A 72089-nucleotide genomic window follows, 5' to 3' on the forward strand; every position below is an offset into this window, starting at 1 on the left:
AATCTTATTTTAAATGACTGACACCTCTATCCACTCCTATCCATAGCCAGTGTCATCTTGATAGACAGGTGTTTCCCTAACAATCTGGATACATAATTATGTATTATAGCTGTGGCATAGAGGTTAATTTGAGAATGGTTATATGAAACGTTTCTTTTTAATTGCATCGTCATTGTCCACTATCCATTTTATGGTGGTCTTCCTACTATTTCATCAAGTTTTTATTCAAAAGGAGGAAATATTCAGATGTATAGTTTGTATAAGCATACTGAGTATAAAGAAATACTTTCTGTGGCATTTATTTCATTCTTTGTGAACATACAATATATGTTAATCTTATCGGGAACTTTGAACGAAACATCAACATGGAAGTTCTAACAAATTAAAATGAAGGGACAAGGTTTTAAAGTTAACCAACAAATTTTATCCTTTGCCAGCTTTATTTCTGTGAACAGCATGTCCTGTTCTGGAAATCTCTGCTTCAGGCCTGGATATCCCAGGAGAAGTCCTAGGCAGAAAATGCCTTGACAATGAAACATTCCTGAGATTTGAGAAGTGAAAACTCTTGATAGATGGGTATAAGCCTCCAGCTTAACCCACAGGGTTTGTATTCTCATACAGAAGAGAGAGTTACGGTTATGGCGACATCCTCATTGTACCATTGCAAGACAAAACGTGGCTGAGTAGGGAAAACAGTGCCCTTAAATTTGCCTAGAAAATGGAAAGAGCTGACAAAATCTCTTCTCCTCCTTTCCAGGACATATGTTGTTTTCTTTCTCCAGTTGCCGGTCAGCTGGGCTTTGAGCCAGAGTATTTCTTGTCTGTAAGATGCTGTTATTTAGCGTGTTTTTAACATTGTCATGGCTCACTGCATGAAGAAGACAGTATTTTCAGCATTTTTGTGATCGAACTTTTCTTTTTTTGGAGTGCATCCAGTTGGAATGTGGAAGAGGGAAAGAGAGCTGAATAATTTATTAAGGCAATAGTGCTTGGTTAGATTTTAATCATTATTATTGAAGGAGAGATCAATAAATCTGTGCTTTTACCCAGGATTTTGTTCTTTCCCTTAGGGAACGTGTCCTTCATTCAAAAACTATTGTGTCATACGCTTTATGAGTTAAAATGGAGACATAATAAGAAATGACTTTTATTGCAATCTACCTATGAAATAATGCTGAAAGAGATCAATAGAACAATGAATAAAAAGTAAAGATCCATAAGGATGATTGATGCCAGCTCACTACTGTCTTTTCTTCTGCTATATAACTTGGGCTAGGAGAAGTGGTTCAGTGTGAAGGTGAATATTGTCCCCAGTCTTTCTCCTTCTCTTTTCACTCCCCCTCCATCCCCACCCCCATTTCTATATATCTAAAATGAAAGTCAAACTGCAAGCCATTTTCAAGCTTTATGGTTTGTAGAAAGCAGGTTTTAGTGTGAAAAACCTGATTAATTAGACTTAGGGATTCTTGTTCCACTATCCAGTTTCATCACTGTCTTCCAACATCATTGCAAAAAACCTACTTAGCTGTTGTATAAATAAGAATCTGAGTGTTGATGGCAGGATAAGATTATTTCTTTAGCCATTACTAAATAGATCAATGACTATTCCTCCTCCTGTGCTCAAGTTTTCCTTTTCTAAATAGGTAGTGATATAGGGGTGTGCTTTTCTACTAGCTGTTATTTGTTTGGTTCATTCAGAGCTTCCAAACTGGCTTTTTCTGTTTATTATTTATCTTTCTGGGCAATGCACTCGTCAATGAGGTTTCTTCATTCCCCATGGGAAAGCCTCAAGATACTACCATAATACAAGGTATTAATAATAATTTTCATCTCTTGGGGACCTGAATGCTTCTGGGGCAATAGGTTTACAATTGTAAGGCTCTCGATGAACTCCAGTCATCTTCCTTTGACCTGTTTTGTACAGGTCTTCTTTCCTTCCCCTCCTCCACTTTCCTATTAAGGAATTATAGGCAAATACCCGTTATTGCATACATTTGAAAAGTCCCACCAGCAAACTATAAGGTTGGAAAGACTTCAGGTTGGAAATATAAAAGGTATTAGGGTGCTTATCTGGAATTTCAACACTCCTTTTATGTGATGATGCTTTTAATTTTCCTTCTCATTATGGGTGGAACCCTATCATTGCTCTTGGGTGATGAGGTTTCCACCAAATTACTGAATGGCATGTTAAGATCCACGGAGAGGCAGCCAGAATGTAGAACTGCAGTAAGACGGATAGGCTTGTTGATGCATTACTGTCATAGCTCTTCAATAATTACCCATATGTTCGGAAAGGTTTAGAATGTGCCTGTCATTCCCATGGTAATTACAGGCTGTTGCAAAGCTCATTTTTCATTACTGGGATCATGCCACATTTATGGGGTTTGATGAGTTGTTTGTTCTGGGTTGGTGCACTGCAGTTTTGTTGGAAGTTTTATATTTGAATTGCAAATGGATTAGGGGGATGTACTTTGGTTTGGTTTTGTTTTGTTTTTGTTTTTGTTTTTTTTTTTTTAACCTAGAATACATTTCAGGTAACATGCCAGGCAAAATCTTGACTCAAATAAACAGAGTTCAATAGCTAGAAGCATAACGCTTTATTTGAAAATATTGGTCTCTGAATGAAAAAAAAAAAACCCAGAATTCTCAGACTTTTACACATTACCACTGTAGTTAAATTGAAAAAAAAAAAAAAAAAAAATTTTTCATTCCCTCATTCCTCATTTCCACCCTTTCTCTCCCTGAAAGCTGTGAGATCCCCACTGCTATCAGAATCAACTTTCCCATTAATTCTAAATGTTTAAAGGGAATTAGTAACTCTAATCCCACTAAAATTAATTTGACTGGGTCTTCATATGTTAGAAATAATTTATATAATTATGGTTATAATATTTTATAGCACCTTTCAAGTACTATGCATATGTCTCACATCTTACTAGCATCTTACCATTAGATTATCCAGTGATTCTCTGAGTTACTGATGCTCATGCTAAACCCAAGAAGTTTATTCTGAACATTGTATATATGTATATAGAATATAATGTGTGTATGCATGCACACACAGCTATACAAGGCTACCACTGAAGGAGAATGATTTTGGTAAAAAAAGGCATTTGATAAGTGGATCAGATTTTAGGTTCTACATTTACAATTTGTTTCCAAATTTTCATACCTTAAAACAGGAAACCGGTGCGAGATGATATCACTCGCAGTTTTCCTCAGACCTACGAGGGTGCTGCATCCTCTAGGGACCGAAATATATACAGCGTTTTGTTTGTTGCATGCATTGCAGTTTCTGTCCTGCTGCACGTTGCGGTAGACCTTGCACGGGGGAGTCCATGAGCGATAATAACAGAGTTCTACGTCGAAGGCAGTGTCCTGCAGTGAGACCCCGACACAAAAGGGGCGACCGGAGAGTACTTTCTCCTGGGTGCCTACCCCAGGTGCTTTCATACGAGGGGACAGCTGCCACATCGCCCTTGTATGCCCCACTGCCTCCTCGCCTGAGCTGCCATGTGGCATCTCCTGCACTGGATTAGAGAAATACGAAAGTCTAGATTCCTGTGTAAGATTTCCCCGGATCTGCTGCCCCTGAAAAGTCTCCTCCATCCCTATGTTGTTAGGAGATTGTTTCTATTGGCTTGTTTAAATAAATGGAAATGAAACTAGAGGAAAAAAAGAAAAAAGTTTGTCCAGCTTTAGAATTGTCTTTAAAACAAATCTTTGAAGCTGATACTGAAATGCAGTGTCTTTGGGTTTTTTTTTATTTCAGTGTCTGGGCAGGACAACACATGAAAATAACTTGGTAGGACATGCTGTTCTTGTTAAGCTTCCAGCTGTGACTAAAAACAGAAATGCAAGGAATTTTATCAGTGATTCATTTTTTACAAGACTGCCAGGTTGAGGATTGCAGATTCAAAAGACTTGGTAATTTGTATGAGCATCTTTTGAATGTTAACTCCAAGCTTTAGCCACAGATGTAAGCCTTGCAGTTGACTTTTGCCTTAAGTCCATCGTAGTCTAATTTATCATCGGGGAAGTGGTGCAGAATCACATACTCCAGGGGTGTGAGGAGATGTATTTGTTTACTCCTTTATCTGGTAGAGCTTATATTCGAGTGTTTGGTATTTTTATGTATCCTTTACATGGCTAAGAAACAGGAAGGGGTGTAAAGATCATGAGAAACCAAGTTTTCTGAGATAAAAAAGGGAGGAAATGGCTATGAAGGGTCATTACCCTTTTGTCTTTCATGTTATTACACTGAGATTGGTAAGGAGAAAATGAGAGGAGCAGCACAAGAAATATGAAGTCAGAGCACAGTGCAATGCAGTAACTGAAGAGCTGATAAATATTAACTCTTTTCCAAGGACCTGAAACTGCTAGAACAATCCAGAGAGTGCTGAATACATAGATGATTTTTTTTTTCTGTGCCCCCCCCCCCCCCCCCAATTATCTACAATTGGAAACAAGTTTACTTTTGGTTTTATTTGTTTGTTTAGTCCCACCAGGACACATTCCACACCTCATAGTTTCAATACTGGCTAGTAAACAAGTTTAGTAGCATGGCACATTTTTAGATTGCCTGACATTTTTCTCTCCAAGATCAATGATTATAATAATTTAATACTATTTTAAAAAATTAATCAGACTGTTTACAGGAACATGATTAGGGGAGAATGGATTATAAATTTTCAAACATTTCTCCCTCTTTATCTCCCCCCCCCCCCCCCCCCCTTTCTTCTTTTAAGTGCTTTAGTGCAAGTATTTTAAATCTGGGAGGATAAAAGGAAATTGGCTGCACCCAAGAAAATCTGAGCAAAACTGGCTAAATGTAAAACCAGATTAAAAACTATTTTCAGTTATATCTGGTAAAGCTTTATGGCTAATTCCCTGAAAATTCACCCAGATGTCATGTCTAGGCAGTTGAGGATTGCCTAGTCTGGATTAAAAAACAGAAGATGGAGTAAGGAAACTAGAGGACCTAATTTATCATTAAGTGTCTGGAGGTTTCATTCGAATGAAGAATGGATAAGAGCAGGGCTGAGATGTTGTCCCATCTGACTATGTCAGCCAGACAATAAAAGCAGAAAATCTCAGAGTTAGAAATATGTTATTAGATATTTGAAGAGAAATTAAAGGGAAGAGGAAAAGAAGAATTGGAAACTGGAACTGGGAACTAGGAACAGAGTACGGCCTAAAAGCCAGAGGAGAAACCAGACTGGAGACAAGACTGGCAAAGCAGACACTAGAATGTGAGGAGAAACCAGGAAACAATGCCTATAAAACAATATTTAACATTATTAAGAATACAAGATGAAGAACAAAGAACTTGGGGAACACCACAGTGAAAGTTTCCCATACAGTTTATATCCTGACATATACACTTTGAGAGAGATTTCATTTTATCTAGTCACCTACTGGTTTATGTGAAAACCTCCAAGGAAGTTATAGTCTGTATAAACAAGACAAACCCAGGAAAATAGTAATAAAAGTAACTGGAGAGTTTCATAAAGCAGGTAGATGAACTCTGATACCTACAACTTTTGGAGCAGCACAATGTTGTAACACACAGGGCTGTCTTCCAGGAGCCATGGTAGAGCTCAGGCAGAATAACAGACATCTGAGGATGGATCCAGTTGTCCACATAAAGTTATCTGTTATTATTTGAGATGCAATAGGCTATTCCATCTCACCCACAAGTGCCAGTCCTTCAGGGCAAAGTTCATTTGTAGGTCCTGGGTTGTATGCCTCAGCCTGTGGAATGGACGATCCAAATACAAAACTGTGCCTCAATAATATGCAATTAATATACTTAGGTAACAAAATTGAACTTAAAATGTTCTTGCAGAGTGAGGGTAGGAGTTCCATTGCTCGTTATGTTCATGGGATAATTCAGGGAGGTGGATTAGGCCATTGAATCTCACAATATTGTATACTCTTCTTCCCTTTCAGAGATCTTTATGTTGTTGTGATGATCCTTGTAGATCGAGAAATGTTTTCTTCCTCTTCTGTGAGCTGTGTTTACATTTAAGTGGAGGGAAAAAAAGAAAACAATTGTAGGAATCACGTCAGAGTATAACAGAGAGCAAAGCTGCCTTTTTTTTTTAATCCATTGTGTAATTTGTTGCAATTGTGCTAGTTCAAAATTATGAATTTAATTTGAATTATGCAAGCACAGGTGCTTCCTAATCACAGCCCAATAGAGAAACATCTCTTACATTCTGCAGGTTATTAATGACTAGAGTGGTTTAATCACTGGTTGGCAGTTTCAGAGTCTCATACTTAGTGCTAATGTTTCATTATTGCTGGGCCTGAAGTTTTGAAAACTTAAAATATAATTGCTACTTTTCCCCCCCCTCCTCTGACGTGTGATGTGTGATGGGCTCAGTTGGTTCTGTACATTGTAGAAAGAGATGATCTGTTTCAGTTTCATGTTCCATTGGATATAAATCCCTTTCACTTCCAGCTTAAATTTACTTAAATGAGTTCTCATGCCAAACTAATCCTCAAGCTTTGATACTTTTTCTAGCATTTGCCGTTTTTTCCCTTACAGAGAAATACTGATACACAGTTTGGCATCATCTGCAAATTTTATTGTAGCTCTGACACTTTGTACCCCTATCACCAGGAAAAAAAAAAAAAAAAAAAAGAGCCTTGAAGAGCTTCTCTGGTAATGTCCCTTTTACTAAGGTTACCACTTCAGCATCATTTTTCTAGTCTTCTTTGCAATTGGCTCTTTGTATGATTAAGAGCTCCATTTTGTCCTGTTTTAATAAATGGCTTTTTCTGTTAACTGCTTTCAAAGAGTCTAGATCTATGGCACTTCCTTTGTCAAAATAATATACAAAATATATTTTAAAAATATAGTATTTTTCCATGATATTGATTAAGTCTGCACAATCTGCTTTTGGCGAGCCTATTTCTCAGTCATTACCTTGTCTGTATTCATTATCTCCCCAGAAAGTATTCTGCTGTCTTGCATGCTACTGACGTCAAATTCATAGGTTTGTGGTAGTTGAGATCGCTGCCTTTTCTTTCATAAGGCACAGAAATAAGAGCTGTGGACTCTGTTGCTAAGCAGCTTTCTAATATGTTTATTTAAAAAAAAAAAAAAGAAAAAAAAAGGAAAAGTTAGTCATGACATGGGACTCAGTACATAGTAAAATAAGTGTGAGTAAAATAGAGAAACTGCAGCGCAAATGTTCTGGGTTGGGGTCATTTTACTCCAGAACAAAAGTTCATTCTTCTGATGCAGCTTAATACACTTTACCACTTTTCAACCTTTCTTCTTTCCATCGTCTCTTCAGTTGGTACTTGCACCGGTTTCATAAGGAACTCTAGAAACACTTGCAAGCTCCACTGAACCCAGTGCAGCTCCTGCTGGTTCCAGTTCGGGCTGTCATTTCTTTGACTTTCTTTGAAGAGCTGCTGCCCAGGAAGGGACAGCTTCTACACTACGTAGAAGGTATATCAGAAGGTGTATCTCGACGCAGGCAAGAAAGAAAATCCAATCTGCTTCTGCATCCTCTGAATTCTGGCCCATTCAGTGACTAGTTCATAGCGGTCCTGACCGATCAATATTAAGCAGCTCAGGACAGGGTGCAGGGACCCATGTGCCTGGGGCACACACAGACAAAGTAGGAGAGAGTTTCTTTCCACTATTAGTAGCCCCCAGATCTGTCACTCAAAGGGAATTCCCTATGCACGAGGTTTAGCCTCTTTTGCCACTGCTCCCCCATCAGTCGCTACACTCAAAAATTTTATTGTGGCAAAAGGAAATAAATGTACCGTGTACATGTAGAGCCAAGAGTTTATTGTTAGTTTAATTTGTCAATCTAATTCAAATGCACTAAAGAGTTGTTGTTAGTCCAGCCATAATAGTGCTACCATCCTTAGTCCAAAATAATACAGAAAAGCCTCAATAATAGAAGTAAAATAGTTACCTGGAAAACCTTCCTAGTACCCACGTCTTTTCTCTGGTGTTATTCCCACCCTCACAGTGTCCCTCTGAGACCCAAGGATGATGGAGCCAGAGGTGGGATGGGGTTTGAGCAAGTTGTCTGCGGCCCAAGCTTTTTGTTCAGAGAATTTTGGTGCTTGTAGTGGGGTGTCCCTTCATCCTCCATCTTGAGGGGCACTTGAGTTCTTGTTATCGTTTTCCTAACACATTCTGCATATGTGAGCTTTCTCTTTATTTCATCTCTGTTAATCAGTTTTTTGTTGTCTTTGTTATATCTAAGCCAGTTTAATAAGAATGTAGCTGTAGGGGCTACTGACTGGCCATTGTGATTTGTATTAACAGCCTGAGACCTCTGGTAACGTTTTGAGCTTACGGTCTTGAAAACCACATTTTATTCTAGGATCATAGATAATTCAATCTACACAAAATAACTACCTGTTATCACTGTGAACTAAAGCCAATCATGCCTAAACCTGACAGCTAAACAATTGCTGTCACAGCTAAAACAAGTTAACACCAGCCAAGACTAAGACAAACCCAGAAAGTCCTGAGAACCTGCGCTGTCAGGCCAATACAAACTGTGTGGCCTTTTGCTAGTAATTAAAAAAAAAATCTCTCATTTACTACACTATACAGTGGACCACTCCAGCAGCCTAAAATTGCAAAATGGTCTGGTGGGAGTGCAAACCAGCCACCTATACCTCTTTCCTTCACACTTACGGCTCTGACAACCAATTTATTCTGTCGTCAAACATCATGTCGAAAGACACACTGGGTGCCAAGGAACAGCAGGTTGTGCAATTACAGGGGAACCTCAACCAAGACCAACAATGACTCACTACAGAGCAACTCCAAATCTGGGATGAAAAAAGGCCATCCATGAAAGGAAAGGATGGATGCCTCTTCACGGGACGTGACTCCAGAACGGGCTCAACTTCATAACCTGTGTTGCATAATGTATTTTTTTTAAATAATTTACAGCTGAAGCTGCTCCAAAGAGTATGGCATGATGTTAACACAAAAAAATTAATTTTTAAAAACAGCTGGTACATTGCCTTAATGCCGTCATAATTCTCTGAATCTTAACATTTCCATAATGTGTCAAGAATTAAAGTTAAATATGGAAACAGATCATTGTCTTGGTTTTGGCTGGGATAGTGTTAATTTTCTTTCTAGTAGCTGGTATACTGCTATGTCTTGGATTCAGTATGAGAAGAATGTTGATAACACACTGATGTTTTCAGTTGTTGTTAACTAGTGTTTATACCAAGTCAAGGATTTTCCAGCTTCCCATGCCCAGCCAGCGAGAAGGCTGGAGGGGCACAAGGAGTTGGGAGGGGACACAGCCAGGACAGCTGACCCAAACTGGCCAGAGGGGTATTCCAGACCATCTGACGTCATGTCCAGTATATACACTGGGGGGAGTTGGCCAGGGGGGCAAATTGCTGTTTGGGAACTAACTGGGCATCCGTCGGAGAGTGATGAGCAATTGCATTGTGCATCACTTGTTTTGTATATTCCAATTCTTTTATTATTATTGTAATTTTATTTTTCTTATCATCATCATCACTATTGTTTTATTCCTTTTTGTCCTATTAAACTGTTCTTATCTCAACCCATGAGTTTTACTTTTTTTTCCCCCAATTCTTTGTCCCATCCCACTGGGTGGGGAGGGAAGTGAGTGAGTGGCTGTGTGGTGCTTAGCTGCTGGCTGGAGTTAAACCATGACAACCATGCTTCTAGAGTATCCATTAATCTTTTTTTCCCCCCAAATTAGTATATTCCTTATGCAGATCACAGATGAAATTGAACATACATGGAATTTTTTTTTTTAAGTTTGTTGGGTAATTACAGTAATGGCACAATAATAAAAACTATGAAAATAAGAAATATGAACACATACATTACTTATATGATAAATATAAAATGTTTGGAAACTGCGGGCAACACAAGCCTTTCAACCCTCTTTCTGTAGTGCTTTATGTTTCAGTTTTACAAAGGAGATAAGCACATACTTAATTGTATTCTGTAATGTAGCCTGGCTGGATATATATACAACTATTATCAGTTCAAATAAGAAGCTAACAAAGTAGTTGTGAGACTGTCATACACTACTGTCTTCACACTTTCCTGAAACATGGCTTCTTCACAGACAGTTCAGTTCAGGTTACAAATTTTTTTGCTGTTTTAATGGTTCAAGTTTGTGAAGTCAGGAAAAAACCCACAGGGAATGGCAAGAGCAAGCTCCAATCTCAGAGATTTGTAAGTGCAAGAAAATATTCATTTCATATTTTAGTTCTAGTCCTGGCAGCCCAGCTTAATTGTTATTAACTCAGAGATTTGATATTAGACCAGTGGTGATATGCAATGAAGAAACTGAACAACAAAAAAGAACACTAGAAGTAATACTGTGATCAGAGCAGTAGATTCACTGAAGAATATAAAGGTTTTATTAATTCAGAGGCTTTACCAAATAGTGTCAGTTCTCTGTGCATCAACCCTTTGACCGCCTGCTCTTTTCCACGAGAAGTGCTGAGTGCAGTAGATCTGCTGTGGAGAATGAAAACTGCTGTCAGAAAGCTGCCATTTCTTTGTGCACAGCTCTACATCTTCTTTATATTTTGCTTACAGAAAAACGGTGTGGTGCCAGAAAAACAGACTATCAGTTGGACTAAAGCCAACAAAATTAAACAGACACATGGACTCCAGTAGCAATTTTTTTAAAAAGAGCTACCCCTTTGATCTGTAGCAGATAGAAAATTATAGCCAATACTTTTAATGAACTTGACTAGTTTAAATTAATACCCTAAAGAAGAGTCTCCTCTTCCTGTAATCCTGAGTTCCCACAGATCCTTTGAAAGAGATGCAGGTGCTCAGCAGTTCTCCAGAGAAGTGTCTTTATTCTTGACTGGTGTCAACATTGCTGGAAGTGGAACCTCATTCAGGTTGTGAAAGAGAAAATGGTGGAAGCTATGTGAAGAATAATTTCCAGATGAGAAACGTATGTCACATTGCCTGATGAAGCGGGCTAACTCTTCTTGCAAGGTTGCGGCAAACTGGCCACTACTTATACAGCGGTCTGAATTTCCCAAAGCGTCTTATTTTGTCTTGCACCACTGGAAGGGAAGAAAAAGACCAAACCAGATCTGGTTTAGGATGCTATGACTTATCAAATGACCTTTTTTTCTGAAATAAAGGTGCTTGCCAAAGGACTTAAGACAGACAAGTAAATCAGAAGTCATTTTTTAACAACAAAGATAAGTACATTTGACCTCCTGGAAAAGATCAAAACTGCAGCTGTGGGGAGAGCAGATTAAGACTGTCACAGCACTGATTGCTCTGTGCGCTTCGAAGACCGGTGATGCAGTCAAAACTGCTCAACTCGTGGTTTGTATTAAATCACGATCAAAGTGCTGTATTGATATATTAGCAACATGTAATTAACTGGCAGTCAGTGAACTATACTTTCAGGATCAATATCAGCAATATAACAGATAAATCACATTACTAGCTGCTTACAAAATGTTAATAAGCACCTACAAATTTCAAAACATCATTCTGTAACTGATCCGCATAAATTGTAATCACGCACACGCAGAGTTACGTGCACTCTACCCCACCGAAAGCGCAGGTTGCAAGCAGGCATTGGAGGCACACCTCCTACTTGCCCACCCCTTCTGTAAATGTCATGGGTGCTCCAGCTTCACGTGTACCTGTGTTGCTCCAACAATCTGCTAATCTACCTGCTGATAAAAAAGCCCCTCTCGTGCGCTGCCTTGGGTAGAGGTCGTGACACCAGTGGGATAACTTCTGGAAGTGTCAATCTTGGCTTCACTGCCATTCTGTTCGTACTCCAATGTATTTTCCCACAATCACAAATTTTCCTGTTTCTTGTACACTTCAAGCAGACTTATTCTTTGCTTGGAAAGGCATTTGGTAATCTGGTTTGCTATGATTGGTGGTTGATTTATGCAAACTTTGTCATTTTAATTTCCTCTTAGTGTTATCAGTTTTGGGGAAAACACCGTCAGGCAGTTTCAGATATTACATTCATATATGCTGTGTACACTCACAGTCTTATCACATCATCTGTTGTTATCCAAGCCATTTTGCCAAGTGAGGATTGTTCAGACTCCCCCACAGACAGGAGAAAAAGAGGTTTTTTGGACTGGACACTTTGTGAGCATGTGTTTGTTCTGATAACTTTTCCCATTCTGAAATCAAGGGCAGAATATCTGCCCCGTGGAAGAAGAGAAACATAGACAGATCCACCAGCAAAACATATCCCAGATTACAGAGTTCACATGGGATTTTGCACATTTCCAAGACGAAGTCCTGCTCTGGATCAAGCGGTATAGGAACTGTACCTTGGGGCTCTGCTGCTCATTCTGGGGCCTCCCTGGCTCTCTCTTTCTTGTTGCCTAAAGGCTTGTTTCCTTGGAAATGTGAATAAAGCCACCTCAAATTTCAAACCTCATTACGTTTTGTGAATCAGAAGTCTTGGGTTTGGGTCAGTCCAACAAAGTGGCCACCATTTCGCTCAATGCATTATTATGATAGTTTTGCAGCTCTCCAACAGCAAATTTCTTCAATTTTCTTCCTTAAAGATTCATGCCTGCATATAAGTTTCTTTTAAAATAATCTATAAATCATTAAATGCCATCTTTTTTTTCTCCCTTTAATTTTTTCCCAAAAGCACAGTATGCCATAACTTCAAAATGAGTATAGTTAGTGTATAGTAGAGAGTATAGAAAAAGTATCGTTATTTTCTATCCCTTATACACAGAACTTTGAGCTTTACACTTTAAAGGCTAAACCCTGATTCACATTACCTGTCTCAAACATAAACATTTCTTTAGTTTTAAAACTGGTCATCACCTCGGTATAAATCCATCCATCTTTCATTTCTCTCACAAAAACTCCTTGTCCAAAGTCACTGAGCTAATAGAAGAACTTCAGTATTTTATCAGGTGATGTGAGCTAAAACATTTTTGTTCTCATATAACAGATTTATGGACTCTAAAAGCCAGAAGTACCCATTAAGGTGATCTAGTTTTGAGTTCCTCAGTAAAAGAGACTGTAGTACTTCATCCAGTACTTCTTCCATGAAGTTTAACAACTTTATCACATTATGGCTCCAGAAAATGTTATTTTGAATTTGTTAATTTCTTTCAACTTTTCCCTATCAAATAGCTGTAGATTTTAGCTGGCCCATGAGTAAGTTGGTTTTAGGATAGTGTTTTGAGTACCTTGAGTATGCTGGGGGCTGTAAGTTCTGTTATGGGGGATTTCACATCTCTAATATCTATTTTATGGAAGTTGAATGCCTGTTACTCCAGAGATTCTGCTCCAGGAACAAGGCAGTTGAAGAAAAAATTTTGCATTTACTGACTGTTTTGCTAGATTTAGCATTTTGTCTTTTGGAACTTCAAATCTTCGGCTGAAAATCAGGAATAACATGTTTTTGTCTCTCATTAGGGGAGTTTGATGTAACCCCATTAGAAATTATGTAGCAGGTCAATAGATGCCCTAAAACCACCCACCATTGCAATCTGGTACTGTGTTCTGAAAATTTATATTCCATTTAAAAAAGAGTTGGTAAAATGTGTAAACAGAAAAAACTTGTTCAGAGCAAGCATTTCAAAATGATATCCTGTGCTGAATGAATGGATCTATGTCTTTCCAAGATGCAGGGCTTGTTTTGAAACATCTTGACAGAAGAGGACAGAGTCTTTCTGTCACATATACCGTTACTAAGAATGCAATATACCATTAGTTATAGCTCTGGTTTGATTCGTAGAATTTATGCTTATGAATTGACCACATATTTTCCTTCAACCATTTTTACTCTGCTGTAAATGTAATTGATAAATGTACTGTATTTTTAACAAAATAATAACTCTGTAACTTTTATGTTCCTAAGTAATTGATTGATTGATTGATGTAATTTTCTTTTTATTGGGTAGACATAAGAGATGGAATGAAGATGGAAATAATGTTTTTATTATTCTTTTCATAAGATGTTCATTTCTGGAGTCACAACAAAACTAATACAAATATTGTTACATCAAAATAAAGACCAGAGTTTCTTAAGGCATTCTGATATTAGCTGACACATATAAGAAGCTGATACATAAAGGCCTTTCCCTTCTGCTGAGCAGAAGTGAAGAACTGCAAGATAAGCTGCTAGGTCCCTCTCTTACAAAGCTCCAAGCTGAGAAGACAGAGAAAAATGCAGGTGTTACCTTCCTAAAGTCCTGGGTAGCATCCCAGATCTTATTGACAAACAGGTTAGCTATTTTATCGAGGTATATATAGCCAGATATGCTTCTCTTAGGACATAAGCCTGGGAATGCAGTTGGATCTTGTTAATGACTTTTCATAGCTGGGCTTTCTGATTTGTTTTCAAGTCATTCATGGCCCTAATCCTTGGCTTCCATTCTAGACTTCATCAAAACTAAGTGGAAATTCTCTTTATGCAAATATTTTATGTGACTTGAAGGTAAGCTATGAGCTTTGCATTTTTTCTGACTTTTTCCCATTTTCTTCTCTTTTTGAAGCTAGGGTTCATGCTTACCCTTTTGCAGTGTTCCAGTGCTTATCCCAGCTTTGCTAAATTCTCAAAAGCACGGAGATGTCATCAGCTAAGATTGTTAAATATACCATGAATAATTGTTCTGAAATCACCCAACATACTTAACCACACCAAAACCTGATCCTTTCACATTCAGGGTCCTGGCTCTTTGTCATTACTATTAATTGTGACAGCCTCTGGATTGTAGCTGACCTGAGAAAAGAAATTGAAAAAAAAGTACAAAAAAACTGTATAGTGATTGGTTCAGACCACTTCTTTCACTGGTACGATAGAAGACATTAGTTCTCCCTAGAGATCTTGACTTGATCAAACTTCTTAGCCTTTCAAGCATCTCCTGTCAGTAGTTCTTTTTCTCCCTTGGATAGATCAACTGTTTTCTTATCCTTTTCCTTACAAAATGCTTGTAGACTGATTTCTTGTTACTCTTGAAACATAGAGAAGGAAGATAGAAGGAAGAGCCCAATTTCAAGGTTGGGGAATGCATTTCATAAAGTTATTTAGCAAAGAAATCTGTTTTAGGGGTGAAATATGGAGAGGGAACAGCACATTGGCCACCTTTTTTTTTTTTTTTTTTTTTTTTTTTTTTTTTTTGACATATTGCAATGAAAGATATCAGCCAGAATGTGAAATAGGGCTACACCACAAATACAAATTGGAGCATGGTCTTCACCTAAGAAGGCTCTAACTTGGCCTGGAAAAGTGACTCCCCAGAAACTTCGATCACTTTCTGCTTTCTAGATTTTTTCACCTCCTTTTCCAAAGGTCCACACATTGTACACACTTGAAAGGCGGGATAAACTGTTACACATCAAGACACAAGCTGTGTTCCTTTGCTTCCTTCAGAGTCTGGATATGCAGCCAATATTTAAGCACTGATGTTCTATCTAAAAATGGTTACAACTGTGTGTGCATTTCTGTCACTACTTCAAAGAAAGTGGTACCCTAAGGTGTGTCCCCAAAGACAGAGACAGATTCTGTTTAAATGGCAAAAAAAAGGTAGTGAACCACAGGTATTTGGCTGATGAACAAGATTCATTGCCATGCAATTTCTGTCCAGATTATAGCTCTATTTTGGTCTTACGTTTTCTTTTATTACACCGTCGGAGTAACGTAAAGTGCTGTCGTGGTCTAACCCCAGTTGGCAACCAAACCCCACGCAGCCGCTCACTCACCTCCTTCACAGTGGGATGGGGGAGAGAATCAAAGAGTAAAAGTAAGAAAACTCATGGGCTGAGATAAAGACACTTTAATGGAGAAAGCAAAAGCCATGCACACAAGCAAAGCAAGACCAGGAATCCATTCCCCAGTTCCCATGGGCAGCAGGAGTTCAGCCATCCCCAGGACAGCAGGGCTCCATCACGCCTAACGGGACTTGGGAAGACAAACGCCATCGCTCCCAACGTCCCCCCTTCCTTCTTCTTCTTCCCCAGCTTTATCTGCCGACCATGACGTCCCATGGTCTGGGATATCCCTGGGGTCAGTCGGGGTCGGCTGTCCCGGCTGTGTCCCCCCCAACTCCTTGTGCCCCCCCAGCCTCCTCGCTGGTGGGGTGGGGGGAGAAGCAGAAAAGCCCTTGGCTCTGGGTAAGCCCTGCTCAGCAGGAACGAAAACATCCCTGGGTTATCAGCACTGTTTTCGGCACAAATCCAAACCATAGCCCCATGCTGGCTACTGTGAAGAAAATTAACTCTCTCCCAGCCAAAACCAGCACAAGTGCGCTGAAAAATAAATAGAATTTTTTAGTAACACAAAGGGAGATGAATTATTTTAATGCCTTAAATATTTTTCTTTTGGAATTGTGCGTGTCTTGACAGGTGTACCTAGTATCTTGTGTTGGCTCGAAGCTCATCATGTTAATGAATCTGAGAGCTGGATAAACTATGGTAATGCTGCATCTTTTTTGCCTTGCTGCTATGTTGAAAATGCTGTTTCTTCAGCTACTCTCTATGTGTGGTACTGCCACCAATATGGGGCAACTGGAAAGCAGCTCGCTGGAGAAATGGCCGGGAAGCCAAGAAGATAATAAACACTGTGGTAGGGAAGGGAATAATGGGATAAAAAAAATCTCTAGTGTTAGCTGTATGTTTATGAAAAGAACAGAAAAAGGAATGTCCCTTTCCTACATTGCGGTGCAAATGCCTTTTTGAGAAACAAGTAGTGGGAGGAAAATGCAGCTGGAGTAATAACAGATGGGGCAAAAGCCCAGAAGATAGGAGGATGGACACTTGTAATTCCACAAGGTGACTTCAGGATCTGTCCCCTCTTGGTTTTTTTCTGGCGATGAAGGGTTGGGGGTCACAATGTACAACCCACAGTGAGACGTGGGTCACAATATACAGTAGCTGAGCAGGATCATGTACAGCAAATACACGATCGGGCTTCTCAGAGTAGCTGCAAATTCTGCAAACGTTCACCTACTACTGGCTGCCCAACTCTTTTTTTTGTTTCGCGTAGCCACAGGAGCTTTGGTCGAACCCCTTCCCTTTGCTCAGGGAGTCCCATGTACATGCAAACACTGCAGTGACAGGAATTTATAAGGGCTGATTCGCAGTCCTCTTCCCAGAGGGCAGCAAGTCCAGCCCATCAGCACAGGACCGTGCTGAACACGAGGCATGAGTGCCCGGTCATCAGAAGCGTATGGCAGAAACGTGCGATCGCCCCATGAGCTGAACCAGCAAAGGAGAGCTCTTGGCTGAACGCTGGGGTTGAAATAGGTAGGTGACAGCCAGTCAGGATGACCCTACATAGTAGAGGACACACAGATTAAAAAAAAAAAAAAGGAAAAGCAAGGTGATTGGCAAAGCAGTAAGATGAGTGCGAAAGAGATATGCAGAGATTTTAGCCTTTAACTCTGCTGTTGGTGAATAGAGCCAGCACTTCAGCAAACAGTCCTAAGGTGGGCTTTATTCCATGCATTAAAACAACAGTGATTCACAGCAGGAAAAATCTGTGGATGCGAGCCATTTTAATATGAAAGCTTATACCCCATGATGGATTTTAAGATGAGACACACTCCAAGGGCTTTAGTTTTAGAGTAGACCAAAGCTTCTCTCTTGCAGCCAGCATTAGTCACTCAGCTGCTGTAAACCAGCCAAATTCCACTGACTTTAAAGAAAACTGTATTAATTTTCACTAGCTGAAAAGTTGTTCCACCTCTTCCAAACCAAACCCTATTACTTCTTATTTTTCTCGAAATGGTTATACTTTAAAACGTCCCTGTAACCAGTAGGTGACAGCATAGTGTCACCAGGAAAATGGAAATCATTAAAATTAACAAGGTGAAAATGTAGAAGTTGTTTGTTTGCTTGTTCATTTATTTTTAATTTTTTATTATGTAGTGAGACCTTACTATCATTACGTAGTCATAGTTTTTCTCTTTGTTAAGCATTTTTTTTATTTTTTTATTTAATTCCTAAGAAAAGTTAACCCATGGGCTTTTGTTGGCAGTGCATCTCAAGAGATATTTTCCTGCTGAGAAAGAAAGAACTGATGGTATTTTCCCACTAAGGGAAACCACATTACATTGGAATACATGTCAATAAAACTTTAAACTTTATTAAAAAGGACTCTATATTGTTGTATAAAATTCTTGCTAAATGTGTCAGGACATAACCTAAAAAAACCCCTGTGTATATATGTATACATACATGTACATATTATGTTAAAGCACTAATGAGAAGCAAAAAGTCCATTTTTGGAAAGTTGCTTGGCATCTTATTTGTTTCTCAAAGCAGATGTTTGCCTCTGTTTTGTCTGGAGGATTTCTAAGACAGCATAAAAGGCTATTTAACAAAACTCATTTAGCAGGAGTCACATTAGGTAAGAGGCACAAAAAAGAGGTGGACAAAATGCTAAGCTCTCTGAACAATAACAAGTAATCTGCAAAAAATGACAAATTTCATTCCCTGGTGCAAATTCCCCCTTTACCTCTTTTTCACTTTCCCCTATCTAGAGTAATAATCCCTCTGAATACCTATTTAGCATCCGCTATGGTATGTGATTTTCTATGACAAGTGAATTGTTTCAGGCTTGGTGGCAATACCTAGGGACTTGGAAATTCTGAAGCTGCCTGACTTTGTGATGTACCAAGCAACCTTAAGCTGTAGCACAGTTAATTAAATTGCATTTAAAGGCATTTCACACTTGAATTATGTATGCAATGGCATAGTAATATAGTGCTAATACAATTTCTCTACCTAAGGACCAAATGGGATGGCTGTGTTTAGGTTTGCTTGTTTGTGTCTTTTTTTTTTTTTTTTTTATGGTAAATGTCCTTTGCTGCAGCCTGCATGAGGGAGAAAGGGAGTGATTAGACAATTGCGATAGCTATATTTCCACTAACTTTTTAACTGCAGCATCTTCTGCCCTGTACCATGTAGCTCTGGTGGCTGCAATAAAGAATTGTCCAGCTGTACAGGGACCATCATTCTGCCCCTTTGAGGAGCTAAGGAGCAGAGGCTGATTTCTTGACAAAATGCTTTTTTGTGTTTGTTACATTTCTCAACCTGCTAGCTCCACTGCACGTTCAGTCACTCTGGACTTCTTCTGTACAGTAAATCATGACGGAAACGAATCACTAAGACAAAACAAACCAAACAAACAAACAAACAAAATCCCCAACCACCCCCCTCTCTTCTGCAGTGGGTGCATTTTTAAGAAAATACCTCCATGCACAGCTGTATGTCTGTGTGGGGGGGTGAAAACTGGACTGTTCTGTCGAAACGAAGATGAAGACCTTGAAGGTCACCTCCTTACCTCTTGGCAGGTTTCTCTGCATAATGAATAACTGCAATGTGGACAATGGAGAAGGGATATAATGGTTTTATTGCAGCTGTGTGCATCAAAATCCCTTTTACAGTGATAATAGTGTTCCTTGGAATGAGCGCTGGAGTGATCTTTCCTCTTTTCCCCTTCTAACTGAAAAGAAAGGATAAGATAAAGCATAATGGCAAGGTGGAAATCAAAGGAAAGAAAATGTATTCAGACGGTAAATGGTTTAGAAACAGCGACAAAGGGCTAAATCACAGTTTTAGGAGCTGCCTCACGTTAGTGGTAGGAGGTAACTGCACGGGTGCAGAAATTTACTCTTGGCTCAAAAAAAGTCTTCTCTGTACTCTCCTTTTTTATAGGGAGCTCAATTTTCTGTGTAGGTCAGAGAGGAATGCATGAGCGACCTCCATGTGATCAGACCCATGCAAAGTCTCAGAGGTGAGAGACAGGGTGGTATTTGCTTTCTTCCAGTCTTTGGCAACCTCCTCCATTTGTCATGATCTTTCAAAGACAGTCAAAAGTAGCTTTGCAATGGCACTGGCCAGCTCCATCAGCACTTGTGGGTGCATCCCATGAGGTTCCACCCTCTTGTGCATGTCCTATTAATTTAAATGCTCCCTAACCTGATCTCTTTCCAACAAAGGTAAGTCTTCCTTGGTGCAGACTTTCCCTCCTAAAGGCTGGTCTTACCAGTACAGACCAAGACGAAGGCATGGCCTTTTCTTTGGCCTTTTTGGTGTCCTTTGTTACCAGGTGAGAGGAGTGGCTGGAGAGCAGCCCTGCAGAAAGGGATCTGGGGGTGCTGGTCGGCAGCAGGGTCAACACGAGTCAGCTGTGTGTGTCCTGGCAGCCAAGAGGGCAAACCCCATCCTGGGCTGCATCCAACACAGCACAACCAGCCGGTCAAAAGAGGGGCTTATCCCGCTGTATTCAGCGTTGGTGCGGCCTCACCTGGAGTACTGTCTGCAGTTCTGGGCCCCACAACTGAAGAAGGATGTGAAGGTCCCTGAAGGCGTCCAGAGGAGGGCAACAAAGTTGGTGAAAGGGCTGGAAGGCATGTCCTGTGAGGAGCGGCTTAAGGGTTTGTCTAGTTTGGAGAAAAGGAGACTGAGGGGCGACCTCATTGCTCTCTACAGCTCCCCGAGGAGGGGACGTGGAGAGGGAGGTGCTGAGCTCTTCTCCCTGGGGTCCAGTGATAGGATGTGCGGGAATGGCTCAAGGCTGCATCAGGGGAGGTTTAGACCAGACAATAGGAAGCATTTTTTTACCGAGAGGGTGGTCAAACCTTCTTTTTTATATGAAGAAGGTAAGTATTTTTCCATCTCCTTAAAATACAAATTAAAAACTAAACACTATAATATCACCTCCTGTGACTGTATCGATAGATTTCAGTAAGTTCATAGTCGTTAACTTTTGATAGCTGACGTTCTATCGAAACCAGAGTATCTGTCTCTAAGTAAGAGCAGATCAGCGTTTTGGTTGCAAAGGTTTAGATTAGATATAAGGAAGAAATTCTTCACTCTGAGGGTGGTGAGGGACTGGAAGATGTTGCCCAGAGGGGTTGTGGCTGCCCCATCCCTGGCAGTGTTCAAGGCCAGGTTGGATGGGGCTTGGAGCAACCTGGTCTAGTGGAAGGTGTCCCTGCCTATGGCAGGGGGGTTGGAATGAGATGGTCTTCAAGGTCCCTTCCAGCCCAAACCATTCTGTGATTCCTATGTTTCCGTGATTATGGCATCACTAATTTGGTGTGGGAGCTTGTCTGACGGTGTTTGTAAATGAACAACACAGTGTGCATGCCCATGGATTGTGATGTATTCTGACTTGTAGGGTACCTAAGTAATAACTTTCAATGCTGCTTGGGATAGTGCGGAAAACACAGCATTCCCTTCCTCTGCTGAGAAATTTCTTTCAGCTCATGTCTCAAAGGTCAGCGCATACAAGGACACTACACCAGATGAACGAGGTAGACTAGTTGAATTGCTGAACACTGGAGGAGAAAGCAAGCTATCCCTTGCTATAGAAATGGGTGATTAAAACTTCCATAATATCATCCTACAGGTAATACAAGTCTAGGTGAATTCACAGTTATGAAGAAACTTGCTTATGAAATTGTATATATGTAAAAAAACTATCTAGGACATATAGGAGTCTAAAACTTTGTGGGAAGAGAGGCCTGAAACAATACTTGAAATAAAAAAACAAACTCATTTTTTCCCCTATGAAGAATTTTGTGGACATTTGTAATCTATAAATAGGATTGCATAAAGGAACCACCTGACTCTATTAGCACTGTTTGGGGTTTTTTTCCCCCTTTTTTAAAAAAAACACACAACCCAACATGTAATTTTACTGTGTCTGCCTTTTTTGTCTCCCTTCCCTTCTCACCCCAGTAATTTCTGAGCTCTTTGGTAATTTTCTAATAAATTTAATAGAAAGCTAGAGTTCATTAAGATATTGGTATTTACCAGTCTCATGAAAATCAGCAGTCAAATAGGAGACTGTCTCAGGCCCCATTGAGTAAAAAATAGTGAGAAATCAACCATATACACACATATATGTATTTGGCAAGGTCCAAATAGCAAATCAGCATTAATGTAGTTCTGTACTGGCATGGGGCCCGGGTGAGGATTGAAGCTATTAGATGTGCTGGACTCCAGGATATATTTGGAGGTATTGAAGTACACGAGTTCTTGAGAAAATGTGGGAAGTTTGAAACGTCTTGGAAGAAATATAGGAATATAGGAGACAAGTCTTGAGGAAGGCAAGCTTCATTAGTTTTAACAGTCATTGAAGTGTGTTTTCTTGCTAACAGAAGCAACTTGTAAGACCTTGAATATTGACTCTGGCTGCAAGTGGTGTCATTCAAGTGTCTTGTTAACAGGACAAAGACAAGTTGCAGTTGTCACAGTGGACCACACTGTGAAAATATCAGGTTTCATCAGAGATGGAGGCAAGACTGCTGGAATATATATAGCGTGTATGCTACTGCTTTTAAAAGGCTGCATAATTTTCTGAAGTTTGTATTAGTAAAAAAAACCCCAACACCTCTTCCTTCTATTTCACAGTACTGTTGTTAAGGGAAGGCAAATCTGAGGACTTCTAAGACCCAAGGGATTTCTCCACCTCAGTGTTTGTGCTACTGCATCTGTTTGCAAGTTTGGACACAAGAAAGGCCAAGCCTGCACTGTAGAGAAGCCAAGACGTGCAATACACACACGTCCAGCCACACAGACCAGCGCAGACAGGGAGCGGTGCCTTTATTGTCACCCACATGAACACCTGCAGCACTTGCACAGACATGGACAAGACAGACAGCTGACCCTATTTCTCTTCTCTGGCTGATCAGGATTTCCAGCATGCACACATCCTCACTCTCCCGATCCACGGCCACATGTGTGTCCCCGTGTCCCTTGAAAGTAGACCATATTGTAAGTCCTTTCTGAATCCATGTCCAGACTCCGTGTCCCTTTGCTACCCCTCATCTCTGGTCTTGAGAGTTTCCTAAGACTGGTCTCCACCTAATCCTGCTTGACTTCACTGGCAAGTCATACCACATACCCATACATGTAACAGAGAGCAAAGTCATCTGGAAAATAGGGTAATTCATGCAACGGTAATCAGGTGTGAGGCTTAGCCTGATCGGCAGCTTGTTTACATAGAGCTGACTCCTTTTAATCCCCTTTTCCTTCATTTTTTCCATGGTTGTTCCTACCCAACTGCCTTTGATGCAATCCTTTACCTGCATTTGGCCCTTCCCCTAAACATCCCAGAAGTTTTGCACATTCCTAGGGTCCCAAAACATCCTATAACAGATTTTACACTATCCTACCAGACTCCTCAAACATCCAATAATAGTTTGAGATTATTTCCCAACAAAGCTTGCTTTTTCCCACAAGACCCATGGTAGTCAAGCTACATTTGAGTGGTTCTTTTACTGGCCCATCGATTCATGACCTGAGAGCTGTTGTCCTTCATAGCATCTCCATTGCCTCAATGTTGTTATGGTTCATATACTTCAGTGTTTAATTTATTATTCTTCTTGTCTCTTCTTTTTGGTTTGGTTTCATGCTGAATTGTTGTCAATCTCCCTGACTGGATGTCCTTACATTCAGGCTATCCACATATTTTTCCATTCCACACACCCTTACACCTATGACTGCCATCTTCACTCTCATCCTCTGTGCTCTTTTCCTTTATTTTCCATCTTTGTGTGTGTGTGTGTCTTGTTTCTCTCTTTCTAAAAGATTTCCTCATGGATCTCTTCTGACTTCAGAGGATATTAGAAACATGAGCCCCCAATACAGTTATTTTAAATTCATTGGCTTGATTACAAAGCGTTAAGAGGTATTGAACCTAACCGCCAGTGGGAAAATCATACAGTAGGAATAATCATAGAATAAATTAGAATGGGAGGAACATTTGGAAAACAGTGTCCAAGCTCCTTTTCAACATAGTGCTACTTTCAGAGTTAAATCAGGTTTCTCAGGGACCCATCTAGTCAAATACTGAAAACCTCTAATGATGTAGGTTCGACAATCTCTCTGGCAACTGTTCCAGAGTTTATTTAGTCTTATTGTGAAACTAAAGCTGATTTCAACAGAGGTGGGTTTGGTTTTGTTTCTCCACCCCCCCCCCCCCCCCCCCCCCACACACACACACACACACTTTTTAGTAATATTTACAGAACTGGAAGAAAACATTGGCTTTTCACCAAAAAAACAAACAACTTCAGTATTTGTGATAATATATTGTGACACACCCTGTAGAGAGAAAAAAAACTCTGAAACACAATTCCAGTAAGAGTTTTTCATCTGTTTTGTCATTTAAAACAAAATTTTTATTTTCTAATCTACACATATTTCTATATAGTTAATATTTTATTTTTAAAGTTAGATTTTGTGGGAAAAAAAGACAATGAAAATATTTTTCATCTTCAGAAATTTTTAAGAGTGATAGACAATCTCTGGGGGTGGCTGAAGGATTTTAATTAGCCAAAACCCAGTTTCAAGTGATTGTATTATGTCTATATTTATATCTTTTGAATTTGAGTTGATTTTATTATGCATTGATTTAAAAATCAGTTCATTCCCTTTTCTTCAACAATTTGTGTTAGGGAATCTTTGCAAGCAGAAGGTTTCTTAAAACTACATAAGTAACTCCTGGTAAATGTAAGTACAGTTTTTACTTTGATTAACGTTTACTGTAAGAGATTAAAATTTATTTTTCAAGTATTTATTTTAGATATTTATACTGCCTCCATTATCACAGTTCCTAAGCACATCTAAGCCTCCAGGTTTATTTTGACAATACATTTTGGATGCTCAGATACTCTTTTTTTAAAAGTAGTCTGGGGAACTGAAGAAAGTCAAATTGCATTTCTAGGACAAATGTACGAGCGTGTAGACACTGTTGAACAAGTGCTGGGGAGACTACCTTAGATCTAAGACCAAGATGGTTATTTCAGCTTGTGTACAATGTCTGTTAATATAATTAAAGTGATTTGAGAAGTCTGTTCTCTACTCAGGATGCACAGTGTCCTGATAAATCTTGCTAAAAGACAAACATGTTAGAACGTGAGGCTAAGGTCAGAAATGGTATCATCTGGGTTTCTCTTTAGTAGTATAAACATACATTTTGCATCATGCTGTATCATGTAGTGTTGATGTATCCTTAAAACCTTCCTAAACCATCAAGACACACGATTGAGATGGACCTGGGAGCCAGACACAAGCCTGCTAAGTTCCAGGCTCAAGTCCTATTTAACTGATCCATCAGATATAGTTCATCCGTGCTTTCTAGGTTAAGATTTGCATTTTGGAACGATTGAATGTATTTGTCATGTATACTTCAGCAGTTATATTGTGTTGTATTGTCGTTTCCTGCCTCCCCCCCCTTGTATTAAGTATAAAACTATTCTAGTGAAATAGTGGTAAATACTCAGCTCTACCACTCTAATCACAGAGAGTAAAGTTCAGCGCAGAAGTTCACAGTTACTGACTTCTCAGCCTTCCTCTGAGAAAGGCATAAGTCTCCTTCTTCCTTTATTTTGTCATCTTGGTCAACTACTTCGGCCACTGATTTTGGAGGATTAAATGAATAAGGGTTCTTTTATTCTTCTCCACTTCAAGCCAACACTACATGAACGTGCTAATAGTATAATTACCAAGTTCTGTAGTTGAAGTCAAAATCTGAGCAGAAAATTAAACAAGGACCTTCAACCTACTGCATTTCAAATATGGCTGTAGAGAGAGAAAAGGTCATGTACTGTGGGAGGAGACAAGGCTTTGGTTCATCTTGTGGCAAAGATGGCGATGTTAGCCTGGGATTTCGGACTCATTTTTCTGTTCTAGCTCAAAGTTTCTGTGTGACCTTACATGTTCCTATAAATGAGCCTATAAATGTATTGCCGATACAGATGAAAGTCTGGTGTGCTTTTCAGAAACCTGTAAGTACTTGTGGAAAATGCTTGAGATTGCATCTTCGAACTGTCTGTAGAAGTCAGATGTGTTATCACTCCTACATTTAGATTTATACAGCACAGATTTCTACATTTTCACCTTAAGCTTGCTTTGTGTTCAGTTGGGAGAAATAGGTGCTTTTATGGCCAATCCCTCTGACTCATTTAGGATGGGACATACTGTGCCATAAAGTACTATTCTTCCTCCGTGAAATCCAAAAGAAGTCTAGCATGAGCAGAGTAGTTACAGAGATCTACATTTCCTCCACTGAATTTCTAGGGCACCAGGATTTTTTGGTTTCTCCTACGTAACTTAGTTGTCTTCTGTAAAAATTACATAACTACATATTTCAATAGTGATAACACTATTTGTCTCACTGGGATTTTGAGAGTCTAGGCAGCTACAAAGGATAGGACAATAAGAGCAAGAAATCTGTTTTAACTAGATCTTCAGTCCATTTGCGTTTCCTGTATCCTTACTGAGATATTGACAAAATCTGTCATAGTTTAGGGGTTATATTTAATATATATAATCATTAATCAGAACTTATATTTCTATATGTGGTAGAAAAAGTATGGTTACATCTGGTGTATATTCTTGCCCTTAGCTGAAATATTCTTCTCACAATGTAGTAATCTACTAAAAAAAGTAATTTTAGGATAAAAAAAGAGGTGTGTGGTGCTGCTTTTGTTATAATCCTTTTAAGCATCATGGCCCGCTGGGTGGACAACCAACCTGGGCCTTATGCATTGGTCTGACATTCTTCCACAACTCTGCTAGTGATCTAGAAATAACCTTTTCTAAATCACTTTGCCTCTTTGTGTGACTTCTTTCATCTGTGACAGTCATAATTGTACTCTTCTCTTCTGTGAAATGACTGGAGATTACCAATAAAAAATCTACTGTGCAAGCTATGCAATCTATTATTACCCACTTCAGGACAGGTTTTAGTTAATATTTAAATTTGATTAGCTTGCGTCTTGCTATGTAGTCAGTAGGACTCTTGCTTAAAGTTATGTATATGCTTAAGTACTTTACTAAAATGAGACTTAAATTCTAGTTTATGGGGAAAGCTGACATTTAATAACACATAGGGGTGTACTTTCATATTGATTCTGCAGACATTCATAATAAAGCTGCTGTAATTAGAGTGAAGGAGGTAGACCCTAGCGCTTCGGCAAATGATTTTAGTTTAATTCTTCCATGCCATCAGATAGTGTTTAAGCATTCATCAAACTGTGACTTACTAAAGGCTACAAAGAAATTCTGTACTAGAAGAAGTATCAGGCATTCCTGGATTTCAGTTTTGTGTCTCATGCTGTCTTTTTTCACAGTATTCAGATGTGTTTGCAAAAACAATGACAAGCATCACTATTTTGTGAAATCTCCATAATAATTGGCAAGTATTATTAAGAAAGCAATGTTAGTATTTTTTAATATTTTAGTTTTATACTGATTTATCTTAAATCTTGTTTAAAAGCTCAGATTAATTTTTCATGCTGACTATCACAAAGTGTAATATTCCCTAAATTACAGCCTCTTACAGCAATAATTGGAAGGTATGTGGCTGTCCATGAATTCATTTTGGGCTCTCAGGAGATGGAGGTCATGCCATATCTCATCAGAAAGGCAATTTACGCCAGATTTGTAATAAAGTTTCAGATTAAACATGTGATAGTTTGATAGCTTGAGCACGTGTTGTACACCTTTCCTTAACAGACTAGCTCAGTTGCATGCTGATGGGTACCATGGCTAGGAAATGTCTCCCCCTTATTAAGCTTTATTTTACAACTCTGCTTAGTGGAAAACTATTCTTTATTCACATTATGGTCCTCCTAGAATATGCAAATGTATTCTCACATTCCCAAGGCAAATATCAAACAGAGACATGAGCAAAGCATTTCCATCATCATTATATTCCTATCCTGAACAGATGTGGATTAGTGACGCCTTGTTGCCAAGATCACAATCTGTAGTGGAATAAACTGATGTTACTCTGAAACTCACCATGTCCTTTAATTTGTTATTTTCCTCAGTTTTTCCAGCAGCTGAAGAAGAATAAAAACAACATAATAAAGTCTGCAGCTGATGGTGAATATTTTGGGATTCTGTTCCAAAGTCTTTGGTCTTTCTAACATCCAACAGTTGTAACTTGGGTCAGTGCATTTTAAAATACAAACTTTATCATGCAAACTTTATCATGACACCTAAGATTATAAAGTTATTTTATTTAGTAACTTTCAAACCACTTATACTAGTAGATAATAAGTCCCACCATCGTCAGATTATCCTAGTAGGTTTTGGAAGCTTTTAACTCTGTAAGATAAAGAACAGTTTAGGTAAACATTTCTTGGAGATTTTCTAAGTATAATTAAAGTTTTCTGAAAACAGAAAGATGAACAAAGTGATCTTTTGAGGTAATTTCTGTACTTACTTGGCTATATTCTCATTTTGCTGATAAAAATTGATAATATGGAGGTTTAAGGTCATCAGGAAGCAAAGAGCAGAGTTGGGAACACCATCCAAATCTGCCCCTACTCCATCTTTTTTTCCATGGATCTCTATTTAAACTATGACTGTGTCTGAATTTAGATTTAAAGAAAGCAAAAGAATTCATTCTCTGGAATGTAAATCAGTCATATGAAAGGAACATTAAATCCATCTATCAGTTGCCTTTATTCTGTCAGTTCTTAGTATACAATGGTTATAAAATGCTGGCTAAGATTGAGTGTTCAATTTGAGAAGAAGAAGGACAATAGCAAACACTGAGTTAAGCATACCATTAAATTAAGAAATAAGTTATGCCTGAGATTCACGATATTCTTTTGCTATGCTTTCATGATTCTGCAGCCTAACAAGTACTAGGGTATCAGTAAACAAAATCTTTGTTGTGTATGGGGGAAATTCCCAGATGAAGGGCTGTGTTAGAAGTAGATTGTTTTCTATTGACATCTGGGGTATCTTTCTACCCTCATTAGCTCTTCCAGTCAATTTCATGTTTGCATAATGAAAGTTTGTGCTAGTTTGAGTCTGACATTAGATTATAATGAGCGGTTCTTACACCTATAGTCAAATTAGGGCAGTCACCAGAGCTTGTTTTGGCATAACAAAACAGCACTAATGTGCCTCGAATTTTACTTTGCTAAGTATTGTGCGTAACTACAAATAATACGAATAATACAATCTTTAAGCCCCATTGCAACATATCTCTGAATATTGAAGTTTATTGAACTACAAAAAAAAAAAACAAACAACAAAACCTCAGCATAATCTGCATACATAAACATGAGTTGGGAATCTGGAAGGAAAATGGGGAAATTTTTGAGGACTTGCTTTTAAAATATATAGTTTAAGACAAAGTATGTGGATCCTAGTGAGTTTTCATTCTCCGGAGACACTGACATGAATGTACCAACATTAATTACTTGAATCCATGTATTAAGGGTAAATTTAGACCTGTTTCTTATCTGAAGATATAGAAATTGTAGTCATGCTAATTAAGAGAAAATCTAGTAAATGTAAACATTAGAATTTGCTACAAAGACAATTAAAAAATTAGGTCTAATAAATCTATATAGTAATTTGAAAACTATAGGGCTGTTCTCTTTCTGCTTTTATATTCTTTTATATGTTGAAATAATTCTTCTCATTTCTCTCCTGCTCTTCCTGATCTTCTTCAAAGTAAGTGGCAAGAGACATGAGTTGCATGTTCCACTTGATTTTTGGTGTTTCACGTTCTTGCAAGATATAAAGATCTTCAATGCTCTTGTAGAATTTGAACAAACTAAACTGAATTAACTTGTAAATGGAAGCAGGGTTTCTTGAAGTCTAGATAACTAAGAAAATCTGCAGATGTTTAATTTAAAATTGCAGAACATTCATTTCACATCCTGTGTCATAAAAATGGTCCCAGGATACATGGCTTTTCAGGGACATCTGTGACTAATGCAAATCAGGATGCCGACTGACAGCCCTGAAAATTATCCATGGAGCAGCAGGGAGGTGGCAGCAGGCAGTTTCTGCAAAGCTGCTCGCAGCGAGCCTGCCGCACAACCCTGTCGAACATCTTGCCTCCAGATCTGGCCAGTGCTCTCTTTTTTAATGCAGGCTGAAAAGTTGGAGGGCAACTTTGAGTCTGAGCACTCTGCTCAGTCATCAGGAGGCCACAGAAGTTGATACATTCCTGCTTGCCTTGCAATTCAAATGGGGAGACACTTCAGACACAGAGGCTGTTATTCAGATAAACTCTTGCATTCCTGCCTGTAGCTGACATGTTGTAGTAATACAGTCTGAAAAGACACCTGCCAAAATGCAGCTATTAGAAAATTTAGTTGGAGGACTTCTTCCTTTGTTAGTACTCAAAAATTCAACACAATAAAGAATTTTCTTTTAGACTGCTACAAAACCTCTATTAAGAAATTAATAAAAAGGTAGTTATCCTTATCAGTTAGTCTTAACTGTTGAAGAAATAAAGTAATAAGCATTCTTTACTGTTTTCTTATAGTTTAAGCACTGTTATGTATCAAAACTTTGTGCCTGTTTCATGTCACACATTTGAAAGAGCAGGCAAAAAAGGTGCCTAAAACTTCAATGACAAGGTCTTCTGGAGTCATGACATACAAAACCACAGGGTCTCACTCTTGTTAAGCAACCTTCGTCATGTCTTCATCTGAAACTTGATTTTCACCAGTGTTACAGGCTTTTTTCAGTTCTAGAAGTAGCACAGCTTGGGTACAACCTCTTTTCTTTCTCATTGATAAGTAATCTTGGTCCATAAGTGAATGAAAATCTTTTTAATTCTTTGATAGTCTAAACCTTCCCTTCCCCACTTTAATGTCCAAAGAGCCTTCAAAGACAAAGTTACTGTATTTAGAGGACTAGTAATGTAATTAGGATAGCATAATAAAAAGCAGAAAAATAGTCTTTACCGAAAGTTTTAACCACTTGTGCTGGAGATCCAGTCCAAAGTCAGACAGTTACACGAGAGAGTACAATGTCGTGTCTGACGATGGAGAAGATAAGATATATGTGACTATTTAAATCTTGTTATTGGGCTCTCATCGCAGTGTTCATGGAGTAAGAGCGTCAGAGAGAGCGAAGCACCCAAAATGAAGTGAATACAATGGCTATCTGGCGTTCAGGAGGAAAGACTTTCAAGACCAGACGGCAGCACAGGAGCGATGTGCTCCGTGGTGTGTGGTTGGTGTTGGCCTCAGCTGCCCAGCTCAGGGACCTCTTTGGTGCACTCTCTGCTCCTGCACGTCTCACGTGCCTAAGCCACGTTCTGACGGGAAGCTGGTGGGACAGAGGAGGACAAAGAGAGACTGACGTGCATCCTCCATGTACCCATCATACCGGCTAGAGGTCACCGGCTGTACATCCAGCCCTGGGAGGTGGGGAGCACTTATGGACCTCACAGCTCACACCAAGAGTTCTTGCATCCCTGCTTTCCTTCTCTGCTTCCCAAGGCAGTTTTCTGCCTCAGCAGAAAAAAAAAAAAAAAAAAAAGTCTTAAGATTCCTTTTGTAATAGGTCAGTCCTGTTATACAGGAAAATCATCTGTGATATTTTAGTTCCCACATTGACATAAACCAGTGCTGCTCGGAAAGAATATAACGTACCTGGATGTACTCAGATCTCCTATTGTACACTAATTTTGTTGAGATCTTCAAACATCCATCAACCAATTGCTTTTGTTCACTTGGTATATTTCCTCCTGTAATTTCATCATTTAATTCCATAACTACATTTTAAAAGAAAGAAAGGGAGGGGAAAGGGTGGAGATTGGTATTCCAGAAACTAATCTGCGCAGAATTACTATCATCGTTATTTTCAGACATGCAAATGGAATAGACGATGCAGTACCTCATCTTTATGTTTTGTTTCTAATGTTCATTACCTCTTTTTTAACTTTCAGTTTCTTGCAGAGACAATGCAGCAAGATAGGAATCAACTCAAAGTCTGATTTCACACTAGTAATAAAAAGTTCCTGGGAATCACTTAAATCCATTTTTTTTTCCTGTTTACACAAAAACTTTACCAAAGAAAACTTAAACTGAGAAATATGATGGATGAAATGTGATGGGGCCTGTGGGAGTACTGGAGAGCATGCAACTTCTTCAGAAATTATTGCATCAAATAAATTTAAGAATCCATTTTGTGCAGACCAAACAAATCTGCACAGTTTTTACGCTAAGTAAGCTAACTAAAAAAATATATCTGTTTCTGATGTTGTTTGTTGCTGGAGATATGGCCCGCTGAGGCATGTGCTGAACAGCTTTTATATAAAGGAGTTGTCAGTGCATACAAATGCTTCTCCTTTGTCATCCTGCAACTTTGAAACTCCATCTCTTCCCACTTCTTCAGTTTATAAACCACCAACATTTTAACCCTCAGCAAGTGCTATAAAAAGTGATTTTCTTTTCCTTCTTCTCTGTGATGAGCCTAAGTGTGATGCGTGAATATGAGAACACGGTGACTGTTATCTTGATATGACCTTTTAGGTCTTTGGTATGAGTACATTACTTACAGAATATGTTATTTTGGAGACGCCGCTAAAAGATGTCCTCATAGCACCATAGGGCTGGGCTCTGTTTTTAGCATCATGCAAATTTTTTATGAAGATGTAATAGAGTGTGGGTAGCATTTCCAGCTATCCAGGTGTCTGCAAGATATCATCCTGATGTTTTTCCTAATCAGACTGAGCAATGAACACTAAGACAATGCTGGCTATTGCCTTCAGTAAAGCTTCCATTACAGAAGGTCCTGGTGAGGGCTCTTCCTTTTCATGGCTCTTACACTTTACAGAGCATACATCCTCTAACCTCCTCCCTCTGTATGACAGGAACACCCCCATGATGGAAGACTGATTCAACTTTTAGGACAAAAGGCGATTTGGCTATATCTAGGGCAGTAAATTAAACAGAGCTGGAGAAAATTTCCAGGCACGGGATTGCTCAAGCAGTCCCTTGCAGGCTTTTTGCCCTTGCCAGCTCGTGCTCTTTCAAATACCTCTTAAGCTCAGCTTGGAAGCAAGATCCTTCCAGGAACCTCACCCAGGAGGCACTCTCCATGCAGACTCTCTGTCTGCAGGCTGAGATTGTAAAATCTGCGCAAGTAAAATCTGGGCTTTCCTGTGTCAGCCAGCCTCAGGGCTAGGCATGTTCCCAGGCACATCTGCCATACCTGAAGAGGCAGATATAAAAAGCGCGCATAGGTTTCTTTGTGGGTAGAATCAAATAGACTTCACCCTTGACATGTGAGGCCATCCTTTTCTTGTGACCTGCTTGGCTAAAATAGGAAATTTGTAGAACACAGGTGGCCAGTGTTGGGCAGAAACCTAAACATGTATGTTGCGGCTAGATTTCTCAGTGATGACCAGCTAAAGAATATGTTTAAACATGAACTGGATTTATTTTTAGTCCTGTCAGTGTGTGATTGTAGGGTTTTTTTGTGTGAATATTTTAGTTCCTTCACCTAGGTAGGATTGTTTATCCGTGTCTGAAGTCTGCTTACACAGAATGTGTTCTTGAAGCAATATTCATGGGAGCAGGTATTGCCTTCATACCTTGCTTTTGTCCAGGGCTGTTTTCAAGAGATTTCAAGATGGTCAATGTACAGCCAAGGCACCATGATCAGGGGCTATCAACAAGAAGGAGCGCTTTCTCTCTCTCTCTGCCCTGTCGTTTGTCTTTCCAAAACATTGCAACTGTTGGATGAAACACATGAAGGAGTTGGAGACAGTTGCAATGTTTTGGAAAGATAGATGAACGGTGTCTTCAGTAAATACCTTGGGGGTGGTCTTTGGTGACATGCCTTGCAAAAAAAATCGGAAGGCTCTCCGGAGAACCTTCACGGAGCTGCCCCTTCCTTCCCCACAGGACAATCTTGCCTCTCTGGTAGTATCAAGCAGTGTTTTTTTGCAGAAAACCAGGGCACCAGGCAGCTCTCTTGTGAGCTGATGCAAATCAGTAGCCCCAGAAGCCAAAGGAAGTCCAGCTGGCTCTAAATTTGCATGAGGTTACTGAATTACCAAACGGAATGGTTCACTAGCACAAGGTTTATAGCTGTTATTAACGCTAGAGCCAGAGGCTTTAAGGGAAGAGCTAATGGTTAGTGTAGCTTTCGGTGGATCCAGAAGCCCAGTACTGCCTTTTAAAAGTAGGTTGATCTATCAGTCAATGCAAAACGCTTCTGTGCACAGACAGGTGATTGGTTTGTAATTCATGCCATGGGTTGCACTCAAAAATTAGAAGTTACACTGGAATATCTCCTAAGTGCCTGTAGTTGGGAAACTCAGTGTTTTGTGGGTGTTGTTTTCTTTTTTAATTAGGGGGTTTTTTTTGTTTTGTTTAGAGACAAGAAATCTTAAAGATCCAAATGCACTCTAGGAGTGCTGGGTGGAATTCATCTTATCTAACCGTAATGCAGATGTTTACATCTCAGGCAGTCTCCCAGGAGTCTCTTCTTCTGTGGAGAGAAACAGGCTTTGTAAGATGTGCTTCAGCTCATCCTAATGTAGCTGTCTGGAGAAGATGGGTGAAACATGCTCTGCAAGTGCCTGTTTCACTGCCCTGATGATGAAGGACAGCTTCAAGAAGTATGTCGTACGTGTCTAAAACTGAGATGAATCCCATTTGCTGGGTTTATAGACCATTTGGCCAGATTAATCATCAGCTCCAAGTCAGCAGAGATTTATTTGCAAGGCTGTGTATCCCATATCTTATCTTCCCCTCTTAAATTATATTTAGTTGATTTTTGAGCAAATATAAAAATTGTGAAACATTCCTGTTTCAATACAAATGACATAAACACAATGTATATTAATTAATGTACTATAGAAAGACAATAGGAAAAATCCCACAAAAATACTACCTCTGAGGATTAGCCAAATTAAAAAACAAGCAAACGCACACCAAAATCCCAAACACATTAACTAAGATCCCTAAATAGCTGTAAATCCTTAGGAAAGGGACAGCAAGAGAAAAGATGAAAACTGTATTACCCAAAGTTTGGAATATAGGATTTAGGGAAAAAAAAAAAAAAAAAAAGAAAGAGATAATTTAATTCCTCATGTAATTAAGTAATAAAATATTAAATGGTCTCTAGAAAGTATTCTACTTGAGATTATAATTTATAAGTTTAAACTCACATTTTACGTAATTTAAATATATTCAGCTGTGCTTGACATCAGTATTTTGGTTGGTATTACTGTGCCTTAAATATTTGAGAACAGTGCAACTTAAGTGAGCATATGATTTTTTGTACTAGGAACTCTGGTCATGGGCAATTCCAGTGTTACAGAAACTGCTAATACCAATTTGTCATCTGAGCTGATGCGAGCAGAAAGCACATACCTTGCAGCAAATAATCTCCGTGTATTCAAAAATCATGAGTCAGATCTGCAAAACCCACAGGCTCTGAGATCACACCCTAAAATAAATACATAGAACGTATTTTGCAACTTTGCATGAGAATCCATTTGTGTGTGTGTGTGTTTAAAAGTGCTTAAAGGAAAACTCTCTTCACTGAAATGTGTATGAACTGTCCATGGCCCAAAACCATCTTCAAACACAAAGGAAACAACACGTTGCTCCACCTGGCTGGTTTTAGGAGCTGTTTTTCCTGCTTCAGCCGGGATCTGCTCTGAGGGGCGACCTCATTGCTCTCTACAGCTCCCCGAGGAGGGGACGTGGAGAGGGAGGTGCTGAGCTCTTCTCCCTGGGGTCCAGTGATAGGATGTGCGGGAATGGCTCAAGGCTGCATCGGGGGAGGTTTAGACCAGACAATAGGAAGCATTCTTTTACCGAGAGGGTGGTCAAACACTAGAACAGGCTTCCTGGAGAGGTGGTCAATGCCCCAAGCCTGTCAGTGTTTAAGAAACACCTGGACAATGTCCTTAATAACTTCTGGTCAGCCCTGAATTGGTCAGGCGGTTGGACTAGATAACCCTTGTAGGTCCCTTCCAACTGAAATAATCTATTCTTCTATTCTATTCTATTCTATTCTATTCTATTCTATTCTATTCTATAATATTCTATTCTATTCTATTCCCATGAAGCCCCTCATGCTCCCATCAGTGCTCTTCTGCCTCTCCATCGCTTTGGCCCTGCTACCATCACCCTGCCTATACTATTCCGTTCTCCTGCTGTCTGTCATCCATCCCTGCACCCATTAAGAAACTAATGATGCCGAACTGTTGCAAGATTTAAATTGTTTGTGTTAAATAACGTCTGGCACATACATCGAATGAGATACACAGAGAAACGGGGAATAACTGGCTGTTATTTAAATGAGGCAAAGTCCTATGGGTAATAAATCTCTGAACGTGTAACTTGAGATCATGCAAATGCACACACTTATGGAAGCTGGGCTGAAGTTTATCTTATGTGTTATTTCTGTGATTTGAGTTTGCAATTTAAACATCTTAATACATTTTTAATATATAAGGAGGAAAAATGAAGTGTGGAGAAAAAGCAGACTACTGCTTCTTGCATAATACAGCCTATATTCTTGTTAGAGGTGTAGTGCCCAAGAACACTTCAGACAAAGTGTGCCCCACTTGATTTTTTTGAAGACATGCCCCCACACACACAAGCAGACATATAAGTGATGCGTGTATGAAACAATGTTGTTCAGACACCCTTTTTTATTTTCTTTATATGGGCAAGGTGGTAGAGAAAAGGAAAGGAAAACAGTTTACCTCTACAGAAGAAAAGCGACATGAAGAGCATTTAGTGATGTAGATATGTAGATGCATGTATATGAATATATAATTAACATAATAGTTACCTAAATATCAGCTTCACCTGACTGCTTCTCAGGTTAATTTTAGGCCCTTGAAGCTCCTTTAGAGGATACTTAAAGCTGTGAAATGGCACACTTTGGACCTGCTTTTCTTCACAATTAGGGTTTGATTGCACTACAACTTTCAGTAGAGATGTGACATGTCAAAAGCTTTTTAAATTCCAGTGATGACAGAACATAAGTAGTTGCTCCAGGCTGGCTGCAACCTGGGAAAAGCATGGCACATTTTTATGTTTTTTAATGGTGCATATTGTGCAGTGAAGGATCTGAGTTGGAGTTTCATACAGCTAGGAGCAAACACCTATTCCATTTAAGAATTTAAATAGCTCAGCCCAAACATGATTACAAGATTCAGTACAGGCCAGTCTTTGACATTTGTTTGCTTGTATTGCATTAAATCATGACTGTTGCTTCATATTGCCAACCATCAGTTTAAGGTAACAGAGCCATGATTTTATTTTTTCCTGCTTTTCCATCAGTGTGTGAAGTGGGGTACCCTTTGACACAGTATCACAAGGAAAAGTGAGAAGAGGTTTACTATGCTTGAGAAAACTGATCTTTCTGTGCTTTGTGCTGTAAAAAAATAGAAGCATTTATGTGAAAATGGCACAATAATTTTTAGTGAGTAGAGTTTTTACTCTCAGAGGATTCCTTAAAGTCAAAGAGCTTTCATATTTCTTCCTTCCTTTTCTCCGGTGGCAATTCTTAGCTTTTCCCCATGTTCCTCTGCTGCAGCTGTTGCATTATTTCACACCAACTTGTATTAATTTAGGTCTAGAAGTTCTGGCACAAGTAATGAGTGCTTTATATGTCTTTCTTATTTCTTCTTTTTCTTTACATTAAATTTTCCCATTTTTCTCCAAGGTACTGCATATTAATTCTGTCTGTATGACAGTCAAGCCTGAATTATCTTCCAGTCTATTAGGTATCAATATTTTTTTTTTTTTTTTTTTTAATTAAAAAAGGACAGGCAGCTTTGTACCAACAAACACAGGAAAATTATGTACTTCACAAGTAAGAAATCTGATTTACTTCCCCCCATCAGAAATCAGAGTTAAGACATGGTGGACAAATACAGAAAAACATGACAAAAGGGACAGCAGCAGGTAAAGATAATGAAAGGATCGTCCTCTGTATTTTTACGTGAACAAATATGGTTCTGTTTATCTGGATAATAGTAAGATATGCTTTGATGTCACTATGAGACGATAGAATGTTGGAGGGGTTAATATTGTTTTCTAAGGATGCCTGTATGGCAATTATATTTGCATCTGGCTTTGGAGGAGTTTTGTGGTGTGTTGGGGATTTCCCCCCTCTTTTTAGGAATTGGTTATTCCTCATTACACTTACGGAGTCAAAACAACTGAGTTGCAACAGCAATTGCATAGATTTGATGGTTAAAATAGATCATTACATGTCTGACTTCTTGTAACACAGGACTGAAATTTTTATGATCCATAGAATTGGTCTTTCCTAGCAATAAACGTAGCAAATGATCAGCGCTGAAAGTTCATGGCTGAATTAGAGTATTTGATGTGTGTTCAGAAGTTAGGCTCGAATGTGAGTATTTAGTGCAACTTTGCTTTTCTTGCTCTCTTTACATGACACAACGTATAGCAAATGCAAGCAAACAACTTCTTGCAATGATACGTCAGCGTCGGTCTCATAACACACGCTTCAGCTGTACGCTCTGCTAAGGGGAGCTGAAGTTGATGCACGTCAACATCCAGGCGATTCCTCCTCCTGGTTCTCTACTGACTTTGGTTTTTCCTCCTGTACCAGTCCCCTAAAGCCCAGCTGGTGCTGTGTTCCCAAGTCCAGCCAGCAGCAGGGCTGAGCAGATGGCCCCAGTACACCCAGTACAACCCCTTCCCAGACACGCACGCGCACTCATACGTTACACAGCCACAACCAGCCGGGCGGACCAACGCAAACCGAAAGCGCTGCTTTGCTGGAACCACAACTGCTCCAGCGGAACCATATGTTTACTTAGAGGGGACACACCGATGGATGTCTCCCGGGGATGGCCCCAACCCTATGGAGACAGTCCGTGGCCCGGCCAGATAAGCCGATGCATCTGCAGCCTCCTTACTCTTCTCCACCCTCTTCATTTTCCCCTTCTCTGTTGTAATTCATGCCCAACATGAGAGCGAAAGTGAATAAACACCCTCAAATGACTTCTGAAATCCTATATCTTTCAAATATTGGTTCTTTTACCTTCTAAACTCAGACGTGACTGGTACAGGAACTCTATTTAAAACATCTGGATTTGCATTAGCTTTTCTCTGGCTTAGGAAAGGCCAGACATTTTCATTTTGTAGCATGTCAAACATCCAATGACATGTGGAAAATTGTTTGAGCTTCTGGAAGGTAAAAATCAGAAAAAAAAAATTTGGATGCAATGGAATTTTAAAAATATGTTTTTGGCGATTCATTATCCAAATACCTTGAAACTTTGTAAGGATGTACTTCATAATTACACAGGGTGTAGTAAACAGTGTTTTACCAGAGCCATTTGTTAATTCTAATGTCATTTCTTTTTAAGACCCCATGAAAGCTAAGTAAAATATTTTATAGTCTGTAATCATTAGTGTTACATAGAGAATCTGAATGTTCTTTCTTCACTATAATTTATTCCTATTTTAAAGTAGATAAATCAAGCACATATTTTAACAAAATGATGATCATCTTAACTATAAAAGGGTTTCAAAAATACATCCCAACCATTAAAGTTAATGCGTTCAAAATGATTTATATTTCTGCCATTAAAAGCCTATGCGAGGCAACACAGAGTTAAAATAAATTCCTTTATGACCAGTCGCTAAATCCTTGATATACACATCATTAAAATAAAGTATGGGAGGAAATATGTGACTCCATCAGAAATTGAGGTCAATTAGTGACTCGTTATGAAAGAACAGTGAAATTGATTTGTAACTGTATCTCTTCAGGCTGCCTGCCATTCTGTAGAGTTAATAATAAAATCTGAATTCTGACAAGGAGAGTCATTAAAGCACTTCATAGGCAAGAGTTATTCATTACTTTAAAACTTATTATCTCAAATTTATTCCCTTCTGCTAAAAAGATTTGTCATGTCCAGGAGATTAATGATTCTGAATACGAAAGAGATGGCTGACATCAGTTGTAGTGCTCTGTGTTTTCCGGTGATTTACGTGCAATCTGGGCCCTTTGCACAGTTTTTAAAAATCACTGCTCCTGAATCTCATACCTTTATTTATTAATTTTCCTTCAAGAGTGTCGGCCCACAGGACCTATTTTAGAGATTGAAAATCTCTTGTTTATACCTTATGAGGAACTTGGAAAGTACCATATTTCAATCAGTTTTATTTCACCTGCATTTATATTTTTTAAAATTCAATCTGTTTAATTTATTATTAGCTTAAATGTATCAGGAAAGCAGTCTTTTTATTTGTCTACCTGTCTGCCTAGGAAAGCATTAGGTAGGAGTATTAAGAATTTAGTGAGGTTTTTATCCCTGAATTGTGAAAGTGCAAACTCTGCTCAGTGTGTGTTTATGATTCCTCCCCAATCATCTATCTAGAATGAAACTTGCAAGAAAGAAAAAAAAAAAGTCCCATTTAAGCAGAAATTATCCAAAGGTCTGCAAATTTTGTCTAAATCATGGATAACATCCTTCCAGAGAATTAGAAAATTGCTGGTCAAAGTGCTCAAAGAGTTTTCTATTTAGCACTATTGCAGTGTATTGCACTGCAATGCTTGTTTTTCCTAGTAAAATAACCTCTTACACTGAAAGTTTGGCTTCTTGTTTCCATTAGGTAGCTCATCCATGTAGGATGTTTACGAGCTTCTTAACACTCCCAACTAATGAACTGTGTAGCTTGTTCACGAAAGGTGAGTGGCTTTAGCACTTGAAGTCTGCATTTAAATTTTGCTGTGAACTCAAGCAGATTGGTTACAACGACAGCGCTCGTCTAGCGTGACCATGTATGTAACAGAGCAGGGGACAATGGGAAAGGTTTCTTCTCTTAAAATTCCCCCGAACGCACCACAGGTGCATGATAAGGTTGAGTTCACTGTTCCAACCAGTTACACCGTGTGGTGTCGGTCTTTTGAGGAGTGCTTTGGGGTTGCTCTCAAGACCTGCTTGGCTGTTCTAATGGGCAATGAGCCTGGAAGAATATGTTCTGCAATTTCCGAGTGGCCAGCTCTACAGCTGCGAGGTTGGGAAGAAAGGGGGGGAAACATCACTTTTTAGACATCAGTGTCATCTCTGCCAACATCTTCAAAGATCTCATGCTGGAGAGCATCAATGGATGTATAAACCATACCAAAAAGCAGAATGAAAGGTCAGAAGAAACCATCAGCTGAGGGCTAGACTCAATAGATCTGAGTGACACAGCTCTCACGAGCAAGGAAATAGGAGCTACTTTTAGAAGCAAGGCTTGGTAATGTGACAAGGTAGAAGATTTTAGTAGCCCTTGCTAAAGGGCTCAGGTTTCTCATAGAAAATAACCCCTTGAAAACCTTTTCTGCTATGGCAATGGACTGGATTTCTTCATCATTGCCTATGCAAAGTGATGCTGTCTGTGTGTGTGCATGCGTGCATGCAGGTTTGCATTTCTACATGTGCATCCGATGACTGAGGTGTCCACACGTGATGTTTAGAGTCTTTTTTTTCTGGTCTGCTTATCTCCATGCCAGGGATGTGGGCAGCCCTCTTTATGGGCAGCTTCCTTGGAAAAAGGAAATCATGTATGCTTGACCACTTCCATTAGCTGTCTGTAAATATACCGTATCCCTTTGTGAAAGCTGTCATGGGGGATAAACAAGGTTTTGAGAGAAATGGTCCCCTTGTGCTATTGTGCTGAGTACAGCTTCCTCTTACATCTTTCATGAAGAGTGACTGCATTTGCTGATTTCCCTTTTTTTTACTGTTTGTTTGATCTCAGCACTATTTTAGTAACTTTTTACATACTATTTTACTAACTTTTTACATGTAATTAGGCATACAAATGCTGATTCACATCTAGAAGGGTAAAGCTGTTTACCTACAATGAACACAGGAGAATTATGAAAGCCCATTCCAGCTAGAACTGATTTTTAGTACAACAAATCTTGATCATAACCTTCTGGGTTTTTTTTGAAAAAGTCCAGGGCATAAAGAATAAGCTTTTTTCTTTCTTTTCATAGATGATTAGTTCTGTTTGAATGAAAACTTACACTAGGTGATCCAAGTAGAGTAACACATTTTTCTTCTGGTTTTCACAGTGTGATGGATTTAGGATGGATGGATGTGAGTTTTCTCTTTTGTGACTGTGATTTCTGTATAATTTCTGAATCTTGGTCTTAATGTGAAGCAATCTCTGTGAAGGTATAGTAAATCTGTTCGTGTCACATAACTTTGCTGTTTTATTATTCTTCTGCAGCAACTTTGCCCCTTACCCTGATCACCCAGACAAAATGACATTTCATGATTGTGAACGTACACTATACAGTGTCGTATATATAAAAGGCAAGTGGCATACTGAAATAGCCCACCAGATTTTCAGTTTCAGTGAGACACAATAGCTTTTGTACACCTCTACAGGGACATTCCGAGCATGGAAGACTTCTCTTCAATTTTTCATGTCCAGAATGCCTCCTTTCTTTGAAGAAGAGAAACCTTATTCTTAAAATATTAGTCCCCGTATAGGCCTGAACCTTACTTCTTCAGAAATGAGACGATACTCAAAAGCAGTAACTTTTCCATACCACCAATAAATCTGCACACCACAGATTTACTCAGAATAGCTTGGAAACAACATGCCTCTCAAAGAAAGTTAAAGCAGAATAAGAAGGTTATACTGAAAATACACTGCCTGTTCCATATAAACAGCTTGTGTGGATATTGCTATCTATCATTGAGGAAGCCTGTGGTTGATTTTTCTTTATAGATGTAAAACAATCACTTTAAATTGCATATAGGTGTAAGAATGCAATAATTTTGTCAAGAAAAGTGGTTGCATTGGAAGCATCCCCCACATCCTTTTTTGTGCAGTCTTACCTCTGTCCTTTCTTTTGTGCCAATAATTCTAATGCAGAAGTTACTGTTAAGTTTGTAATAAACTGAAATTATTGACTAGAACTGGGCTAGAAGTCTGCTAACCTTCACTTGTTATGATTCTCCATGGAGAATAGATGTGCACTAAGGAGAAACTTATTCTTCTTTTTTAAATGTTTGTATGAGATTTATATACCTGGGATTTGACAATAGAACATTTTTCAGGTCAGACCTGCGCAGGGAAGAGAACAGAGAACCTATTTATCATACATTGGCCTGTAACATTTATGTGGATGAAGTTAAAGTGAAGAAAGCCTAACAGAAGTCAATTATTTGCTTCTTGGTTTAGTTTTGTGGCAAATATGGCACTTAACAAATGGGAGTTTCTCTGTTCATTTGTACCATTTTATTAATAGCTATCAAATCCAACTGCTTACCTTGTGGTATTGTCTCAGTTGAATAATTTTCTTTTAATTAGGTGGACTTTTTATGATCATCTTCCTTAACATTTTAGTTAATCAATTTCCAAACGTCTGGGAAAGTAGCAAGGAGAAAGAAAAGAAGAAAAGAAATAACACGATTAATTTTGTTTAGCTTCAGTATCCTCTAGAAGTATCAAATGGAGAAAGTGTCCTTCAGTAGCCCATTCACCTTCAGAAAAGGGCTATCATATCTATATTCTGATATGGTGCTGATTCTAATCAGTGGATTCTATTATAGGCCTTTAAGCAAAAAGAAAGTGCTGATGAAGGCCATAAAAATAAATGAGGCTTATTGCTTCTTGACATCTTTAGCACTTTCTGAGGTTTCCTGAGTGAGCAGGGGTAGCAGACAATAGCTGGGAGATTGTGTGTAAGATAATGAGAAAAATAAATGCATCCTCGGAAGCAGCCAGCAGGAACTACGGCTAACATTCATTACTCAGGGTCTAGGCTGCTCCCAGTATGATGTTATTAATTTGTGGAATGAGCTAAGAGGTGTGAAAGAAAGCTGATGTTTGCTCCTAACCTTCCTGACCGGCATTTTGAATATTAACAGAGAGGTCAAATGCATTATCTCCTTGAAATTGTCTCTCTCTCCCCCTCTTTCCTTCAGTGAGAAGTGAAGCAAAACATACGACTTTAGAAGAAAGGGATGTGGGAAGCACCTGCTGCCCTCGCTTTGGTCAGAGAAAAAGAATAATTAGGACGGAGCTGAAAATAGGTGATGGTGATGAGGGTGTGTTTTAGGGACAATATGGGGAGGGAACATTCCTCAAATTCAAAAGGCAATCTCGGTTGCCTCTCGAGGACTTTTCTGGGCGTGAGAGTTTAATAGCAGGATACGTGAGAAAGTGAATATAGTCTTTGAACATGCAAATACCAGTTTTTGTATTCAGAGCCTCTCGCGTGTAATCTGTACCATAGCACTTCGGTGTGTGAGTCGGTCGGTATTCTTCCGTTCTTGGGATATAGATCAGCCTTATGACTTAGTGGGATTTGCACTTTATGTACTTTCATTGTGCTGAGGGCCAGATTCCCTGCAGGGTGTATATATGCTATATATATGCACGATAGTTTCTGCCTACTGAGGAGCTTATGTAGTTATCTGGTTATTTGTGGGAGTTAAATAACTAGAAACAGATTCAGACTGTGATTACTTACATAGCAAAGGAGCACAATCTTAATCACAAATTAGAGTATTTTGGAGGAAAATATGTGGTTGGCAATTAAAACTACACTGGCTATGCATGTAGGTCATTTGGTGCAAGAATAACATGAGCTATGCTATTGAATTTAGTAAGCAATTTAATGAACAGGAATTCTACACCAAAGACATTTTAACTCTTTCCTCTAACACATCTCACAGAAAAACACACACATATTTAGTCCCAAGTATTATAAGTAGTTCTGCTGGCTTCACTGGGGCTCTTAAACAGCTTAAAGCTAATCATACATGTTTCCAAGACTGAAGACTTTTCAATAAACTTAAAGTCTGATCATGGCAATTTCACAATCAGAATAAAAGGAAAATTAATTACATTATTTGCTTTCTGTTGCTCATTCACTTAGCTATACTTGAATATATAAAACAGAGTCATAGATGTCGCAAGACAAAGTTCTTCCTTTCCTTTTGCATTTGTACCTCTTGATCTTGAAGATTCAGCAGGGAATGTTAACAGCACGTAGAATAAACTGGGGAAATATGTTAGCATGTCAACCTTACAAAGTAATAGTCTTGAGAATGTAAAAGAAACCTGGTCCTTTTGCTCACTCATCTAACAGTGATTCTGTTCAACTGACATTAATCTGTTTTCTGAAACAGAGAAGGTACAGCAGGAACATATTTTGTCTTTGTTCAAGTGTTTTGTGACTGTATTTTGGCAGGTTTATTTTGCTGAGCTGTGGAGGAAGTGTAGATATGCTCTGAAGCTGGAATATAGAATGATTAGGAAGCAGTGAAAGCAAAGACCAACCAGAACACACGAGAAAGAAATTGTCTTCTCTTGAAGTTTTCTTTAAGTTTTTTTTCTTTAAAATGCGCTCATATACCAATACCTGCTAATTTGCAAATAAAGTTTTCAGGATGCCACAAAAGGTCTTCTCCTGTTTTGTTTTGTGTAAGAAGGCTTAACCATGTCTTCAGCATCTTTCCAAATTATTTCTTGGCGCTTTTTTCACACTTTCGTAGAATTTAGGCTGGAAGCTACTACTCAGTCAGTAGTTTTATTTCTGATATATCAAATATCTGCATATTGAGTCCATGGACTTTTTTCATTACAGCTTTTCCATGATACAATAAGCTAAGAAAATACAACACCAGCGGGCCACTAATTCAATCATTTTGAAGGTAAAATGACTGCCATTGCATAGGACAAAAACTGAGAGGCAATGCAATATGAACTTATGGGGGGTAGATTACATCACACTATATTGCTTTTACTGAAAATTAATTAATAAGCAAAAGAAACGTTCTGCTAAATACAGAAGAAAATTTGGCATGGAAGCACATGTGAAACTTATTTAAGATCAAGGTGATAGAGATTAGTGCAGAGACTATAAAAGTGGGAAGGTGACAGCAAGCTCAACCAAAGGGGAAGCATTAGTCTAGAAGGAGGCTGCTACTAAAATTTCTCAAAAATCAATTTTGGGAACAGTCGTGTTTAAAGTTTTTATTTATGATCTTGGCACAGAAGCTAAAATTGGGAAACATCATTTGGAGGACAGAAAAGTATTGCTACATCAGCCTGCTGTTTGGCAGCTTAGACCATGGGACTCACTTTGAGAAACCCGGTCTCCTGGGGACTGATGGGGTCCATCTGTCAGAGGAGGGAACAGCATCCTCGGTCATAGGCTTGCCAAGCTGGTGAAAAGGGCTTTAAAGTTGCCATGGGAGGGAAACCTCAATCCATCCCACTCCTCCCAGTTTGATGCCAGTGCCAGCCATAGATGCCCAGAACCTGGAGAAGGATCACAGGTCAGCAAGAGAGCACCTGAAGAACAGCACAAAGAAATTCCAGCCAGTAAATCAGGTTTATCAGGAGCCCAACTTGAATGTCTTTATGCAAATACACGTAGCACAGGGAATAAGCCAGAGGAGTTAGAGACGTGCGCACGCCTGCAGGGCTATGATCTTATTAGCATCATGGAGATGTGATGGATCCTATGACTGGAGTGTTGGAATGGAAGGATACAGGCTCTTTAGGAAGGACCGGCAGGGGACACAAGGAGGGGGTGTTGCCCTCTACATCAGTCACCAGCTGGAGTGCATGGAGCTCCACCTGGGGATGGATGAAGAGCTGACCGAGAGCTTATCAGTCAGGATTAAAGGGAGGGCAGGGACAGGTGATGTTATAGTGGGGGACTACTACAGGCCACCCAACCAGGAAGACCGAGCAGATAAGGCCTGCTATAGACAGATAGGAGCAGCCTCATGTTCACAAGCCCTGGTCCTCATCGGGGACTTCAGCCACCCTGAGATCTGTTGGAGGGACAGCACAGCAGGGCATAAGCAATCCAGAAGCTTCCTGGAATGCGTCAATGACTACTTCCTTCTCCAAGTGATAGAGGAGCCAATCAGGAGAGGTGCTACGCTAGGCCTTGTTTTTACCAACAAAGAGGGTCTGGTGGGGAATGTGAAGCTCAAGGGTAGACTTGGCTGCAGTGACCATGAAATGATGGAGTTCAAGATCCTTCGGGCAGAGAGGATGGCACACAGCAAGCTCAATACCCTGGACTTCAGGAGAGCAGGACTCTTCAGGGATCCGCTTGGTAGAGCACGGAGGGATAAAGCCCTGGAAGGAAGAGGGACCCGAGAAAGCTGCTTGATATTCAAGGACCACCTCCTCCAAGCTCAGGAGCAATGCATCCCAACAAAGAGAAAGTCGGGCAAGAATGCCGGGAGATCTGCATGGATGAACAAGGAGCTCCTGGACAAACTCAAACACAAAAAGGAAGCCTACAGAGGGTGGAAGCAAGGACAGGTACCCTGGGATGAATACAGAGATATTGTCCGAGCAGCCAGGGACCATGTTAGGAAAGCTAAAGCCCTGATAAAATAAAATCTCGAAAAGGGCAACAAGAAAAGCTTCTATAGGTACATTGGTGATAAAAGGAAGACTAGGGAAAATGTGGGTCATCTCTGGAGGGAAACAGGACACCTGGTTACCTGGGACATGGAGGAGGCTGAGGTACTCAACAACTTTTTTGCCTCAGTCTTCACCGGCAAGTGCTCCCACCCAAGCTGCAGAAGGCAAAGGCAGGGACTGGGAGAATAAAGAACAGCTGCATGACATCCTTGTCTCTAAATTGGAGAGACATGGATTTGACAGATGGACCACTCGGTGGATAAGGAATTGGCTGGATGGTCGCACTCATGGTTGCACTTGACAAGTGGAAGTGGGAATCAATATAATGATTGGATAAACAATGTTGACCTATTACGTGGTGAGTAATTTTGTAAAATATACTACAGTTTGGGTTCTTCTTAAATTTTTAAATACAAATGTCATGTGATACTATCTGAAAGCTGCAGAGAAATTCAAGCACAGAATAGTAAAATGGTTTATTTACTCAACCGGCTCTTTAACATATTGATGCAACGAAAACTCTCCACCATGAAAGATGCTGTTCATAATGCTCACAAGCATTAAGAATTTAGTTCTCTATTGGTAGAATCATGAATTAAGCACAACTTATTCACTGTATTGTTACCAGTTTAAAAAAATTCATAATTCCCTGGTTAAATTCTCTTCAGACAAGGTAATTATATTGATTATTATCAATCCCTGGAGGTATTTCCAGTTTACCAATTAAATTTTACCAATATACCATTACAAATTAACACTTGATTTCAGAAATCTCCTTCACCTAGTTCTCTTATGACTCTTGATTTTAAGTGAGCTGATTGTGTTGAAAATAGTTATACTCTTTTCTCAGAATTGAGAAACTTTCTTTTTTATTCTTCAAATAGATAACTTTTCCTTCCTATTTTGCTACAGATAATAAGCAAAAATATCTGTTGAACATTTTTGTCGTCTTTGAATTGTTTATGACAGATTTTTCAATAGCATCTTCTCTTGTACCTCATCTTCCTTTTAAACAAAAGTGCCATCTTTTGACAAACACTGGTAGAAAAAAAAATACAGTAATTTAAACAAAAAAAAATTAAGGGTGGATAAATGAAAATAAGAACAGGATGAAAATGATGGTAACAATTACTTGTTTTTCTTTGAAGTACCTAAAATTTATGGTCATCAAAGAACTGGTAGTTTAGTGTATTTGGTGTCATATGAGAACAAAGTAATATATTAACATAATTTTAGCTACTTTGCACATTCTGTATATTAAATTTTCCATTAATAGTTTCATAGTATTACAGACCAGAAAGAACCATTAGATTTTCTTGCCTCTTTTGATTCTCTAAAGTGTACATTTCACCAAGAACGTTACACTGAGAACAGTATTTATATTGCTGCTCTTTTATTTCCTTTTTTTTTTTTTTTTTTTTTTTTAATCTAAATAAGAAAGTAGTCTCCATGCCTGAATGCACCATGCTAAGGAAAGAGTAAAGGTTCTAGCTCAAACATTGAACCCCTGATCTGCCCTGCTACTTAATTGTTAGCGTTTTCTGGTACAGAGATGCCTACCAGCCCATCCAAGACAATTCTAAGACATTATTAATGGAATACGATGACTCAACAACCATTTCCAAAAGCAATCTGGAAAAAAACCACAAACCAAACCTGCACTAAATTTGTCTCCCTTCATCCTATCAAGTCTTCCTTTGTACTTTCAAACACCCCCAGGTCATCCTGGCACACCTCATAGCATCATGAGATCATAGCACAATTCGGGTTGGAATTATCTTCAGGTCATCTAGTCCAGCTTCCTCCTCAGAGCACACAGAGCATGGCCCCAGACTTATGTTATGAAAATCCCACCCATGTGGGCTCCAGCAGCACTCTCGGATTATTTCAAACACTTTGAACAATCCTGCAAAAAGAGCTCAGAGGAGATGCAGGGCCAAACATTAGGTACTATGGATGCGGCTAGTCTATGTAACAGGTCTTAAGGTTAAAAGAGTCCCTGCCCTAAACAATCGAACAGTGTGAAAGTATCCTATACTTTTATATACATATTGGTAGGATAAGACAGCTATTTGAAGAAATTTTGATCATTGATTTTGAGTTTTCCAAGTGGGAAGGTCAAACTTCCCATAAAAGGTAAGAGCACTGTGTTTTTCTTGGTTGCCCTTATATGTGTTTCTGTCTCCATCATAATCAGGTATTCTGCCTCTTACTAGATATAATGTACCTCTCACTTGTAATATCTATCCCAGTATTTTGCACACACATGGCCAATTAATCCAGGAGAAATACCCAGAGAGACTATGTTAATATATAGGCAGGCCAGATAGGAGCTAACCATATTTCTGTTTTTCTAACGTACACCGATAATTTATTTTGAAAGCAAATTCTTTTTTATAAATTGCACACTGCATGAAAAGTTCAGCTGAGTCTAAATCCTGTCCTCAGAGAACAATCTGAGCAGCCAATCTGTGCAATGGGGAATGCTTCATGAATTCATACCCGGGGGCTGTAGAGGGAAAACAGATACGGCTATGTCCATAACTTCAGTCTCGTGAGGGAACAGATAGTGGATCAAACAGATGTGGATGCAGAAAATCTCCACGTACACAGCTGACATTTCCCATCACCTGCAATGATCCAGACCGTGAAATATAGGAAAGTCTCTGTACCAGTTTCCATGAGAAGGTTGTAATGCAAATTGCTGTTTATATATATGCATGTCCACAGCAAGCTCTTTTTCTGCTCTAAATAAGTAACTAAATAAATATATATGTATGGGGGACTAGCTAGTGCCACCTAAAGTGGAATATATGTAAAGCTAGGAAATTTCTAGATTGACTGAATATTCTTTGGTGCTTTCTTTATCAAAACCTCCCTAGGTACATGTCATACAAATGCACTAAAATTCTGAATAGAGAATAGGTGTGTGTATAAACTGCCTATATGTATATAGTATCCTATTACATTTCTATATTAGTGCATGCACATAGAAATTGTTTTAAAGGTATGTTTCAGGTAGTTGGAATTCAGAAGAAATACTGCATTGGTGCCATAATATTAATGCACATTTCCCTAGAGGTTTTTTATATTAACTTTTTATATGGTGTGGTTTAAGTGTACGTCTAGATGTCATATTGAAACATACAGTTCTGAACTCTGACTGGATTGTTTTATCAGGGATCAGGGAGCAGCACAAAGCCATACAAATATCAGCGTAGGTGTTGCTAGACAGTTAGCTCTGGGACCAGACGAGGAACGGTCACGTTAGCATGGTGCTGTATATGCCAATAAACTCTGGCTTTTGAGCCGTATTTTATACCCAAGGCAGAGTACCCCTCCGGCATGGCTCTGCTGCCACTGGTTCTGGAGCTGGGCTATGCGTTGCGGTGTGTGCTTTAAAACTCCTAAATCACAAATACTGTGCCATATTTACCTGATGCCTTTAGTTGCAGTCTAGAGAAAAGGGTGAGGTTAAGCTGCTTTGTCCCAGGAGTAACATCAAACGATGCTGCAACTTAGAGGGACGGATCTTCTTAACATCAGCGTTCTGGGTGACAGAAACTGGAGAACGATTGTCACGTGAAAGTACAACCATCCCTTCCAACCAGCCATGCATACTGGCCAACCCCGGGGCGATGGTGCCGTAGCCTTTTTTCTTTCCGCTGCCCTGCAAAGGAGGGTTCAGAATTTTCTTTTTGCTGTAGTTAGAGCCGTAATCAAAGAAGCACTACCATGCAGAAGGGTTGGGGAAGTCATCGTTAAGCCTGCGTGACTCACACATTTTGTATTTCTGACATGGATGAAACGGAAGGTGGCTTGTGCAATTTTCTTGCAAGAGACTAGGGAAGGCAGTTTTATTTATTAAAGAGGGAGCTGGTGTTTTGTGTATCAGAAAGCAACAAGGCTGTAACTGTTCTCAGAAGTTCTTAATAGTCCCAATATAAGCTCATTTTCTGTATTTATAGAAAAAGACCTGGTTGCTTGGCCATTATCTAATTGTCCTTTTGTGTACCTCTGCATTGTTTTGTCCCAGTTATAATCTCAAGGTGGGTGCCAGGACATTTTCTAAATGGGCCTTTTGTTCTTTGAATTCATTGACTGCCTCTTATCAGCATCTGATAGAAGGCTGAGAAAAAAAGAGGCCATTGTTTTCCCTCGTTGTTAATTATTGAACATTTATGGCATTTAATTTGTACATCTTCTGTGAACAATATTCTGTGGATGTCTGTTGTATTAACGATGTCCGTTTCCCTTATAGGAAAACTTTGACATGTTTTATATGATTCTATAAAACACACAATACTGAACAGTAGATAGGCTCCACAGGAGAAGATTTGTTAATGAGTCCCTGTCCAATTAGCTAAAAATCAAGAAAAAAAACCCAATTAATATTGAATACAGAAAAATCATTTGGATCAGTCTTGCAAGGATTAGAGACTCTTATTCACTGTAGGTCTTGCACATGGTCACTTATGCTTTGTAATACTTTGCATTAAGTCTATACTACGTAGTCATTATGGGCCTAATACAACTTCTGTTAAAACTCATTAAACTATTGCTTGTGAACCAAACTACTAAAAAAATCAGTTAATACAGAATACAACAAATTCATATTAAATTAGGTAATTCAGTCCGATATAAATTAACCAAATGAACTTGATAAAAATAAAGCTCCCAGTTTTCTTCTGGTGTTTCAAAAAGACCATACTCTCATTCACTTTTTTAACCAACTATAAACTGTCCACCTAAGCAATCTAGTCCTGGGTTACAGCAGTAACCCTCTATTCTACTCTTTCATTTGCAAGTCTGGAGGCTTGTTAATGCCATCTAAAAAGGCCATTACTCAGGCAAATCCTCCCGCCTTGACTCTGCTAATATTTCTTGTTGTGTCCATCCTTGAAACTCTAAGACAACCAGAGACAAAAATGCTCTTTATTCTAGTACTTTATAACAGTATTGGAGATAACTATTTTTTTAAAAGTCTGGTAAAATACTTAAAGCAATTGGTGAGTAAAGTATTAAAAGAAATGCCATGGATTTGAACGCGGAGGGAATGAAAGTTCTTCACAAGCTCTTCTGTTCCTCTGCTTTTGATTTCACAGCAGGGGTGACTGAGAGAGATTGTTGCACTTCACCTGAGCTTTTGTATGGGTTTCTGTAAAAGAAACACTATCTAGCAAGCAAAATGTAACTTCTCACATGACTGAACACAGGCTGATGTGTCTGCCCGTGAAGCATATTGAAGGCATGCACCTCAAGACAAAAGTAACGGTGTTTAGATGTTGCACAGACACTCATGGAGAGAATGGTGCTAAAAAGCCCGTTACGTATTGGGATCTTTGCACAGGATAATGCTTGCATGAGGAATAAAATCTCTTGAACAGGATGGTCAGCCGCTATCTGGGTGGCGATAAGAGTCTCTGTTGCTACTGTCTTTGTCACGGTATCACCAGCAAGGTTGGACAAGGCTCCCCAAAACTTTGTTCTGCTGAATTCCTATATCCAACTGGCCCAAGGTCCTGTGTGATCATTTAATCACATGCCAAATCCATGGATTATCATAAACTATCTACCAACCAGCTCCTAATGATCTTAATTAGCTTGCACAAGAGACTATCCTGCATGATGATTTCTGCAGATTTAGAGTCCCCACTGAGTATTTACAAGTCTCTTATCTATGTACAGGTTGGTTAGATCTGGAGTAGGAACACCCTAGGGAGTCTCTAGGATGGCAGTTTCTTTACCTGGGTTATGAATCAACACACTAGAAAGAAACAAAATGGTTGAGGCACAGACATGAGCTGCCAAGGGGATTTGTTGTGACTGCCCAAAATTGCCTCTAGGAGAGCTCCTGTAACAGTCGCATGCTTTGTGAAGACAGTGGCTAGAGGTTCAGTCCACCCCCTTGTCTCAAGTTGGTCCAGTGTTTAAATTGCTTGTGGTGCCATCAGGGCATAACTGGATTTACGCACAGGCACAACCCCATACGCAGTTACACCACAATTGGACTGACCTGAATTTGAACCTTATATCCCATTTAAAACTTGAATTTCACATCTCTTGCCACACCAAGAGGGATCAGCAGCAGTACTTTTAATGAAAAAGTTTTCATTGAAAAATGAAAACTTGCCAAAAGTGTTTGCAAACCCTAGAAATGTAAGTAATTGCTCCTCTTGTTTTGTTCTTATTGTATTTGTCCTACATGCTAATTTAGGAGTAGTGAAAGTCAGTCGAAAAGAGTCACTGACTTCAGGAGAAGCTGGAACAGATCCATAATGAAAGATTGTAAGGCTTGTATTCACACTTTATTTTGGCCACAATAATTAGATAAGCAAATTCTGGAGCTGATCCAGGCTAAGAACGCAGTCAGTAATAGGCCATTAAGATTTGGTTTATTTGTGCATTAGATAAAGTGACTGGACCTTCAAACTAAATCAGAGGGCTTTGGCTTCTGAGCAACTCCAGCTATGTGCACATCAGCAGATGTTTAAAGCTAGAGTCAATATTTAAGGCACTGGCATCCATTCCTAATTCAGCACACGTTTTTTGTTCCACTCATAGGCATATTATTAAGAACTCACTTTTGTACCCTCGAAGTAAAACTGATTCCATTTTCTTACTGTCTGGCACATTAGAGGTAAATATATTGAAAGTTGGTGGGGCTTAGAGCCTGCAGATGCAAATGTACATGCTGGATTCACAGAACTGAGCAGGCTCTTCTCCCGTGACGTGACTGCTTTGCAGTAAAGGGGTGCCTTGCTGCTAGTCCTTTCTGAACACCCCGAATTACTAGCCACTTGGTAAAACGCATGGCCATGGATTTTCTATATAAATTATAAATCTTCGTGAAACCATCAAAATTAGGGTTGCAAAATTAGGATATAGTGACACAAAATACCATGTAGGACCTTCTTTTGTTTGTGTGTCTTCATCTTCTTTGTTCTCATTTGGCTATCTACTGAGTTTTCTAAAATGATCTATGTTCTTCTGGCTCTTTAGAAATGGAAATAGCACATGGAGATTTGGAAGTTCATTTCAAGAACAGATATTAAGCTGCTTTTGGGTTAGGGGTAGTTTTTTTCTGTTTCGTTTCCTTCACACATGCATGATCTGAGGAGAGTTTACTATCGAAGTAAACTGCTCCAATAAAACAGCTTATGTTCAGTATAGGGATTCACTGATTTTGTTTGAATCGTAGTGTCCAAAATATTTTTCTGTTCTTTTTTCTTGGTAGTCCACCTCTCTGTTCTCTATATGGAGTTTGTGTCATTCACCTTTTAGAAATATTTTTTGTTACATTAAAACCAAAAATATTATTTATGCTCTGATTTTCTAAACAATTGCTCCCACAGGCATTAACACTGGTAGAACAGTAGTAAGGCAGCCAAAATGCTCTGGATAATTCATGCATGGACTGAGGCAGACCTTGGTCATAACACGGTGAGTTAGACCCTGGGCACGTTGTACTGCATGCACAACTGTCATGCTATGGAGCAAGGTGAATGCTTGTATGAGGATCCTAAATACGGTTTTCTTTCATGAAGCCTGAGCGCATTTTGCTTTGTGTTGCAAGATTCAAGTGGAATGAGAAAGGCAGCGTGCCTGTGAGCATGGCGCATCACGTTAAGGGTTTATGGTAACCTGTTATTCATTACAACTGACATAAGAAATTTGGATGTGTGGGTCCTCCGAAATATTAAGGGTCTCTGCATGTGCAGCGGCAAATTGTCCCATGCCAAACCCTGTTCTGGATTTAAGCGAGGCTCCGGCAGCCAGCTCCGGCCCTGGGACACCCCGACATGGTACGGTAGTCACCCCTGGAGACTGGCACCTCTCACTTTTTGATATCCATTTCCCCGTAGCTATGTTAGCAGCCAGACTCGTGCACTCTGAGGCTAAATGTGGCTAAATGTGGCAGCTCTATCTACTCTGTCTACGCTGGTCACTATAACCTTCTCCTTTTGTCAAGAGGGAGAGGAAGGCATTTGTAGTGTCCAATTCCTGCAACATAACCTAGAGGTCTATTACAGAAAACAACAAGCTCTCCTGACCTAGATGATCAGCAGAGGTGAGATGGCCTCTTCTCAGAAGTCTTTCAGTGCTTAAATGGACCTCGCATGTCATGAGGGTCTCTTAATTGCGGTGGCCGAGGTCAACGAAAAACTACACCTTACCAAAACTAAAGCTTAATGTTTTAGTGGTAGAAACACAGACTTCCCATTCCTACCTGAGCATCTAAACCAGACAGCTCCCTCACAGCTGAAAGAATATTTTGAAATTTATTTGCAAGTGCTTTTTCACGGTTTTGAAGCATCCCAGCACAGAGTGCAAAATGACAATTCAAACGGTGCGCTGCATGTTATAAACAGCCCTGCCCTACATATAGCGAGTCACTTCTGTTCGTGAAGGAACAAAACTTTATATTCACTACATTAAAGCCTATGCTGATTTACAGCACTCTTTGATCAGATGATCAAAACCCACTTTAACGTTGCTCGCAGAACAACCTTACTCCTCGCACATGTATCATTCATAGCTGGCACAGATACTGAGCAGCTCAGCGCTCGCTAGAGCTGCGTGTCAGTCTTTGGCATCGAGGATCATAGCTTTGGTTCAAGTGCTTGCTGTCTGAAGTAAACAACAATAAAGATAAAGCGAGTTTTCTTGGGACTGATTGTACCAGCTTGGCCTGGGCATGAGGACTGTGTTTTTTTCCCCTTGGTGCTAACTGAAAGAGAAATTAATTTGAGCCTTAGGAGGCAGGTACGTAGGGTTCACTGAAATTACAGGCTGGCTGCTGGATAAGCAGAGATAGACATGGGAGCTTAACTATCACATTTTTTTATTGCACAGAAGAGGACCAATTAAGACATAAGAGAAAGCAGGACTCTATAAAACAGGGAAGATTAGAATATTGTGAAGTAAAAGAATTTAAATTTGGATGGGTTTTAAACAAATCCAGTGTATTAAATTTCAGGCATGGAAACAGCTGCTGCTGTTCGTAGGGAATTGAGGAAGACGTTTTAGTTGTACTAAGTCTTAAAATACAGTTTTATGATTTTTTTTTTCTTTTTTTTCTTTCTTTAATTTCACTTAAGATAATACGCTGACCACATGTGGTTTGTGGAAGTTCAGCTGTTTGGTGCAAACTGCTTCATATGACCCTATTTAGGTGAAAGGTATCAGGTCAGTTTTATGGGATTTTGCTAAGGTGGGAATAAGCTCAGCCATTCCGGAAGGACACCGGCCATTTGAGGAATGAAAGCTTATGTTGCCTTTAGGTCCTGACCAAATTCAGGGTTTGAGACCTGTTTGCCTGGCAAAAGCAAACTTTATCAAGCTTAAATAATCTATGGAGTTAAATCCAGCTGGAGTCTGGAAAAGAATTGAAGGGCAGAGCAACAACATCCGAGGACGATGGAAAAAGAGTAAGGATGCATTACATCCGTGGCCTGAGGAGGGTGGCTATACGTGCACGTGTAACAGGGGCCACGCACTGTTGACAGATGCACAAAACTGCCCACCGACTATGAAAATCCCACCTTTTTGTGCACATAGGCTTTAAACTGAGATAAAGATCGTGTCCTGAAAAAGAAAACTAGCTTGTGAATTGACATAAGGCTCAGATGTGGTCAGGCTGGGGAAGCCTGGTGGGTTATTGGGCACTGGATGAGCAATACACCGCAGCAGAAACTACTTGAGCACCTACTCTGAGTTCACCCTGGTCTCTCTTCTCAATGCTTCTACAGTACCCAGATTTATTGCTGCATCTCAATTACTGCGCATGGTTTATCCACAATTTTCTTGAAGTTATATCTCCCATACTGCGAGCAATATCTGTAGCTGGGTCTGGGCCAAAATTGCTGCAAGTCTGGATGGGCACCTTCCCACCATCTGCCAGATGGAGGAACTTAGCACTTGTGGCCACCTATCTCATTTCTCTTTGTGGCGGGCACATAAGGAAGATATGGTTATCCTTTGTCTTTCCTTGGAGGACTCAGTTTTTTTCCAGCCAGAAAGAAGATGGCAGCCTGACTTTAGGCTTAAGTAGGGACTTCAGAAGCTGGTCTCCAGGGTGGTCTGGACTATTGAACTATTTGAAAATTGTTAGTGATTTGATTCTATAGTATTAGAAGATAATAAATGTATTACATATAATAAACTAGAATTATAAAGAGAAAATAAATAAGAATAAAAGGATATTCAATCAGCATAATGAAACAATAGCAGATGCAGGACTTAGTATAAAAGGATTATCAGAGATACTCCAAATTTTTGAGGCTCCTATTAGATATCTATTTTAAGTTGTTGCCTTTTACCTCCTCCAGCATCCTAGTGTGTTTTATTTAAATGTTGTGTTTAAATCCCAATCCACTATAAAACATAGATATTATAAGCATGTAAATAGTATAAGCCAGTTATAGTATATATAAATATTATAAGCCAAGCAAATTAAAAACAAACAAAAAAACCTCCCAAACAACTTGATATTACCCACTCACGCCTGCTGAATTGTAATGGAGGTACCTAAAATGTGAATAAGTAAATAAATAAATAGTTATGTGCTAAAGGTGTGATGAAAAAAATCCATGCCCATCTGGCCACATCTGTTGTTTCATTTAAATTACCAGCACAAGTGCAGAACGTCAGGGAAAGGCTGCAAGGGTCCGTTTGTACGTACTTTGTTTGCTTTGTCACGATCTGCTTTTCTGGGGGCACCAAGGATGCCTTCCTCCATGTCTGATCATATGTGCATAACATCCCCAACGGCCACTGCCAAGAGTTCGGTGGTCTTTGAGGTATTTTAGCTGATACTCCACGTAACCGGCTTGGAGGGGTGCAAATGGCTGCTTGCACCCACAGTGATGAACCCCCTGCTCCCAGCTGCGACTGTTCTTTGTGTGCCACACCTTGTTATCGAAAAAGAGGATCTTAATGGAAATGCCTGGATTGCAAAGTTTCTGCTGGAGTGCATACATAGAGCAGACTGGATAGAAATGGATTACAAAGTACAGATGGAAAATAAGCATTTTAATTAATGTTAAGTTTTATGTAGTTGGAGGACCCGCATGCTTGTAGATGTGATTCTATCCCATTCGGTCATGTAGAAGCTAATTCTGATGAATTTGCTAATTTTGCCAAAGAGAATTCATAGCTGCCTCTTTTCACCCTGGTACTTTCTTGCAATTACTGTTGTTTGACAGCTGTTGTTTTCATGCAAATTTCACAATGTGGTGCGTGAGTCTCTGTGAGGTGATAATAACTGTGCAGATCGCGCTTAAACAATAGAAATAAGAGCAGACGACACCATCATATTTCTGAGCTGCAGTTCGATTTAATGTATTTGCCTACTGTGGCTGTCTAAACCCCACAGGCAATACTGCCCATTTCCCCTTGAGATTAATGATATTCGGTGGTTGTAGATGAAAGCAAAACTGCCTTACATGTATTAAGTACAATTAGCTGGGGTGCTGAGTAGACCGTATTCTTGCACTCTGTTTGGTCGTTTCACCTAGACAAAATGATTTTGCAGTGTTTTATGCCCACTTTACAGATATGTAAATCCCATCACGCAGGTGCAAAGGAGTGGGTAAGTTGGCCGCGTGCCCTGATATCCACTATGATACAGGTGGGATGGCTCTCCCAGCCTGCTTTCCCTGTAGGACTGCTCCCAGAAAGCCCTCAGGCAGAAAAGAAGAGATACTCAGCTTAACTGATGTATGTATTAATTCACTGGACAAAAAATAATGTACTCTGCTTGTGGAGCTGGATCTAACACGAGGGTATCTGAGGCAAAACTGTACAAATGTTGTTAACGGTCAATGATGTCAGAGATACCTACTACTATTCTACTGCCTTTTCATCATGTTAGATGTACCGTGAAGCCACACTTTGTAATTGTTAGCCACATTTAAGTGCTGGAAAGATGTTGGCAATAGGAAATGTAAAATGACTCGCTCTTAATAAATAAAAGGATACCAGATTTTTATAAAGGGTATTAGAGCTTACCCAGTTCAATCTCAATAAAATAATAATGCATAGACAGTGCTATAAAAGCTCAAAATTAGAGAAGCCCCCTGTAGCTCACACACAGGTATGAGCAGAATGAATTAACAAGTGCTGCTTTTTAGTCTTGATGACAGCTGAGTTTCAGTGGAGAATAAGCAATTTCAATAACAGACAGTAATGCACTTTGAGATCCTTCAGGATGAAAGATAATGGATCTTCGTGTTGTGCATAACATTAGGCAAACAGTAGACATCAATAGTACTTCATCTATGGATAGTTTTGATTTTAATATACAGGAAGCAACAATAGAAGCACAACTATGAAGTCACTGTGAGAAGACTTACACGTTTATCAGTTGGAGTTGGCCATCTTGAAATAACTTGGCTTGTTGCAAAGGGTAGAGGTGACTTCTTGTAATGGTAAAGTACCATGGGAAGGAGAAAATATTTCAATTTCATGATTACAAACTCCTTGGTTGTAATGCAATTTGATTTTAGCATTGTAAACTACTTTCTTAATCTAATATGTCACTGCTGCTGAACTATGGGTAAAATTCAACCAAGGCTGCTGATAGCAAATCAACTTATTATTTCAAGAAATATTGGACTATTGCCACTAAAAATCCTCTGCAATAAATAAAAGCGTGAACTCTTCAGCTGCTTAGTACTATGTTACACGATCAGGTGTGTCCATAGCTATCGCTGTCCGTGCACATACACCCGGACACGCACACACAAAGTTTGCTGTCTTTTCCGTTGCACTTCTCTAGTGTGTAGGCTGAGACAGGGTCTGGGCTCTGCATTTCACAGCCACCCCATCCCCATCCAGGTGCCAGTCCCTGTTGGTGAAGTCCCGGCTTCCCTTGTCACCCCACGACTCTCGCTGAGCTGAACTGGCACTTTCATCCCGGTGAATCAGCATAGCTGGCACTGAATTAGCAATTCTTAGTATTTGTGGGTGTTCAGCTACACTTTGTGAGGTAATTACTTTTGGAAATGCCAGTTCAGCACAGCCAGGGACAAGCAGAAAAAGAGATGCAGACTTTCCCAGCAGGGACAGCTGGGGCTGCTGATTAAGGATGGATGAATCTGTTTGGGAAAACAAATCTGCCTAAGCCCCAGTTCTGCAAAACTTCCATATTAATTCCTCTTTTTGTGAAAATGTTTGTCTCCCTTCCAGGCGGAGGGCTGGGATTTGTTGTTGTTGTTGTTGTTGTTGTTGTTGTTTCTTTGCTGTTGCCATCACCCGGTTTTCTTCCAAGAACTATGGTCTGGTGACTGCAAAATGTTGAATTACTTGTCTGGTCACATCCACGCAGAGTCACTAATGGTGCTGTTCTCCGATAGCATCTTTGGCAACTCCATGCAGCATCTCCTTCAGGAGCAGCAGTAAATGTCAGGGCACAGAGAATAATGGTATGCAGCAAACCAGCAGAGAGATTTAGAAATTGGCAACAGCTTACGCTATTTTCAGTTGCATATCTTTATCAGGGCTGCTATTAGTACCTTTTATCTTAGAAACAATACAGTCGTATATTAGATTTCGGAAAACAGAAGGCTGCCCAGATTACTGGGAGAAGGTGACATTAGTGTTGTAATGAAGAAAAGTAACGAGGAGCAGAGAGGCTGTGTATAAAGTCATCCTATATTGTAGGCAAACTGCTTAACAAATGCCCTGTGTATGGATTTCAAGACCATGTGTGCAGGGCAGCTGTTTCTTGTCCTTGGTAATGGGAAAGGATACTGTCCATTTGCATCAGGTGGTGACTTCAGATTGTTACTACGTTTAAGCAACTCTTCCACAGTCCTGGAAAGTCTTAGCTGGACTATACATCTGTCATCTTCCCTCAGAACAAGCCAATAACAAACTAATCAGACACTACGAAATCTATTTCTTGGGGGAAAAAAATAAATAAATCCATCTCCCAAAATGCAGTAGCTGTTAGTGAAGACTATCTTGGTACAGATCACTGAGATGATTGCTCGTTGGGTCATATGAAAAGCTCCAGAGCCTATTGCTGAAAATCTGGGGATATCGCGCTCACCATCGTGTTCAGCATTTGGGAATTCACGTGCTGTCCGTCTTGCTGAACCCTCACTAGTATGGGACTGGTATGTAACTGCATATATGGATTTCTGGTAATGCTCACCCCTAGCCTTACAACTTATGAAGCACTTTCATATCACAGTGGGTCTAAAACATGATTACAGAACAGAAGGAAAACAGTGAGTCCAAGCCAAGCAAGAACAAATACTATCTCATTAACTGAATGGCACAGTTTGGAATAAATATCTAATGTTGCTGTATTTGTAGTGTTGGTATTAACTGAAGACAGTATAATGGTTTTTATAATACTGCCTCTGGTTTGAGGGTGCTTAATAATCAGTTGTAATGATAAAAACATTTTTAGTCAATGAGCTTCTCTGTCATCTGGCTTTTCGCATCAACTTTGGCAGATCTGGAACTGCTCAGAGCCCATATAACCATTTTTTGGAGGGATTGTGTAGTCCAGACAGATTGCGTGTACTGGTGATACGACTTCTGGAGGTCTCACTAGAAGTTAGTGCTTTTGGAAACTAAATTAAGCAAAACCAAAGCAAAGACAATTATCTTAATGTGCAGAATTATGCTGAATTAGAGCCCTGAGTGAAAGAAACCATTCAATTGCCCACCTTAGTGTAAAATCAGAAATATTTCTTTATGTGGAATGAATAGCGATCAGCTCCTGCCACAGCATTTACCATGAACACAGGAGATCTCTTTGCTGTTTTTATAAAAATCTGTTACATGGGCATTAAGAGGAAAGGGTCTGGATAAACTCAATTAAAGCCAAGGTCAGAGTCTAACCCATCCCAGTAAGTTTTTCAGGAGCTACAGGTGACACTTTCCTCTGCCTCCAGCATCTGTTAGTTTATACATGCCTTTTTAAACATAGAAATAATTCTTAGGCACCATGGTAGCATGCTGGGGCCTTCCTTCTTCCCTCCAGAGATGGGGTGAGAGTGACACTGAAAGTCAGATATACTGCAGAGCATGAGCCACATGGGGCACGGTCCTTCTTTAGTCACAGGGCAAAAGGTAAGGAGTTTGAAGCTGACTCCTCCTCTGCAGGCTTAGTGCTGTAAGCATGTCCAGGACTGAAAATCCTTTCGCTTGCCTAAATAAAATTGCTCGTCTACCCTCTTCCCTTTCTTCTGCTCAGGAGACTCAAGAGTTGTTCGGTCTTTGCAGCATGAAACACCCACTAAGCTCTTAGGGTAAAAGGTGCTGTCCCCACACCCTCAGGAGAGTGGCTCAATTCATGTTTCCAAACCCTTCTCTTAGTGTGTGGAGGAATGTCTTGCCAATAATCTCTGTAGCACCAATATTTGGAAAGCAAGGCAGAGGAGGCTCTTTAGAGAATGGGATTAGATAAGCGTCTTTCACCCAAATTCTTGCCGTGCCCCCCCCATTTTCCAGTGAATTTTCTATATATCAGGTATCATTGGCCACCTGCCTTCATGCTGATGGAGGCAAAGTCACTGCTGATTTCTGCAGTAACTAAGCCCTGTGGCAGAAATCCTGCCTGGGTGAACTCAGCTATATAAATTGCTCGGGTTGAGATAAGTGCAGAAACTTGGGCTCTTCTTGCAGACTGGAGACAAAATGAGCCTGACTCAACTAATATCCCAGAGGGGCAGGATTAAGAAACTTTTTTCCAGCATAGAAAAGGGCATGTTCTGAAAGTCAAACCGAAACAAAACAAAACAAAACAAAAAAATCCGAACCAAATAAGGGGGTATGCTGCAGGAAAAGAGTGGAGCATGAGAGACTTGAAGCATTTGTCACTAGAGGGCAACGTGGTATCAGAGAAGTGGATGGATGCTCCCCTGGAAGACAGTGAAATATGGGGACAAGAGCATGCCACCATATGGAGGAGAGACTTAAAAATAACAAGGCAGCCTGGTGAAGCACAGCAGAATGAGAAATTGAGTTTTACTGCCCTTAGTCATTATATTGACTCTGGCTCAGCCAGAGAGGGGAGTGGGAGTTGAAGAGGAGAATGTAGCTGCTGTGATTCGATCAGCGATGCCAACTACAATACAGTCAGACACAAGCTCTTCCTGAATGAAGAGGACATTATAGAATCATATTCATGATCAAGGTGCAGAAAAGAGGGGAAAAAATATATATTTATACTGTACTGGCTGTCTGAGTTTCAAACAAACCTCTGGATTTGTGACATCTATAGCTTATATCAGAAAAGCTGTTAATCTCTCACAAAACAAGTCTGGAAGCTCTCAGTCCATAAATTTTGAGTTGATTCAAATCTCAGCACAATACACATAGAAAAGTTACCCCTTAAATCACTCCGTGTCTGTCTAAGAGTGACAGAAAGAAGGGGAGATACAGCATTTCTGTAACTTCTGATATATATTTTGTAAACAGAAGCCAATATTAAACTACTGAATTGGTGAAATAACATTGTTTTAAAACCTGTATAAATAAGCTTTTAAATTTACACCCTGTATTTGACCAAATTTGATCATAGAATAGATGGAAGATGAATCTGAGATGACAGACTGCAGAGGCTTAGACCTAAAACAGAGTTTAAAAGCTTCTTTACAGAGGAAGTTATTTTCAATGCATCCAGAATGTGAATATATTGGCCTAAGCTGCTTAGTGCATGTGGATGGATCCCTGGCCCTGCGGCAAAATAACCAAAATGACCTGGTGTCTTCACCCAGAGCAGATTGGCTGGATCTACCACATGGAGCATCTTTCTTCTCTGGGCCCCATGGGATCCTAACATAAAATAGTTAATTAGTCTGTGAAATTGTTTATGAAATACTGTGAGGATTGTGTTGCAACCTGCTAGAACCACGGTTTTGTATATTTGTCTGGTACAGTTCTGTCCCATCTAATAATTTGCTGTGAATGTAACGAGCAGTCCCGTTTTGCCCTCTCTCCTCCCAGACCCTTCCCAACTCTTCTCCCACTCGTGCCCCATCGGAGCTGCCTCTGGTGCTCATCTTTGTGCTTTCACTAAGCTGATTTAATTTGCTAAGTTTGCAGAATACACACACTTGTTTTGGTGTGTTAATTTTCTGTCAGTTCAGTGAAACAAAAAAAATCATGATGGAGACCTCTGGGCACCAGATCTGGCACAAGCAAACCAGCAGCAGCTGGTAGGAGCAGAATGGCCCGTTCTCTGCCATGGGGAGACATTACACTGTCTCAGCTGTATCACTGAAATGTGTCCTTACTGCACTTGAAATTAATAAATCATTGATGCGTAACCTATCTGCACTGAGAAGATCTTCACAATCAGACCTGTCCTTTCATTAGAGCTGATTACAAGTTTTGATATTCAGAATTTGACAAAAACTGTCAATATTTTTGGGGTGTTCCTCCTTTCTCCTCATCCCACATAATAATAATTTTGAAAAGTTGAAGTCGGGTTAAAGGAAATGTGTAGCAAAGATCCTGGAGAGATTTTTAAGTGTTCTGCTTTCCCCAGGGAAAGCCAAACTTCACCTTCTTGGATTTAGACAGATCTGCATAGTAAAGCCAAATGCAAAGTAGTTGAACATCACTGGAAATAATAGTCAGGAACTAAAACAAGAACGAGGTGTTCTGCAATAAAAACACTTACAACAGTTATTTCTAAGTGGGAGTGAAGTGAATAGCTAATTGCCATTTCTGAAATGATTTTTATTCTCTTGTTTACTACACTGTAAACCAAGAATAATTCCACTGTATTTTACTGTGTTAGTCATGTGGAAGTGATACCACTGAATCAGAATTTGTGCTTCTGCTTTATTACTGGATATGAAGAGTTATGAGTTGAAACAGCAATGTGAATCCTTCTGAACGGACAAAATTGTTTCATTTGGGAGGCCATTCTAGATCCAATAAAATTGTGGTTGGAACTAATTTTCTCCTTATGTTACATGGGACAAAATTGCTCTTCTTGCTGTGCATGTATTTACGGCCTTTGGCATAATGGCATTAAATTCTTTTCTGGGATCCAGGTACTTCACTAATACAAATAATTATAGCTGTGGCGCGGGGGCTATATTTTGTAGTTGGACGTAATCAAAGCCATGAAAGAATTATCGTAATTCATAAAATGTACTGTGAAAAGACATCATGAAGCAGCATAACTCACCAACATCAATTCAGTCATACTGGTTGGGACCAAAGGTCCGTCTGTCCAGTGACCTCCCTTTGATGGCAGCAGAGAGCCTAGGGAAGATTGCCCAAACTGGGCGAACATAAATCCTACTTTCTCCTGATACTCTCCCAGGCATTAACCTTTTACAGGGACTATGTGAACCAGAAATGGGTTTTATGTATTTAAGTAACACCCAATTGATTTCATTCCTATAGGCTTGTCCACTCACCCTTTGAATCCATGCAGACTCTTAGCACTGGGAGTATCTTCTGACAAGGAGTCTCACATCTTCCCTACGTGTTATGTGTAAAAACACCTTCTTTTGTTTGCTTTTAATTTCTCTTTCATTTGATGCCACCTATTCCCTGTACTGGAAAAGACAGTAAATCGTCAAGCCTATTCACCTTATTCATGTAAGAGATTTTTATGTACCTACAGGTCATAGCCTCCAGAATTGTCTATTTTCCCACACTGAAGAGTTGAGTTAGTACTTCATTTTATGGAAGCCTGACTACAACTGTCCCAGGAAACATTCCTATGCAGAAATTATTTCGTAATAGGATAAATTGACCTTGTGTTTCTTTCATTTTAGCCTAAAACATAGGAAAAAATGCGTAAGATTTTTGTGATTTTGATTATGTTCCAAGTCAATCCTGTGAAGTGACCGTCATTTGTTTCAGTGCTTCTCACTTGAGAAGAATATCATTTCAGCTCTTTGAATACAGTAAGCAGACATGTGTCATTGTGCTGAACACTTTCTCAAGGATTTGACAGCTTTTTATTTCATGCATCATTCACCCCTTGCTATAGTAATCTCACAAAGTAACATTTCATTAATGCAAAGTTAAAAAGCTGATAGGATATTGAGAAATAATATCTGGACCCAGGCATATTGGTAATGGATTTCATTGTACTGTGCTACCCCAAGCGATGCTCACACCAATGTGACATCTACTTACTGCAAAATAAATAGGAGATTGAACTGGAGATTATTTATTAATTTTCTTTATGGCTGGGAACCCGAACTAAAAAAGCCAAGTGAACCCAACTCCAGCACTGTACAGAAGCTGTAACTTAAATGGTGTGCATCAAAAAAAGATTATCAGAATACGGACTTTTGCTTTCTTCACACTGGCTATGAAGAGCAATAAGGAGAGACTCCAGTGTGAATCTTTCTGAACAGATAACATTGTCTCTCTCTGAGAGGCAGTTCCAGAAACATTGCTGACTTCCACCGTGAGTAGGATTTGCTGTGACATGTGTCACTTACATTACTCAAAAAGTGTAAGTAAGCAATGAAACTCAGGATTAATTTAAATTTGCATCACAGGTGGTGTAGTGTATTGACAAAGGGATTTGAATTGCAGTCGGCTGTCAAAATGGCACACTGGTTATACAAACACAAGTGAGTCCAGCATTGTATCAGTGTGCGGCTCTTTGCTAATGGTGCTGAAATGGTGATGGCCTGCAAATGATATTATGGTCTTAATACATATATGCACTAAAAGGCACGTTTTCATTAAAGATACAAAGTTGACAAAAGTAAGCACTTAAAATTTTAAAATTAAAAAATATGTATTTAAGGTTGCCTATGCGGCATCCTGATGTTACAGTCTTTAATGATATCACCACATAAAGGTTTTTTTTCGCTGAATGCTTCCTTCCATCTGATAGATTAATTGCAACAGGAAACGCAGAGATTTCTATTTGCTGAATTTCAGTTATTGCTTACAAAGACTACAGGACCATTCCTAAAAGGATTGCAAAGACAATTTTTTTTAAAATGGAAAGTTATATATAAAGCAGTTTAAACAATTCTACTTCACATAAACGTTAAGAAGCATTGTCATGAGGTAAATTTGTATTCCAGATGCATTTGGAAACTGAGGACAACTTTTTAGTATCAACATGTGTATTTTTAACATTTAAAATTAGGAAAAAAAAAGGAAGAACAAAAAAGCCCCAACCTAACCCCAGGTTACGGATAGGCCTTGTTTCTTAGATACATTATTTAATATAGTTTACATAAGAGTGGATTTCTTTTTTTTTTTATTTTGGTAGCTTTCCTAATTCTTGGTTCCTGAGTCCATCTGGGGTTCAAATACGTCCAATGACAAAATGAAAGTGATTTACTTCTGGGCACTGGGGCTTCCTTCATTGGCCAAATGTAGTCATCTAGTGCCACCAGCCACAGGTATTTCTAAACATCAGTAGAAAGCTGGCAGATACACCTCAGAACTTGACAGAGACCTGGTCGCTGGTGGAGGTCACCTCAGCCGGCGGCCTTTAGTCTCCGAGTAGGAGTTAACTTAAATGCCTACATACAAAAGCATCCTGCGTCACTTCCAGCTGCGGCAGAAAAAAGAGAGGGCTCCTTGGGAAGTCCTGCGGTGCATCTGCCTGCACTGTACAGATGTGTTGGATATCCCTGTGCACCGTTGGCAGCAGTAGGCAACTCTTGAGTCCTAACAGTTCATGGACTGCACAGAAGGTCTCTGCTGACCTGCCTTTGGGTGCCTGCTTTAGGTGAACTGAATCTCTCTACAGTCTCCAGGGACCATACTGAACAGATCTCTGTCTGCTGTGAGGCAGCAAACAACAGGACAGATGTAGGCATCGACATTTAGTAGGACTTGGCAGTGTTCGGTTTACGGTTGGACTCGATGATCTTAAAGGTCTTTTCCAACCTAAATGTCGCTATGGCATTTAGGTGCGTGTAGACATTGACATTGAAACGCAGTTCTACCCCAGGTGCTAGTTACTAACTCGATTCGGTGCCCGCTGTTCCCACAATAAAGAACACACTTAAGAACACTACTTGTTATTCAATATTATTTCTTTTTTTAGCATTTAGAAGGTGATTTAACTCTTCAACATGTCTCCTTTGTTCAGTCCACCACTGCACTGTAAGAAGCTGAAAGTATTTTTTTAGCACTACAGACGTATCTTCTTTTAAATGTCATTATCTTTACTGCAATCACTCCCGAGTGCTTTTTCATGATTTGGGAATTGATAGTGAAGGAAGAGAGTTGGAGTGGTAGGGAAAGTGAAGAAATGGGTTTTGTTTCATGCACTTTATCTGCATGGACTGTGATTAAGTAAAATAGCTCAGCTCATAATAAAAATCCATTATAAGGATTGTGCTTATCTTTAAGACTTGGTAGTCTATAAGCAATCTTAATATCGGGTGTATGCTAAAAAGGCTGTCATGAATAAGGACAACTTTCAAGAATGGTATTTCCGAACTGGTGTCAAAAATGGATAACTGCTGGTGATGGCAGCACATCTGAAATCTAACACAAGACAGAATAAGGGAAGTTGACTCAGAAAATGTGTTCCAATGTACAAGTCTGGCACCTGTGTTTATTTATTCTCTGGGTGAAGGTAAGCACAAACTGTAAGTGCTAAGTCTAGTGCAATGACCACTTCGTATGAAGTTTCATTGTAGTCTTTGACAATTTTGCGAACAGGAAAATCCAGCTGGGTGGAAAGGAGTACAACTAACCATAAAATGTAATGGACGGGGAAAATAAGAGAGCTGTTCTTGTAGCTATGGTTTGGGGAAAGAGAATTGAGAAGTAGTTTTCTAACCCTTCGGGCTTGTTAAGAAACACATGAAAAGCAATTCCAATTTTAACAACTGAGTAGCTAGACAGGCTTTATGATAAAGCATCCCTGGAGGGGGAGAAAGAAGAAAGGAAAATCTCCTAAATCCATTCAGAAGCTGGACCAATCAAGGAGAGAATATTGTCAAACACAAACTTGATAATTATTCTATAATTGTGCAACTTTGTGTCTCATTCCAATGTAGTATTTTAACCTTTTCCTTAACAGAGTAAACCAAATCTATTCTCGTTCTTTAATCTTGTTTTCTAGAAAATGTGATTGTTGAGTAATCTGACTCAGTAAAGAACTTCATCCCTTTGGACGTAGTGACTCTCTGAATAGAGGAAATGGCATGAACGGGGAAGGTCGTTCAGCCAACATCAGTAGTAGCTTCCTGGAAAGTAGATACTGGTCAGTGGTTATTTTGAAGTCCAGTGACACTAGGATATGGAGAAGATGTCTTCCAAAGTCTTTGTGACAAGCAATAAGAATAGTGGCTAGGTGACATCTGAGGTTATGAAAGACTGTCCGTGCATGTGAGACAAGAAGCAGCTATGGCTCTGCAAGTCCCTGAATGGACTGCAAGGTTGTTTCTTGAGATGTCTGATCTTCCCAGAACTTGTGCTAAAATTGGCTTTTCTACATCTTTAAAACACAGTTTGGGACTCGCCTATTTCTGTACATGCACCTTTTTTTTTTGCTGTAACCTGTGATCCAGACATTTAACTTTATTGCTGGTAGCCTAAAAAGGGGAATATTGAACACACCTTAGCTTCCTTATGATTTGCTTTTTCTATCAACTTCCTGACATCGTTAGGTTTCCCCCATCCTTTCTTCCCTTGCTTAACAAGAAAAAACATTTAAGTTGCACTCCTCCTGGTAATTCAGCACAGGGTTTTTCAAAGCATAAAATGTCATCATGTTCCCTGGGCAATGCAGGTTACCAAGGTCTATTGTTCCGACTGATGCAATTAGAGATTTTTCTTCTAGGTGTTGTGTATGATCACTGAAATTTTTGCAAGTCTTCAACTGAGTGCAAGGGAAATCTCCATGAAAATGGCAAAGTAAGAAGTTTAAATTATTCAGTCATGCTTAAAAGCCTTTACGTAATAAGGGCAAGGAAAATACATATGCTATTGAAACTGAAAACTGAGGGTTAATATGCTTTCATTGAAAACTTTCCGTGAAGAACAATGTTTATTTTAACTTATAACTCATTAAGCTTTCTGACTGATGCTGTGCAATACACAACAAAACAAATTCAGCTCAGAGGAGCACTTGCAGTCATAGTGACAAAGATCAGATAAAGATGTTAACTATGGCTGCAGACAGTGATAATTCACAATGTTGATATGGAGATGAAAACAAAAGGGTTTATTGTTGACCTAGCTAAACACAATATTCATCCCTAGGGACAGCAAGGAAAGCTTTGAGTAGCCCTTTATCTGGGAATGAGAAAGGCATAAGTAGAGTGAGAAGCTGGCTCCTTCATGAACTGAATTTACGTAGAGGAAAGATGAGAGATCTTCTGGTCTCTTAAACTGATATGGGGCAACATTTTGGTAATGCTCTGTGGAAAAGTCAATTTGGGAGAGAATTATATCAATCATCTCCAATGTATTGAAGTTCATCCTCTTAGGCAACGGGGGTCATAAACTAGAAGGGAATGAAAGGAGGGAATAAGGGGAAGTGGTGCAGGGAGCATCCAGTGATAACCTGGGAAGTGAGCACACGTCCTTCCATACTTCGTGTGGTATAAACCATAAACTCATCTTTACAAATACTGTCTTGAGTTAATGAAGTTGTATATGAAACTCCTTGTTCATGGCAAGGAGTGACTGATAATCATCATTTATTAATTTGTTGCTACCGCATGCTCCTTCCTTTTGGGGTGTACGTGCATTCTTACTTCCTTAAAATTGTAGTTACATCTACCTTTTCAGCTGTGTTACATTGTTTGATCTTCTTGACATCTTGCAAGTATTTCAGAGGACTCTTTTCATTAGTTGTGTCTGATGGGTCTTCCATTTTGACAATGTCTTTCTGAGAAAAAAATTAAAATTTGTGTTGTACTGAAATTAGCAGTACATTATCTCTAGTACAATAATGACAGCAGCACGACAACTTGCAAATTAATGATAAAATAGGTTATCACCCTTTCACACACATTTTTGAGATATTTTGCAACATTATTTTCTCATACAATATAAAGTCAGGAGTGTGTTAAACAGGAGCATAATTTATTGTTATTTACCAGATACAGGATATTTTATTAGGGTTCACAAGCCTTCTATATCTTGTCAAATATGTGATGAACACTTGCTAAACCATTTCGGAAAGTGTCATGGATGCAAACAGCTGGTAATAGAGCCAAGAATGCTGCTTCTGGGTGCATTTCTTAAACGTAGATGTTGTTGGCTCTCCTATAAAATTTTTCTTCGCAAATTTTCTTTTGTAGGCCTGTTTCTGTATCTTATACAAGAAGTGTTCTCCCATGTTTTGTTTTATTCAATTATTTTACTATAAGGATCTTAGTAGTAGTAGTAGTACTTCACTGTCTTATGCCAATGCTCAGAGATTCCAGTCAGAGCTGGACTTTACGATACAATGCATTATAAATGCTGTGTGCAATTTACTATGGGCTGTAAAAAGCTTATTTGCTAAAGAGCTCATGATGTAGAGGTGAAAAAATGTCATGAGGCTCTTGTAGCCACTTGCTCCACTGGAATTAAATTTACTATGATTGCCTGGAGAGCAGTGTCCTTCCTCCAACTTGAAATAAATTTTTTTTTCTTTATTTTTTTTCTATCACACAGTATGAGTAAACAATAATATGTTATTCTCATCTCCTTGTCTCCTTTCATTAGGAAATTGAATGTTTACCATCAACGTAATATTCATTCCTGAGTTCTTGGACTGTTTTGCAAGCCCTCTGATTTAGTTGTGGTAGAAAAACACATTGGCAGTCAGCAAATGGTTAACACTTGTCAAACACAAAACTATAATATCAGTAGGGGGTGGGTGAAAAGTTGAAATTCTTCCAAGATTTTTGTCCCTGGCTATAATCCCAAAATGAAATTCCAGGATTATAGCTGGCTATTTTTTTGCTTTAGATAGGAGACAGGATCCCAGCACT

This window comes from Accipiter gentilis, chromosome 19, assembly GCF_929443795.1.
Source record: "Accipiter gentilis chromosome 19, bAccGen1.1, whole genome shotgun sequence".
Taxonomy (NCBI): domain Eukaryota; kingdom Metazoa; phylum Chordata; class Aves; order Accipitriformes; family Accipitridae; genus Astur; species Astur gentilis.